This window comes from Cricetulus griseus, chromosome 4, assembly GCF_003668045.3.
Source record: "Cricetulus griseus strain 17A/GY chromosome 4, alternate assembly CriGri-PICRH-1.0, whole genome shotgun sequence".
NCBI classification, from domain to species: Eukaryota; Metazoa; Chordata; class Mammalia; order Rodentia; family Cricetidae; genus Cricetulus; species Cricetulus griseus.
In genome coordinates this window covers 129,180,921-129,253,009 of record NC_048597.1, presented here as the reverse complement: position 1 = coordinate 129,253,009, position 72,089 = coordinate 129,180,921, and the positions used below count along the sequence as shown (strand labels likewise).

At 42.6% G+C, this 72,089-nt stretch overlaps 1 protein-coding gene across 3 annotated transcripts; it reads right to left on the bottom strand.

The window, feature by feature from the left end:
* Nucleotides 1-32,847: 32,847 nt before the first annotated feature.
* Nucleotides 32,848-71,686, bottom strand: Slc36a4 (solute carrier family 36 member 4). Of its 3 annotated transcripts, none has more exons than XM_027410874.2 (11): nucleotides 71,582-71,686; nucleotides 55,292-55,415; nucleotides 54,258-54,348; nucleotides 53,002-53,090; nucleotides 51,399-51,494; nucleotides 50,347-50,431; nucleotides 48,342-48,569; nucleotides 46,600-46,698; nucleotides 42,296-42,465; nucleotides 38,212-38,381; nucleotides 32,848-37,261 (listed from the first exon to the last, which is right to left on the bottom strand). In XM_027410874.2, the coding sequence occupies exons 1-11, from the start codon at nucleotides 71,625-71,627 to the stop codon at nucleotides 36,954-36,956; spliced, it is 1,506 nt and encodes a 501-aa protein (XP_027266675.1). In that variant the 5' UTR covers nucleotides 71,628-71,686; the 3' UTR covers nucleotides 32,848-36,953. The 3 variants fall into 3 exon arrangements, with proteins under 3 accessions (XP_027266675.1, XP_027266677.1, XP_027266676.1); XM_027410875.2 differs by having other exon boundaries at nucleotides 37,083-37,261; nucleotides 38,225-38,381; XM_027410876.2 differs by lacking the exons at nucleotides 55,292-55,415; nucleotides 71,582-71,686 and having other exon boundaries at nucleotides 53,031-53,090; nucleotides 54,258-54,339.
* Nucleotides 71,687-72,089: the final 403 nt, after the last annotated feature.

Genomic DNA, 72,089 nt, shown 5'->3' with positions numbered 1-72,089 from the left:
TCCAATAAGGAGCAGCAGCCTCATTTATGCCTGAGAAACATGTTAACAGATGTTAAGAAAGTTAGTAACTAGCTCAAGGTACAGAGCTGGGCTGGTAAGAGGTCCTTTGGACCCCAGAGATAACGTGGGTAAAAGCAACTGCCCAGGCTGACCACCGTTCTCAGATTCCCACCACCATCACCCACACCTTGGTGTCTCTTCCCTGACAGGAGGAACAGCTGTTCCCATGTTCACAGGGGCACCAATATTGTGACCTCCCAGATACTCTGCCACCTTTAACCCATGTCCCTTCCTCACAGGACTGGGTCACACATCCAGGTGTCCCTTTATGTATAGCTATTCCACAAGAGTCAAGCTCCATCCTCAGTCACCCCTACCTAAGGAGAGCTCCCCATCAAGCCGCTCAGAGTCTGGTATTTTACCTTCTTTCTTCTGTTCTGCCAGCTCAGCATGATAGCTGCCTTCTGCACTTGGTATTTCTATGATTCTTTTATTATTGCTTCATTGTCAGTGTTATCAGAGAATTCCACACATGTGTGTATTTTGATCATATCCACCCTGGCATTACCCCTCCAACTTTTTCCTGGTCCCTCCAGCGTCCTTCAACTTCATGTTCTCTTTCTTCGTTTTCAGTAGCTCACCGAGTACAGAACTGGTGCTATCCAAATGCAAGTGTGTGGTCCACTCCAGCACCATCAACCCACCCAGTGCTGTACCCTGACAAAACTGACCTTCCCTCAGCAGCAACTGCCAGAAGCTCCTCAGCTGGGGGTGGGGCAGCTCCTCAGCCCCTCTCTTGTCCATGCTACAATGCTTACTGGCTTGTTACTGGTCTTACACCAGTAACACAGCTGCTGGAAGTTCATGAGTGCTGAGGCCTGTGGTGTCCAGAAAACACTGTTCACAAAAGTCCATTCCAACTCTGGCTCCTACAATTTTACCAACTTATCTTCTGCAGTGTTCTCTGAGGCCTGGGGCAGCAGTTGAGATTTCTGTGATTTGTAATTGTTTTATCTTGACTGTTTAATTAATTAATCAATGTGTCTTTATACCTAATTAGGGACATTTTGTATTTTAACTTTCTTATAAAAACAACTAACTTGGTTCTCATCTCTTGGTTGAGCCCTGACAGAAACAGATGCTGGCTAGCATTCATGGAGACCTAGAGGATCTAGGAATCATAAACATCCCTAGAGGAGGAAGACAGAACTGTTAACAGTTATGATATATAACTTCAACAATATACATGCAGAGCTTCACATAAACTCTTAGTAATTGTGATGCTCATCAACAATGCTAACATATCTGATCTTATGTCCGTGACATATTCGTGGAAGAAAGTAACATAGAGTCTGTTATGGTGGTGGAGATGACTCATCTTTGACTTTGGTTCTACTTTTCAAATGAGAACTCTGAAAATGCAGAAGATGGCAAGCTCTATGCATTAGAAAGAGCAACAGAACATGCCTAGTAAACTTTTGAAAAGGAAGATATTTAATAAGGCAATAAACTGTTGGGAAGAAATTAAATTGAAATGTGAGAACAGGAGGTTCTTGGGCCAGCACCCTAGGGAAGTGCTAGAAAAGAAAAAGAAAAAAAAAAATAAGGACGTCTATGAAGAACAGAGCTCTGCCTGACTCTGAACAAATCCCAATGGTTCATTATGATTAGAAAATAATTTTTCCCTCCGAGTCACAGGATGTGAACAGCAATGAGTTTTAATCACAGGAAAAACATGTTTGTACTTATAGCCCCAGTGTGCAGTTCTAATATCTTTTCCAGGTACTATTCTGTGGAGTACATTCTGACTCCAAAATGTCTGAGGGCTTTCAATTATGGCTCTTGTAATAAGACCCAGCTTGATTCAAATGTCTAACCCTCAATCTAAAGCATCCTTAATTCATTGAATTATTTCTAGAATGCCCCTGGGGATTTCCATTAGCTGTCCAGGACTAAAAATCATGTAAAGGAGATATGAAATCTTACAAAGACAGCTTCCTATGGAGACCCTAGTCCCTCCAGCTATAGAGTTACAGAATGGCTATAGTAGCTATGGAGTTACAGAATAGCTATAGCTATGGACTTACAGAATCCCTGCCAGGACCCCTGTAGCCCTGACAAAGACCGAGTTACCACAGAGGTCTCTTTCTATTTCAACAACCACTCAGACTGCTACAGGAACCTTCCTTCTCTAAGAAATGGTACATCCAAGTGATCTCTCCAAAATCCTTCAGAAACTTCCAGGTGTTTTTTGTTTTTTGTTTTTTGTTTTTTTCTTGCATAGTATGACATCCAACAAGTCTCAGTGCTTATAACTCTCAAGTCTCATAGCTTTGCATAGAAGTCTATAATAAAGACTACTGAAGCCCGTGCTAACTTGCAATTTCTTCAGAAATGTTCTTAATACTTTAGAATAAATAGGTAGAAATTATGAGTAGAAACAACCTGTTCTCATCCTGATTTTATTCACAGTGAGGGCTGGCAGCTTAGATGAGTCAGAATAGCTTCATAACTTATGTTGGCCCTAGTTTGCTTTCTGTTACTGTGATGAATATCACGAACACAACAACTTGGGAAGGACTGAGTTTATTCAGCTTACAGTCCATCATTCAGGGAAACAAAACAAACAGAAAAAAACGGTAATGAAATAAGGAACTTGAAGCTGAAACAATGGACTAACACTGCTTACTGGGTTGCCCATTGGCTCATGCTTACCTAGGATTCTTATATAGCCCAGACCCACCTGCCTAGGGATGGTACTCCCATAGTGGGCTGCCCCCCCCCACATCAATTGAAACTCAACAATCAAGACATGACCATAGGCCTATCAGAGTTGTCTCAATTAAGACTCCTTGACAGGTAACACTAGATTGTGTCAATTTGGCAATAAAAACTAACCAGCACAGCTTCAATCCTGCCATTCTCCTTGGGGGCATGGCAGACTCCGGAAATAGCAAAAGCTCCTGGAACATCTTTTGGTACCAGGAGGTTAAAAAAAAACAAAAACAAAAAACAAAGTGCTCAACAAAAAGCCTAAGTTGACCGGGACATGCCAACAGGGCATAGTAAACAACTGGAAAAAAATCCCCAGTGACCAAAGCTAGGAGAATTTAAGCATCAAATAAAGTGGAATCAGATCATAATCCAATCTGAAAAATAAATACTCATGAGTTTGTATTTATACAAATAAATGAGTGAAGAAATGAGAAACAAGAGGCAAATCTCTTTTGTAAGAATTGCAAATGAGCCAGGTGGTGACAGCTCATGCTTTTAATTCCAGCACTCTAGAGTCAGAGCAGGCAGATCTCTGTGAGTTCCAGGCCAGCCTGGTCTACAGAGTGAGTTCCAGGATAGAGTCCAAAGCTACAGAGAAACCCTGTCTCGAAAAACCAAAATAATTTAAAAATGCAAATAACGGGTATAAAGAGCAGAATTTAGAAGGCAAGTTAACAACATTTAGCAAAATACAAATAATTGGTTCTACCTTAGGGCTTAGGACCTCTCCAATGCTGCTGAAACCTCAACATAGACGAGAAAGACAATCTCCAGGCCCAGCCCTCATGGAGATGCTATTGACAATTGAAAACTGCTGGGGAAAAGAAATCCATTCTTCTATGGGGTGTGGCCACTGATAGGCTTCCCTTGCTCCAGGGAGTGGGTGTGGCCACTGATAGACTTCATCTTTTGTTAACGTGCTAAGTCCGACCAGTGCTTCCTATGTGCACTGGTTGGACTTAGCAGGTTATCAAAAGACGAAGACATGGAATTAGGAAGTGTTTGATGTATATGGAAGAATTGAAGGGGAAATTGGGATATATATGACCATGTTTCATTCATTATACACATGTATGAAACTCTAAATGAATAAAAGAAAGTGGAAGTTCCAAATAATACAAGCTGATACAGAAGTTCCCACTCAATATGTGGATTGTGTGTTCCTTCTAGGGAATGTCAGTACCAGGAACTGTGTTGTAAATCCTTTCCCAGTCAAGGACCAAGCTTGATAACCACCATGAACAGTCATGTGGACACCATCTCTCTTTCCATGATTTGATAAAAGTGACCCCTCCCTGTGCCATCTTCCTCCCAAGAATTAGTTAACTTAGTCAAATCAAGAGAAAACCAGAAGACCCCTACTGCTCACAGCTTGAGATGTGGTGGGAAAAGGACTAATAACAATGGGCCAGAAGCCTCCATCAACCTGGACTCTGCTCCCCAGTGACTTTTTCTTCTTTAACCATCTCTCTGAGATGCTAAGCCAAAGCTCACCTAACCAACTCCTGTTCAGTTCAGTGTCCTCCAAGAGTTTATACTAAACTTAATGTGCCCCCTTTAAGCTCTTTAGGGGAATCCTAAACATACTGTGTCAGTACCACTGGAAACTGCCACAATCTGAGGGAGTGAGGACATCCAAAGCTGTCTGTCTCTCACAGGGTTCTGGAATGGCAAACATATTCAGGAAAACTAAAGAAAAGTAAACTGTACCCTTGAATTAATAAGGAATCAACATTTATTGAATGTGCCAAGCTGTAGGACATTATAGGAAATGGGGAGAGATGGCTAATTAAAAACTGTTTCTACTACCATATAGTCTGCAAACTTAAAAATACTCTAACAAAGTCCATTTGTAAAAATACAGAGGGGATTTAGAAATCACTCACATAAAAAAAAATCCTATCTGAATGTAATGGTGCACACCTTTTAGTCCCAGTACTTGGAGACAGGGACAAGCAGATCTCTGTGTGTTCAAAGCCAGGCTGGTCTACACAGCAAGCTCCAGGCCAGGCAGGGCAACACATAAAAATCCATAGGTGGCATTCTGCCTCACTTTATGTTTTATAAATATTCAAGAAAAAGTCCAAGATTGTACGGCAAACAATGAATTACATATTCAAGACCATTATTCCATCTTTCCTTTTTTATTTCTTTTTTTCTTCTTTCCTTCTTTACTAACAATCTTGTACAATATTTCAACATGATGAGAATCAAAAAGCCAAAGCTAGAAATAACCATTATGAAAATGGCAGGTTCATCTTTGCTTAGGAACAAAAGTCCTGATAGCAACAAACTTTTTTTATGAAGAGGGAGGCAGAGACTATTTGAGTACCTTGTATTCCTGTTATATATGGGCACTTCTGTCACAAGGACATAGCCAGGTTCTGATCATAGCAAAGCAATTGGTCCATTCCCTTTAGCCAAAACAAAATAGGAAATGTGTCAACTAAATGGGCCGTGCAGATAGGATGCTCAATTTTTCTTTATGTCAGTCTTTGCTAGACTGCTGTGTTCTAGCCCCATGCATGAGGGTCGAGCATTACTCAGAGGATGAAAAATGCTACAGACAGCGTCACAAACCAACAGCCCAGTGCTCCCTCCACTCTACCAACTGAAGAGGCTTGCATTATGTCCTTCTTTCTCATAATGGGATTGCTTTTCTGCCGGGGCTTCCTGGAAGCTTAGCACAAAATGTTATGCAAATTACATTAGCCAGGCTATTCCCAGGAATTCATGATGGTCTTTTCCTATGCTTTTTCTATTCAAACTTCATTACCTAAAGGAATATATTTTAATATGGGCTCCTTTAAAACCCTTGTACGTCATAGCTGGAATACAAATACTATCTTTTGAATCCCACATAGTTTGGGTAAGGTCACAGAGCAAGCTCTGTCAATGGCGGTCTCTGTGAAGGGCCAATTTGCAGTCCTAAAAATGAGTATGTACAGCTTCTCTCCCGTGCCATCTGTTCACTCATGTTTATAATTCAGGAGACAGCGTCGTAAACTTCTCTAGAAGTAATGAAAGTAAGATGGCTGGATGGCTCCCTGTAGAGCTGAGCTCCAAGGCTTTTGTGATTTTTCTAGAAAATAAATGTATACCAACACCAAAAGAAAAAAATGGTATTTATTTTCTCAACTCAGGAATGAATCCATTAACTTGCTGTTTTTGTTGAGCAAACTGTCAAATATTGTTTCAAATGTCCCTTGATTCCCCTTCTATATCTTTTTGTGTTGTTCTTGTTCACTGTTTCATTCTTTGAAAATAAGACTATAAAGTTTAGCTTTGGGATCAGTGGCATTACTCCATGGATAGAGGTGCTTGCTGCCAAACCTGATGACCTGAGTTCAATTGCCAAGACCCATACATTAAAAGTGGAGAAATCTGTTGTCTGACCTCCACATGCACACACACACAAACAAATAAATGTAGTTTTTAGAAGAACTAAGCTTTCAAAACAGCTTTTTAAAAAAGCCTTCGTAGCATCAACTGACAGAGAAGTAAGAAAAGGTACTTTTTAAGGCCAAAGGGCTTTAAAATTGAAGTGTAGATTTTGGAAGACTTTAGTGACTATAACATGGGATAAGAACAATTAATAATACTGCAGATAGATAACATTTATCTAAAGTGAGGTCTATCTTAGTGAGCTAAAAGTGTCCATCTATTTAATTCTCAAAAGGACCCTATAGACAAGTGCTGACAGGATCCCATTACACAGATGAAGAAACTGAGGTACAAGCTAAGATTGAATAGTGTTTTAGATTGCTTTCCATTGCTGTTCTCAGAAGCCACTTTCAGAGGAAAGGTTTATTTCATCTTACAACTTACAGTCCATCATGAAGGGAAGTCAGGGCATGACTCAGGTAGGAACCTAGAGGCAGGAAATGAAGCAGAGGCCCTGGAGGAACACAGCTTAGTGGCTTACTCTCTACTGTTTGCTCACCCTGCATGCGCACCCCAGGACCACCTGCTCAAAGGGGGCATTGCCTGAAGTGAGCTGAGACCTCTTACAGAGTGGGACTAGTGGGATACAGAGGATAGAAAGGGGAAATGGGAAAACAGTGTTCAACCTGTTGGTCTCAATCCCTTTGGGGATCACAAATCAAATATTTACAGATAATTACACTATGATTCATAACAGTAGCAAAATTACAGTTATTAAGTAGTAAAGAAATAATTTTATGGTTGGGGTTACCACAACATGAACTGTACTAAAGGCTGCAGCATCAGGAAGATTGAGAACCACTGAATTAGGTATAATGTTGGGTTTCAATACAGAGTGAAAGGGAGGGAGAAGGGACAGACAACACTAAGGATGTTTGAAAAGCCTTAAGAACTCATTTTATCCATATAACTATATTTGCAAGTGTTCACTGTGAAGAGTCATTGGTCTGGTTCAAGGTCTCTGGTTTCTGCTACACTAATAATGGCCCTCACTGGGACTCCTCTTGGTTATCCTGCTGTTGCCCTGTGTTGTGGAGATTCTGCAGCTTTGGGTCTGCAGGACCAGTCCTTTCATGTGCTCCAGCAGATCACAGATGGCGTGGATGTTGAGTGGGGGGTTGGGGGGCAACACATAACCCTGGGTAGTTACAGGGTTAGATAAAAGGGTTTACTGTGTGACTCACTGCATCACACAACAGTTTCCATGATGAGATTACTTTTTTCCTTCTCTCTTTTTCTTTTCTTTTTTCTCTTAAATCTGATTTTATTTGGGGGGAGCTTACAAGGACACAGGGTGGATTCAAAGGGACAGGAAAAGGAATGGGGTGGAGATGCATGATGTGAAAGACACAAAGAATAAATAAAAAGAAAAAACTCATTTTATATTTACCTAAAATTACATTATATATATGGCTGACAATGCTCCCCACAAGAACATAAACTAACAAAACCCCCATTAGCAGGTATGAGGAGCCACCTTTTAAGTTGTTGGTCAAGATAGCCCGAGAGACTCTCAAGACAATAAGCTACTGCTGTTTTCCTTGGTTGCCTCCCAGAGGCTGAACGTAAATCCTTATTGCTGAAGACTACAGACACTCAGGACATGAGGTTAGGAGGATTAGCTGGACTTGACCTGAAAGCCTCCTTCCTAAGGTTTAGCTTCCGGAGTGTCAGAAGGTGCCATGCAATCTGCCAGGGGAAGGAAGCAATCAGTAGTCCTACCCATCTGTGTTGTCTGTGAACTACAGTGACCAGCACGGCAAGATATCAGTAAGGTGAGGTAGTGGCACTCATATCTTGGTGGTGACGAACAGCTAGCTCTCTATTTGGATTAAGGCCCACTCAGCAGGCAAGAAATCATGTCTGGTACTAGAAACCTAGGCAACTCTCTGGAGGTAGTGAGGATATGGATCTTAGAGGAGAACATACTCCTGCCACTTTAGTAGACCAGCAAATCCCTAAATATTTACTCTTGTACCCACAAATAAGCATAGCTCTTACCCTCTTCTCAGAAGACAGTCTCTGAAAAAATCACAACTGCTCTAAATGCAGAGAGCAACTGATCATGGGCTGTCCAGCACCAGTGGATACATCTACAGCACAACCCTTCCCCTAAAGCTCAGGGAACATCATAGAAAAGGGCATGGGAAGATTCCAAGAGTCAGAGGACCTGGAAGTCTGACGTGAGATTGATTCTTAGAAATGACAGGGAAGCTACATCCATAACACCTCAACAATATGGCTTCCTACACAAGACCAAGCAACGATAGCACCAATAGACTTGCTAACACGGAAGAGGGAAATCTCATAAGTGGCCCAACACCTAGACAAAAAACTACAGGCAACTAATGACTGCTGAGAGGGAAAATTAGTCTTTCCCAGGCATGAACCCCCTAATTGCTTATCCAATACAAAGTGAGCAACCCTGAAACCATATACACATATTATCAGTCCCTCACAGTGGTGCCTGGGTCTCTATATTAGTTGTCATTACACTTTTACAATCAGACTCACCACTTATCCATGGGCAGTGTGACCTTGGAGAATGTATTTTTCACTCCGCCTTCATTTCTTTATCCACAGAACTGAGCTGATAGTGTTAGCGCTTTTATGAGAAGAGTGTGACTTATGAAAGAGACCAGGCCTTGATAAGACCCTTCTGCACAGGACACCATGGGAGGTGTCTTCCTGAGAACCAGACAGTCTGCATAGGAGGGACTCCACTGATGATGTCTTCCTGAGGAAAACTCAGTCTTTCTTTCTTTCTTTCTTTCTTTCTTTCTTTCTTTCTTTCTTTCTTTCTTTTTTCCTTTCTTTCTTTCCTCTGCTCATCTAGTAGTCTCTAGATTTGAAAATTTCAATCAAAAACAATATTTCCTCTTGTATATTTGTTTCATAGGGTGCCATCTGAGATGAAGCCTTCTATAGACAGGAAAATCTGTTCCTTCTTCCCTCTCCTTTCAACAACCCCGGTACTTCTTGGCTATGGATGGCCTAGAACCCCAATGAGTGGAATTAGATTCCTTATTATATTATAAGAACAAACACCCGCATCCTCCTATCCCCTTTTCCTCCCACCTTCTCTTTACCATGCAGGAATATAGACAAGAAAATTGTACCAACCACAGGACTTCTCAGCCTCCAGACCAATATCTGTTAAGTCACCGAGTCTAGAGCAACAAGTTGTCCAACCAAACAAATGGGCTTTGAAATCCTGCAGTGGAAAACTCTCCCTAGCAGCCATCACATTCCAATGTCATTTAGGATTGACAGTCCCCAAACATACACTGTTGAGTCTCTGTCTAAGCAATGTAATCATTCATTTCTCCTCCTCTTTTTCTTTCTTTCTCCTGCCGTGGGTTACTTTTCATTTCTGTTCCATTTGACCTTTTCCCACCTACAAGGCAGATGAGCTACTTAAGGTCTGGAAGCAACCAGTCTAAGCCTGTCTTCTGAGGTTAGTGAGATTGTTGGCTTCCTCTTAGAAAAAGTGTACTTTAATAGTTTATGTAGCATCATTTAATTAAGGAAAAAAGTAATGGGAAATGGCATATGGTTCACTGACCATGCCTTAAGAGAATCTAGTTGGTCTTCTGATATGTATCTTCATCTTGGAGTACAAGTCTTTTTAATGAACTCTAGCCTCAGAAGGTATTTGCCAAATTATTTTTTCCAGTATGAACACTAATAAAATAGCAGTTCCTAAGTGGACACTTCTTTGGATAAGATTTTGACTTCTTCTCCATATTACCTAATCACAGAATGTGGGTGTGCTGTGTACTTTGAGAATAACTGAGGTCGCATGGCCGGCAGTGCCCAGTGTGCCTGTGACATGATAAAATGTGTACCTGCATTTGGTCTCATGTTTATGTCTGAATCCTAGCATCAATATATATTAGTCTGGTCTTGGGAAACTCACTTGAGTCTGAGTCATATATGTTAAAGTAGTAGTTTAAAATCCACCTACCTGGTTCTTGTAAATACTGAGTTGTATAGATGAAAATAAACTAAAAATGTCTCATAAGCCTAAACACAACAGCTAAAACAAAACAACTCAAGACTATCAAAATATAAAGGTCTTATATTAAAATTAGTGACATTAAGAAAGTGAAGAGCACTGGGGAAGTAGCTCAGTGTCAAAGTCTTGTTATGCAAGCGTAAAGACCAGAGTTCAAATCCCCAGACTCCATAAGTAAAAACTGGGTGTGTTTGGCAACCAACCTGTAACCCCAGTGCCTAGAAGTCAGACAGAATCCCTGGAGCAAGCTGGCTAACCAGATTAGCATAAATGACAAGCTCCGGGCTCAGTGAGCAATCCTGACTCAATATAGAAAGTGGAAAATAATGGAGAGAAACACCAGCATCAACCTGGGGCCTCCACACACACGCATACATACGTACACTTATACACATACCTGTGCCCCCACATGTACAAACTGACATACACAAATACACACATACACCATACACATAGATACACAAAAAGAAAGAAAATTAAAAGATCCATAAGATAATAAAAACATTTACAAGTCATAAATCTAACAAGGGATCCACCCAAAATACACAAAGAACTCTGCCAATGGAGGAATGAAGACAGACATCCATGAAACCTTACACAGAGTGTTCAGAGCCAGTCAGAACAGTGACTAACTCTTCTGGTCCTAGAACTTTGGAAGCTGAAGCAGGAGGATCATGAAGTTGAGGCTAGCCTGTGCAGCACACCAAGAGTTTTTCTCAAAAACAAGAAACTGGGGCTGGAAAAATGGTTAGTAGCGAGTGCTGCTGCTGCATCAGAGTTTCTATCACCCACATCAGACCCATGTCAGGCAGCCCATAACCACCTGTAACTCAAGTTGCAAGGGATCCCATTAAATGCCTTTGGCCTCCTCAAGTTCCAAGCATAATGTAGTACATATATGCAAGCAGATACATACACATATGCATACACAAAAATAAAATGAAAAGAAAAAATGATTACTGTGAAATTATTTACACAGCTAAAACATAAACAAGAAAATTCCAATCAAGTAATTAATGGACAGACGAAATCTGGTATGTCTATATAATGGAAAAGTGTTCAGCCATGAAAGGGTCTGAAATACTGACGTAATACTATATAAAAGAAAGCTAGCTGCAAAAGGCCAGCTATTATAAAGTTCTGCTTGTAGAAAATGTTTTTGGAAAAAGGCAAATTTATATAGAGACAGTGGATTGGTGGTTGCCATTGGCTGGCTGAGGGTCAAAGAATGGATGGAAAGGAAACATACTGCCCAAGAGTTGGTTCTCCCATGTGGGATGGTGATACTTCTCTACAGTGAGATCACAACTGTGGCTGGAGAAACCTGGTTTGTGCACTCATATTAGCTTAACTTAGGGTTTGTGAATGATGTTCTTATAAAAGGTCTTGTAAAGCATTAAACCTAATAACACTTAAAATCTCTGCTAACTATAAGGCACTTTTCCAACTAGACCTTCTCTCTGGGCTGTCATAACAGGCAATGGTAGCTTTACAGATCTAGTGTTCTTTTCCTATTTCATCAGCTTATTCCCTGGCTCGCTACCAGTCAGTCTTGCCTAAATTGCTGAGCTCCATGCTAAGAAACCTTGTCTCAAACGGAAACAGGGAGAGTAGAGAGAATGATTGACAAAGACACCCAGTGTCCACCTCTGCCTCCCCACACTCACAAATGCAAACCTGTACAGACAGACACACACATAGTAGACAAGGAAACTGACCCACCAGATGAGTTGTTATATAGGAATTGTAGATTTTGTAGGAATTCAAGAAATATGAGAAAGCAATGGCTAACCTAAAGGGCAACCCAAGTACCTTGGGCATCTGATCCCAAAGCTCCACTAAGTGCAGGAGAGAACTGAAGCCCTGCTGCACTGCCTTCCTCTAGAGGAGGTCTGTCTGCCCCTCATCACCTTCCACCTACCAAGGGCTGCTGACTCTGTAGCTGGGTTTCCAGCTGAGCCGTGGGATGTATCTATAGAGCCTCTTTTCCCAGGGCACTCCAATTCTAGCCTGTGTCATGAGACCACTGTAAAGCTTCTCTGATTTTTAACTAATTAAATTTAAAATAAAAATAAAACCCTCACTAATTGCTTACTGTACTGTTCATGCATTGTCTTTGTCATTCTTACTCACACAGTTTGCAAACATGGCTGCCTTCAGTCCAAAGACACTATGCTAAACACTGTCTATAGTTAGTTAGCATTTATCTGGGTACTCAGCAGAAGAAAATCCTGGGTCAGCCAAGGGTGGGGCTGTCTACTATGTAGTGGTGGAGAAAAGCAGAGAGCTTGCACAGCTCCCAGGGATGCTGCCCACTGAGTGCCCAAGGTCTCTTGGGAGCCTTTCTTCTTCACTTGATAGCATCTTTAGTGTGGCCCAGGGAGACTCGTCTGCAGCAGACTCACATTAGCATAATTTGAACTCCATTTCATATTTTATCTTGAAGCAAAGTGGAATTCAACTAATTATCTTATGTAATTGTTTCTATTTAATAAGATAATTATTCCCTTTTAGAAACGAGTGTTCAGAAAATTGCACAGTGCACACCAACACTGATCTTTGAGACCTCAGCTGAAAGACAAAAAGAACTCCATTTCATCTCTTTTGTGTCCTGGGCCCCAGAGTAGACTTCTCAAAGTGACCCTATGGAACACAGCCAGACCTCTCTAGCAGGTCAACAGCTACACTGAATGTCCCACAAATGGTAAATTAGCCCTGACAGGCTGGGGAGATGGATCAGTTGGTGATGTACTTGCCTTACAAGCACAAAGACCTGACTTCAATCCTTGGAATCCACCAAAAAAAAAAAAAAGGGAAGAAAAACCCAGGCACAGAGACACAGGCTTATAGTCCCTGAATTGGGGAGGTAGAAGCTGGTAGACCCCTGTGTTTGCTGGCCATCTTGTCTAGCCTGCTGGGTGAGTCCGAAGCTATAATTAGCCTAGACCCTATCTCAAGAAAAAAATAACAAAAGGGAGGACATGTCTAAAAGAATAAAACCTCTGTTTTGTTCCTCTGTCTTCCATATGTACATGCACACGTGTGTGTACCCTCACATAGATGAACACACACAAGAAATTAGCTTTAGGATTAAGAATGCCCCAAATATTACATGCCACCTTGCTACATGACCCCCAAGTCCCCTTTGAAGGGCTGAGCTAAGTAACCACATTCTTACCCATTCCCCCTCCCATCATCTGCTGAAGACACAGACAGGTAGCATATTGAGAAGGTCTTGAGTATTGGAACTAGAAAGTCTTATCAAACCCATACACGTTGGGTTTATGAGACAGTTAATCTGTTTGCAGACAGAAGGTGGGGGCAGAAGCACAGAGAGAGACTATAATGAGAGAGGTTCACTAGCCAGTCCGTCTTACCTAAACTGGTGAGCTCTGGGTTAAGCAAGAGACCAGGTCTCAAACAATAAGTAATTGATGAAGACAAACAATAAATAATCAATGTCAACCTGTAACTTACACACACAACACAAAACCTAAACCCAGCAGACTTAAGTAATGATGAGGATGATGTCACAACATAGCTGTGGTCAGGAGAAGGGTTACTCTGCCTCCTTGGAAACGCATTCCCACTCTGAACAGAGATTTCTAAGGGCACATTGACTTCTCCTGGCTCTGTTGATAAAGCTGGAATTGCTGCTACATATAGCCCAGAGAAGTCTCAGCCTAGGTACACAGACCCTAGCTCTGAGTACCGATTCAGTTCAAGGATGAGTAGGGAGAGAGGGGAGGGGGAGTTTAAGGAGGAGTGGAGAGACCTTTAAAGGGAAAGGGGAGGAGGAAGAAATATTCCTGGTGGGGCTAGGCACCAGCCCCTCCCTTGCTCTTCAGCAGGTAGGACTCAGTGCAGGAGTCATGCAGGGGGTGATGACAGGCTCTGATGTAAAGTCAAACTCATCCGTGGTTCTCTGCGAGATCCCTTGAGAACAACGTGTCTATGTACACAGGCTGAGGTCTTAATGTTACTTTCCCTTCCCATCCCCCTCTCCCCTCCCATGTGAACCATGACCATGATTTCTGTTTTCCTTCCCTATCATTCATTGCTCAGCTGCTATATCAAGCACATTGTCAAGTGACTTCTTTACGTCAGGCATTAACCAGAATAGCAACCTTGTGAGGTAGACACTATCCATGTTTTATATATGATGTCTCTAGCCAACATTTATCTACATCTTTTCATCTGGTAGTTACTGTGCTAAGAACAGGCAGAATCTCATTTTAGGAGATGTAATATCCACACCCCTATATTGTAGAGACAAAAACGCACAGAGAGAAGCAAAGAAAATTTTCCAAGGTCTTACCTGGAATGTCCTGGAAGAATTCCACAGAAGAGTTCATGGGCAGGAAACTATAACCTAACAGCCTCAAGTTAATGCATTCAAGGAGGCCTTCTAGGGACAGCTCTGTCAAGGTTTGTCTCTGGCAGCACTGTTGACACAGAGGCCCCTGCAGTAGTTACTTTTTGTTGCTGTGATGAAACACCATGAGCAAAGTGACTAAAACAATGACAGAAGGAAGAGTTCATTGGGGTTTACAGTTCCAGAAGGGGAGTCCACAGTAGCCGCGGAGGCATGGCAGTAGACAGCTAGAATAAGAAGCCGAGAGATGGAATCTTCAACCACATGCAGAAGTAGAGAGAATGACAGAGAAGTGGAGTGAGGCTGTAAGCCCACCCCAGTGACATACTTGCTTCTGCAAAGTTCCACTTCCTAAAGGTTCCTCAACCTCCCCAAAGAGCAAACAGCACCACCAGCAGAGGACCAAGTACACAAACACATGAGCCCAGAGGGGGCATGTCTCACTCAAACTACCACAATTCCTGTGCATGAGCATGTACAAACACATGAGCCCAGAGGGGGCATGTCTCACTCAAACTACCACAATTCCTGTGCATGAGCATGTACAAACACATGAGCCCAGAGGGGGCATGTCTCACTCAAACTACCACAATTCCTATGCATGAGCATGGCTGGGGGGCTACGGCCACCTCCCTTCACCAGGCCAGACACATATATCAGGTAGTGAAGACTGGAGGTCATGGGCTTACATGTAGTGGTGCCAAGCACTTGGGCTGAGGACACAGTGAGTTGCACAGTTGAATGTAGAGAATGCTCTGAAGATAAATATAGTAGGAAATTACCAATACGGAGTCAGGTAGAAATATAAGGGTATTTAATAGGGAAAAGCCTTACTTACAGAGCGAACCAGCCAGCCGGTGGTAGTCTGTACAGCAAGAAGCAAAGAGAAACCGAAAGCGAAAACACAGTCACACTACGTCACTCTGACCACGCCCTCACAAGCCTGGTCAGGCACACCTGTAGCCAGCCCCTAAGAAGGTGTGGCTACAGCTTCCCCTACAGATGAATGCAGGGGTCTGAGTGTGACATAGAAAGCTCCTGAGGTATGTCTGAGGTTAGTGTGGCATTATGGCTGAACCTTGGCCTCGGTGACAGAAGATCAGAATTCAAGTCCTGCATCTATCAATACTATCAGTAGTGAACGTGAGCTAATGGCATGCATCTTCATTTCTTATTTATAAAACTCTACTTCACAGATTATTATGGACATTAAATCCTATGGCTATGAAATAGTAGCACCTGTCAGTCCAAAAGTACAAACATTGTGTTTCTATGAGCACAATAGTTATTATCATCATTATTGTCACTAGTAGTGTTGCACAAGATCTCATGTATCAGGGCTTAATGACTGGGAGCACATTCTATTCGAAAGGACGCGAGTTCTGTTCCCAGTATCCACATCTAGGTAGCTCACTCACAACCATACTCCAGCTTCAGGAACGCCCATGGCCACTTCTGGCCTCTGAGAGCAGCTACACGCAGGTGTGCATAGACATAGAAACACACAGAGGGATGCATGCATAAGAGTCAGAAACCTCATCTATCAAAGGCTGGCTTGGAACTTGCTATATAACTGAAAAGGACCTTGAATTTCTGATTCTCCTGCCTCCACCTCCTGAATCATATCCTGCCATGCCCTGGTTTATGAACAATGGGGACGAAACCTAGGTACTCTTCCAACTCAGATACATCCTCACCTTCTATTTGTTCTTTTGTTTGTTTTTGCTTTTGTTCTTTGTTTTTTATGTTTAATGCTGTCCTGCCACATAGCTGAAAATGCTGACCAAGTTCAACATGTAATCCCTCAACTGAAAATCTCATTCCAGTGAAGATTCTAATCTTGACCATCTGAAGTGGGATCAAAAGTCTCATCGATAACAAGTTCCCAAAAATGTTGATGGTTACTGGTCTCTGGTCCACAGTTTGAAAAGCAAGAGTCCAAATCTTAGAGCACTGATACTATCCTGCTTATATTAGAATTGGAAGACAAGACAAGGAAGAAAGCGATGGACCCATCTCACTTCAGAAGCACTGTCTTAGTTTGCTTCTCTGCTGCTGTGATAAAGCACTGACCAGAAGCACCTTGGGGAGGAAAGGGTTTACTTGACTTACATGTCCCAGTCACACTCTATAACTCGATGAAGTCCAGGCAGGAACAATACAGGAGTGCTGCTAACAGGATTGCCCCCTATGGCTTGCTCAGATTTCTTATACGGTATACAACCACCTGCTCATGGGCAGCACTACTACAGTAGGCTGAGACCTCCCACGTCATCATTAACCAAGAAAATGCTCCCACAGACATGCCCAAAGGCTAATCTGATGGGGACAAGTCTAGAGATGAAGTTCCAACTGACCACCATAAGCCTTGCTCCAGAATGTAGGCAGTGGGCACTCAGGAATGGAGAGCTGTGACCATTACTCTTTGAGAATAGAGCATGCAGGGCAGTGGGCATTCAGCAACAGAGAGCTGTGACCGTTACTCTGAGAATCAAGCATATCTGTGCCCACAGCTTCCTGTCTGCATTAACTACATCATGCACTGCCTTTATCAGCATGACTTCATTACTCTGGGTTACTTTGCCCCAGAGGATAAAGTCACAAAGAACTTGATCATTTCTTTTAAGATATTCAGAAGCTTATTTTACATGAACCTTAAACTACTAAACAAGTCTGTATCTTCTTAAAGACACAGCTTCAGATGATTTTTCCTGGTTCAAGACACCCCTGAAACCACTGCTCTTATCTCTATTTCTAAATATGTTGTAGATTTACTAAACGTAAACAAGCCTCTGTGGCAAAACGCCTGTCTCAAACCAGGCTCCAACATCTCACCAACACTCTTCTCTTGCCCTTCTTGCTCTGACAGTGGAGTGGCACTTTGAACTGAAGTTTGGTGTCCTCATGGGATTCGTATGCTGAGGCCTGTACATCAAGGTAGTAAGCCACGGGGATAGGGACTCGGGTCACCGGGTCCTGAGAGTGGAGTCCTCATGAACAAGTCTGGTGTTGTTATACAAAGAGATGTAAAAGAGTCCTTCTCCCACTGTACAGAGGAGGGTCCTGTACCAAGGGACTTGTGCTTCAAGAGTCCTGGTCCTTGCTCTGGCCCTCCAAGATGGGATGTGGGTTGGTGACAGATGCTGGAGCTTTTCTTCATTACCCCTGTAACTTGGTTTCTAAAAGGGGGAAGCATCCCTGGCAAGTAGGGAAAAGGCTGTGAAGGGAGACTGGTCCTCAGACACAGTACTTTTTAGCCTCTTGGATCTTCTGAAGGCATCTTTTCCCTCCTGCCCCTATCTTGGAAATGACATCTCCTTCCTGGCCTTAGATCTTTCATCACAATCCCCACTCCCTGTTGGTGCATTAAGGGGCATTAAGAAGGGACCAATCAGTGTTCCCTGATGGATTGTCCTCATGCTTCTCAAAATTTAATGTTTAATAACCTGGAAAACTTGCTTGTTTCAATGTATTGTTTATTCTTTAATGATTTGAGTGCCTGTGACATTGTAGTGTTCTATGTGCTGGAGCCAGGCATAGGTTCAAGGCAGAATCTCAGCCTCAAAACAATTCACTGTGGTAGAGTGGGTTTAAGGGCAGTAGTTACAGCAATCTGAGCCCAGGGTTCATTCAGCCTGCAGAGTTTAAGATGCTGCTTTGGTACAAGTAAAGAAAAGTAAAAACTTTCTTTGTCTGAACTCAATAAAGAATGTCACATGGCTTGTGAATCAGGAAGCATGTCAACAAGAATGTGCAGTTGACTGTGCTGATGCCCTGCAGCAGCCACCAGCTCCACCCTACCCACCTCCTGTGAGCTAAGTTTGTCCTTTAATCTTAGCTTCTCCATTGGTCCACACGGGAGTAATGCTGAGGAAGCCTTGATTTCCAGGAGCTGTAATAACATCAATAGTGTGAGTAAGAGTGTCCCGCGTGCTGTATGTTCTCGCCGGCAAGAAATACACGCAGGACACTCGGATCCTTCTGCAGACAAGCTTTAATGCATCTTGAGAATGGAGAGAGCATAAGCTTACCAGAGCGGAGACCCTGAACCAAGAATCCCATTCCTTAATAAAGGCTGGCAAGCCGCCTGGGACGTGTTACCCTATGAATGGCTTCAGCTCCTCAGGCCAAATGAGCCACGGGATAGGCAGAGATCAAAGGAATGGAGATTACCCAGCGCCTGTGAAGTAATTTACATTTTGGTGTCTTCAGGCACCATTATTGTAATGGAGAATGCAGGAACGGCTCCCTACATATCCCCCTTTTTTATTAATTAATGATAAGGCTTTATATTTTTACAAGCAAATAGGTCACCCATATGTTGAGGGATAGAGGCAGAGGTTGTACCTTCCCAAATCAAACATTAAGACTGTGTACGAGAGTCGCGACTAGGCTGTTAGCTTGACCCGAAGCACTCTCGACCTGTCCTCTGCCGTTTTTCTGGGAAAGGGAGGCTCGGGCAGGCAACCCTTATGCAGGACAACATACCTCTCAGAGAAGCCTGTATACTAGGCAACTCTGTGCGATGCCTCTGCTCAGCACCCTCATGGGCTGCTCAAACCAGACACTCTACCCTGTGCAATGAGCCTAGGCTCCGGGTGTGCAAGAGCTGTCTGGCCGGCGGCCTATTGCTTAAGCATAGTTAGCCAAATATGAGCGCTTGGGCGATCTCTCTTTAGTTTTGAGCCTAGAGCTTACAGACCAGCCAGAAGTAACACCAATCCGCAAACGGCTGCATCAAACAATCCCACCCCCATCCCTTTCTCTCCGTCAAGGACAGGAGTTAATCTGGATAACAATAGCGGCTCTCAACTCCCGGGGAGAGGGTGGAGTTTCGACTTTTGAAGGTCCGAAGGGGCTCTTCGGGTTGAGTCTTTCTGGGATCCACAGAGGATTTTCTTCATCCTGTGGGAAAACACAATAGCTCCCCTGGATCTTATGAGAATAGGATCCGGGCCTCTCCAAAGATCAGTTAAGATATCTTTCCATTTTACCATTTTTTTTTGGCCTTTTAGGTTTTGAGGTTTGGCGCTTGGCCTCAGTATGGCCCTGAGCTTTAATGTTTATGAGGCTTTAAAGCCCCAGGCATTCCAGGCCTTTAAGAAGTGTTGAATAGCAGGCATGGCCTTTTCCCCTATCAAAGACTGGGAAAGCCATCTGTAATTTCCTCCGCTCCTCTGATGGTAAAAAGGAGTGGGTACCAAATAATGGGGGGCTGATGGAAGTACACCCGCTGGATTAACAGGCGATGGCCTCATATTTGTTTTCACTTTTGGCAGCCGATATCTATCAGGGTGGTATCGTGCTGCCTCCTCCTCTAGCTCTGCTTCCTTGCTAGAGTCTAAAATCTCAGAGTCTGAGCTGCTCAGCTCCAAGGCCTCTAGTTTCGTTGTAGGGCAGAGGCTAGGTTTTGAGTCTTTATTTCTCTTAAATTTACCGGGGTGTGACCGGTTATCCCCTATTTTCTCTCCCTCCATTTTTGTTTCTTTTTCACCTAGCTGAGCTGTTTTCTCTAAAACTTTATTTCTTGAGCTTTTAGAGTCATCAGAGCTATCAAGATTTAAAGCTTTAAACTTATTTACAGAATCATTTAACAAATTATTCACTCCCTTGTCAGTAGACATCCCGGGAGGTCCTTTTTCCTTACACACTCCCTTGTCAGTAGACATCCCTGGAGGTCCTTTTTCCTTATATTTTATTGTTGGGCGCGCCCCATCTCTCACTACATTCGGTTTCTGATATGTAATTCTGGACTTCTTTAAGATTGCTACAACAGTGAGAAAGGTCAAAATAGCTCCTAGTAAAAGCACAGAAGCCTCTATATTAACCTCCCAAAATAGCAACATTCCCAAGCCAAAGTCCAGAAAAGACATACCTCTCCGAATTTACCACCCTGCAGTTCTGAATCCGCCCCGTTAGAGGGGTCTCCGCAGTGCCAGAGATGTTAACAAAGTTCCTGGGTTTCGGCACCATATGTCCCGCGCGCTGTATGTTCTCGCCGGCAAGAAATACACGCAGGACACTCGGATCCTTCTGCAGACAAGCTTTAATGCATCTTGAGAATGGAGAGAGCATAAGCTTACCAGAGCGGAGACCCTGAACCAAGAATCCCATTCCTTAATAAAGGCTGGCAAGCCACCTGGGACGTGTTACCCTATGAATGGCTTCAGCTCCTCAGGCCAAATGAGCCACGGGATAGGCAGAGATCAAAGGAATGGAGATTACCCAGCGCCTGTGAAGTAATTTACATTTTGGTGTCTTCAGGCACCATTATTGTAATGGAGAATGCAGGAGCGGCTCCCTACATAAGAGCATGTAACAACAGAAAGCTCAGAGCATGCCATAGTAGTTCTAAGTGCTTGGTGAACGAAGCACTGCTTTACAAGTTAAAATGCATTGTCACTGCTTTGCAGGCAACCGAGTATCACCTAAATGCCAGAGGAAACAGTTCAGCCAAATCTCAACACTTAAAGGAACTATTTCTCAGACACCTCCAAATGTCATTGTTAGGCTACCTACATTAACCCAGAATTCTCTATCTTCTTAGATTTCTGTAGCTCCAATCTCTACACAAAAGCCCATGTTCTTACTAAGGTGAAAAAGAATTTATTGAAATAAATTCCTTTCTTTAAAAAAATGTATATACATTTCCAAACTGACAATGAGCAATCTTTATACATAAGATGACATGTTTACTGTGTATTTAGTGTTTACTCAATAGTGTTACATTTCTGCTTAGAAAACTACAACACAGTCACATTTATAGTATTCTTACCCTGATGATGAAAATTTATGTTTCCCTCATCTGCTTACATGGTTTTTAGAACTAAGCAAAGAAATGTGATTTCTGTCTGATAATTTCAATAATTACATCCCTTGTTCTACCTTCTATAACTGTCCTAAGGAAAATTGTATATAGCTTTTATCACTATAAAAAAGATGACTTTGGAATGGGCAATGAAAGATCACTGGATAACCTTTCAACAAAAGGCAAAAGGCTCCAGGAGTTACTTACCTCTACATAGAGGTGACTTTACTATACTAGTTTGAAGGGGTTAAACTCTCCCACTTTTATAACTGAATTTAAGTTTTCATTTCTCTGAGAAGGACACATAGGTGTCTTTCCCAACAAAGAGCCAATTATCCACTGTACCCTTACATTCAGAGTTGAGGGAGAAATCAGAGGCCCTAAGTCAGCCTCACAGTATCTCAAGGATACACAGCAACCCCCTTCTGAGTCACATCCAAGCTTATGCAGATGTGTCTAAAAATTACAAAACTAAACCTCAGCCAATTAAAAATATACCAGTGTAACTGATGCTTGCTTAACCAATTAAGTTTGAGATGACCTAATTTCTCCTGAAACCCCCCTAGCTATGCTTAAAAGGAGCCTGCACATTGTTGCCATTTTGTACAGGTGAAGGACCCCACATGCATGATGGTATAATAAATGCTCTTTGTTCTTGTATACTATTTGAGTCTGGGTCCCCTTCAGCATTTCCTTGGGCCCTAAAATTCCACAGGTATTAGTTAACCTCTAATAAACTGACAGGCGTACAAAACTGGTTGTCCATAGATATTTAAATTAGATGGGGACAGTTGAAATAAAACTAATCTCATAGGTAGAATAGTATGGCAGGTTCATTTCAACATTTCCTTAGTGCATTGCAATTCATATACTTAACTCTATAAAACTTTTAGCACCTGTTGTTCTATATCTGGAAGTCATAAATTCTCTCAGATTTTGAAAATTAGCCTCTGTAGTCACCAATTTCAGTCAATTAGTATTGATAGTATTGATTTAGTTATTGGTATTATCAGGATGTGGGATATAGAAGTGGCCTTCTGCTGTTTTGGTGGACTTGGCAACAGCAAGCTTTCTTTGTTGGCAGAACCCAGTGCCTTTTACCCAAATTTCTAACTGACTTGACAAGGACTCACATGTTTGCTGGTCACATCCATTGCCAGTGTCACAACAGTGATGGAGATGGCCACCTGGGGTGCTGGGAGGGTTTCCTTGTTTAAAATGTACATAGGGATGACACAGGGATTTGGGTGGATGCTTTGATGAATGGAACACTTTATAACAAGTATTTCTTAAAGTGTCACAGATAAATTTAGCTATGGACTAGTTAATGGTGTGACAGAAAGGAGTCATAGCAAACAGCTGCATTCTCTGCTGCTTCTTTATCAAACACCACTGGCCTACATGTGGGTCAGTGAAAACAAGAAGCAATATTATTTACTAAATGGGCAAATGCAAAAAACAATGGGCATCCATAGACCTCAGACGGTGTGTACTGCATCCATCAACTGTGTGGAACAATGGAGCTCTTTGAAGCCTGAGAACTATTGCAGATAAATATCTACAAGTTTCAAGGAAATTATGCAATACAAGAAACGGTAAACTAATCGTGTGTGTGTGTGTGTGTGTGTGTGTGTGTGTGTGTGTGTGTGTGTGTGTGTGTGTGTTTTACCACATATATTTTTTCCTATGGGAACAAATAAAATAAATGGGAAAAACAATAAAAATTATGGTAACTATGATGAGGAGGTGTCTGAATTGCTTTGATGTTTTAAGAGAGCTTGCTCAAAACTTTGAACTATTTTTTCAAAGAGCCCTGTTCTACTCTCTTCCTGATCATCTTGTCGTACACAAATATTGAGTCTGTTGACACAAATCTATTCAGATCCCTAAGGACCTTCCAAATTCAGTCAATTCTCTTGTGCTGTCTTCAAGTTCACTTACTCTGTTTGGGTTGCATGCATTCTATTGTTGAGTCCTTTGCTGAGGAAGTTTTCTTTGTTTTGTTTCCCACAAGGTTTCCCTACATAAAGCATGCTGATCCAGGTTAATGTGTTTAATTCCAACAAGCCCGTTTTCTATGTTGAGCTAATTGTGGTTTGGGGGCTTTATTCAATTGAAACATTAATTAGCATGCAAATGCTTAAAGGGTCTTGTCATCCTGGGACAAATCCCCTCTTAGTCATTGTGGTAGTTTGAATAAAGATGGTAAACATGGCCCTGATAGGCTCACATATTTAAATGCTTTGGGAGTAGCACTATTTGAAAAGATTAGGATGAGTGGCCTTGTTGCAGGAAGTGTCACTGGGGGTGGATGTTGAAGTCTCAAAAGCCCAAGCCAGGCCCAATGGCTCTCTCTTCCTGCTGCCTGTGGATGGAACACTCAGCTCCTTCTCCAGCACCATGTCCGCCTGTGTGCCACAACACTTCCCAGCCTGCTGGTAATGGGCTAACCCTCTGAAACTGTAAGCAAGCTCCAGTTAAAAAGTTTCCTTTATAGGAGTCGCTGTGGTCATGGTGTCTCTTCACAGCAATAGAACACTGACTAAAAGAGTTGCACATTCTTCTTGATGTGTTCTGAGGTTCCTCTTTCAGGTATTTTGTGCCTATACTTAATGGGAATGGTGATTTACAAGTTTCTCTCTTTGTGTTAATCTTTATCTGGGTTTTGGATCAGGAATTTAGTGTCCAGCAGCACAGTGTGAATTATGTTCTAATTTTTGGAAGAATTTGCAGAGGTAGTTTCAACTTTTTTAAAACTAGGTCAGTTTTCAGAATTGGTAGTTACAGTGAACTGGCACAGACCTTCTGAAGACAGGCTTGTGACTAATTTTCCTGTCTCACTAGTGACTCCCAACCCACAGGCAGGACTTCCAACCTACAGGCAGGACTCCCACTCTCAGAGGCAGAGGCAGGGAAGTCTGTGCTTCCCAGACCATGGAGAAGATCCTTATCGGTTCTACAGCCAATTAGGATCACTCTCTGCACTGAACTTTCCTGCTGCTGTGTTTCCTGTGTTTACACACTCTCAATGACATTATATTTCAGAAGTCCTCTATTTGCAAATAACTGCCCTGCAATGCTTAATGCATTTATTTCCTTTGATATCTCTACTGCTCTTTCAGACAGGTCTCATCAAAGAGGAGAGCCAAATGTGGGCCCAACTTGCTATCAGGAGGTGGAAGCCCACTTCTTATCTTATCTGGCAAATTCAAACTCAGTGTGTGTGTGTAAAGCAGAATCAAACTAACTCCAATATATTAGCACTTGGAAACTACATTATGTTGCCTGAAGGTTTTCATGTTTACAAAGTGAGAATATCACTTGATGCCTTATAGCCCCAAACATGCAACACAAAAACCACTGAACTCAGATTTACAAGTTTTCATTCTACTCATATTATTTTAGAAGAATTTAATATATATTACATATTATTCTAAATTTCTATCTATTGCTGTGATAAAGATTAAGAGCAAAAGCAATTTGGAAAAGAAACAATTTATTTGGCTTATAGGTCCCAATCATGGTATAACACTAAGGGACCAAGGCAGAAACCCAGGCAGAGCCCATGGATGGATGCTGTTTACTGGCTTGCTCAGTTTGCTTTCTTATATTGAAGGGACCAGCTCCCATTTCATCAGCCATAACAGCTGAACACGTACTTGCCTGACCTTGTCTTGGTCACTAGGAGGTCAGATGCTTGCCTTGTGGCAAGGAACCAATCAGAAGTTAGCTGGCGGTGCTATGTTTTTGGCTCTGGGTGTGCTTTATGGACAAGTGCACAGCAATGACGCGCAGAGCATAGCAACCACCCTGGGAGGGCCTATTGGCCATAACAACCAGTTGACCAATCAACACAGGGCAATCCCTCCAAGCCTGGAGGCACACTAATCCTGAGCCTGTGTGTACCCCCAGACACTCCCCTTACTCTGCCCTATAAGATCTCTATGCAGACACTTCGAGCTGTCTTTCTTAGCCATCCGCCATGGTGGATAGATGAAAGACCCGCGCTAACATGGGGTTAGCTCGTTAAACAACTATAATAAAGCCTCGTGCAGTTTGCATCAAGCTTTTGACTCTGTCTGGTGATTGGGGTGACCACGGTCCTGGGCTGAGATCCTGGAGGCCTCAGCTTCTGGGGGTCTTACAGTATAGACAAGGATCACCTGCCCAAGTATGGCACCACTCACAGTGAGCTGGGCCCTTTTATATCAATCATCAGTCCAGAAAATATCCCACAGACAGGCACACAGGCCAATTTGATGAAGGCAATTCTTCAAACGAGGCGGCCACATCCCACACGATTCCAGCTTGCATCAAAATGACAAAGAAAGAAAACAATTCAAACACACACACACACACACACACACACACACACACACACACACACACACACACACGTGTGCATGCGGGAACATATATGTATATATACACATATGATACATGTGGATTTATGGATATATATGCATATGGTATATATGTGTATGCCCATACATATACATATATACATATCTGAAGAATGTGTCTATTGCTCAGGGTTGCTTTTACTTGTTGTAGGTCTTAATTTGTGTATGTTTTTACCTTACTTCTCCTGGACTATACTTCATATTTGTTATTATTTAGACAAAAAGGGGAATTGTAGTAGCAGTTTGCCTTGCTGGTGAACTTGTAGTAATGGCCACACCCTTTGGGCATGGTTTCAGGTATAGATGTGACAGCTTAAGGGAGAGAGGGGCTAGCTCAGTTCTTTTGGCTTGCAGAGAGCATCAGAGGAGCAGAGAAGGCATCTTCTGGAGCAGGAAGACCTCGGTGGTTATTTACTCTTATCTGTGTAAGTCCTTCCCTAATAAACACCTACTTATCATTTATCTTGGGTCTGATGAACTCATTTTAAATTCCCCACCTTCACGCATCTGAAATTATAGCCATTTTAAATTAAATTAAATTGACATATCACATTATATTGGCTTTCTGGATTTCCTTTGAATTCTTAGATAGCAACAAAATATTATCAAAATCTAAGTTTTTAAAATAATTCTTACATTCAGAGAGAATGAGTATTGTTTGATACTTCCCAATTATAAATGAGATACTAGATAAATGTTATCGAAGAGTTGAATTTGAGTTTGGGATTTCCTTAGTAATGAAAATCCTTGATTTTCAAAGTTAAAGTCAACCAGTTTCTCCTGAAGTGAGCTGCTTCCTTTAAACCTTTTGAAGATACTTTAACACGCTTCTTAGTCATAAATTTCCATAGTTATTACACTCATAGGAAATTCTTCTTACATCTGACCTGCTCCAGTTTAAACTTGTCTCCCTCTTTTGTCGCCTGACATTTTGAAGGAGACTAGAACATACTGGAAGCATCACATATCACCTTCAAGAAGTTACTACCATGTCGTGTGACTTTTGAAAAATGCCAAGGGCTATTATCGTTAAAGTTGAACAACACCATAGAATGATAATTAACTTGATCTTTTGTTCAGTGTCATTCCCCTGCAGAGAAGCAATGGATGGGGTAAGTAATGTCCTGGCTAAAGGCACAAGGTTTCATGTGGGCCAGGCCCAGGGTTCCCTCCTTTTCTCCTCCGGCATGCTGTTGAATCTTACTGATTCTCATTTTCCTTTCTTGAAAATGGTTCTAATACTAGTGCCTCCTTTGCATAGTTGTAAGATTTAAACAGGTGTGGTACTGTTTAGAAAAAGCCCTGTACTGACATGGACCTGTTTCCTTCTCTTCACCTGCTCTATCTGAGCATCCCATGTCCTAAACTGTGTCTGTAAAGACCACCTAAGAGATCATTTCCATTCTCATCGCTACATGTCATCATAGTTGAAAGCAAAGATGGAAGATTATTTATTTGCTTAAATTTTTTCTAAGTTTGAGTATATAAAGAGGGAGATTTTTAAAATGTTTTCACAAACTTTAAATATTTTTTTCTATTGAAAATATTTTTTGACAGACATTAGTGGTGCATGCCTTTAATCCCAGCACTCGGGAGGCAGAGGCAGGTGGATCTCTGTGAGTTCGAGGCCAGCCTGGTCTCCAGAGTGAGTGCCAGGATAGGCTCCAAAGCTACACAGAGAAACCCTGTCTGAAAAACCAAATATATATATATATATATATATATATATATATATATATTTCACACTATTATTCTGATCATGGCTTCCTTCCCACAACTCTTCCTAGATCCTCCCAACATGTTTTTTTTTTTTCTCACTTTCACAGCACTGTCCTCAAACCTAGTTAACCAGGCAACAATGATAATCAGGCAGCTCTCTGCTACTGCTGGCCAACTGTTTGTCAGGATTAAATGGGCTAATTCTTAGATTGTTTCATTCAGCTCATTAGACTACTATTAACTGAGTCTAATAGAAAGAAGAGGTAGCAGGATAAACAACATGTGAGGTATAAAACACAGGATTATTCTGTATGTAAATACCATACAAGCTATTGAACAGGATAACTGTATATAAACAACATGCAAGCTATACACAACAGTATTACTCTCAAGATAATGAAGGTTGGCATGTCAGGGAATGAACACTAGGGTGGGTGAGTACAAGGACTGCTTGTTCTACCCTATACTCCCACAGAGGGCCTGTTATTCTGGCATACTCAGCTTGGAAACCACACGCAGAACCTGGAACACTCCAGATATAAGGCAGCATAATCTATGCAAACTGAACAGACCATACGATGGCCTATTGGGTTTGTTCACTTTGCAAGCCAAGAGCAGAAAATTCAACTGAAGTAGTAGTTGCTGGTGAAAACTAAGTACAAAAGACTTGGATGGTGCCTGGATGGTGCCTCAGACCCATTATGAAGGTGGTCTAGTTGTATATTACCCATTACTCAGGTGAGCAAAATCCTAGAGATAAACTATCAAGAAAAAAAGAGGTTCATAGTTCAATGATGAAAGTTTGGTGAGATCCCTAGGCAATCTCATGAATTTGAGTGTTAGGAACTAGCAAATACATATAGGAACAGGAAGCTGGAAAGAAGTTGAATTCCACAACCTCTTCTGAGGTCCTGCCTCCAGTGACCCATGCACATCCCTCGCCATTCTACCTCTTAAAGGGTCCACAGAAGCTCTACAACTCAAAGCTAGGAGCAATGCCCAACCATTGGGGAAACACATTTGAACCATACTCAAACCACACCAGGCACTTTTCATGTTACCTGTTTTTTCCAAAGGTATTCTTTTCAATATTATATTGAACAATGCTCTCTACTATAAGATACAAAACTTACAGCATATAGCCACTTCCAGCCATGCCAGGATTATACATGCTACCAAGGCTCAAGAAAGTCTCTGGAAATAAAACGAAGACTCAAAACAACAGGCTTAATTACTGATTATATCTTTTAAATGAAAAATGGTGGAGCCTGGGGTCCTGCAGTGCTGAGTCCCTGCATCTGTTCCTCATTCATCAAATGTTTATTGACAGCTTCTTATGCTTAGAAGGGAAATCTAAATTCTCCTCAGCAGCTGTACTCCTGGAATGGTGCTGGCATAACTCTGAGAATTGGGAGCTGAAGAGAAAAAGGTATATGCAAATTTCAGAATCAAAACACCGTGGAATACTATTCCATATCCTCTGTAGTCAAGGTTTCTTTGTTGCTTTTTAATTCTTAGACCTAAACAGAAGGATAATCTTGAGAGAGGAAAGGTATGGAGATAGGAAAAAGGAAAGTGGGGAAAGAATGTATAAAAACACACTTTAATACAATGAATAGATATATAAAAATTGCCAACAAAGAGCCTACTGCTTTGTATGGCAACTTGTACTGGCCAGTTGTTACTGTCAATTTGACACAACTTAGAGTCACTTGGGGAGGGGGAACCCCAAATGAAGAATTCCTTGATAAGACTGGCCTGTGGCGGGGCGTTGGTGGTACACACTTTTAATCCCAGCACTGGGGAGGCAGAGGCAGGCGGATCTCTGTGAGTTCGAGGCCAGCCTGGTCTCCAGAGCAACTGCCAGGATAGGCTACAAAGCTACACAGAGAAACCCTGTCTCGAAAAACAAAACAAAACAAACAAAAAACAAACAAACAAACAAAAAAGACTGGCCTGTGGCCATGTCTGAAAGAATTTGTCTTGGTTGATGATTGATGTGGGAGGGCCCAGCCCACTATGGGCACTAGACAGGTGGCATGGGTGGCAAAATCAATGGTAGAATTCTCACCTGCTTTGGCAGATAGGCATGGCTGCTGTAAGAAAACTAAGAGAGAGTTCAGAGAACCATCTAGCAAGCAGCTGCAGTAGTTTGGATGAAAATGGCCACCATAGGCTCATATTTGAATGCTTGGTCCCAAGTTAATGGAACTGCTTTGGAAGGATTAGGAGGTGTGTGATGTGGGCTACTGCTGTTGTACACTGTAAAGATGTGTCACTCATATTGGTTTAATGAAACACTGACTAGTCAGTAGAGAGGCAGGCAGTATAGGCATGGCTACCAGACTAGGAGAATTCTGGGAAGAGGAAAGGTAGAAATGGAGTTGACAGCCAGACACAGAGGAAGTGAAAATGCCTTACTGAGAAAAAGTACCAAGCCATGTGACTAAACATAGATAAGAATTATGGGTCAATTTAAATTGTAAGAGTTTGTTAGTAATAAGCCTGAGCAATAGGCCAAACAGTTTATAAGTAGTATAAGCCTCTGTATGTTCATTTGGGACTAAGTGGCTTTGGGACTAGGCAGGACAGAAACTTCAATCTACAGGGGTGGCTTTTTGGAGGAGGTGTGTCACTGGGGTGGGCTTTGAGGTACAATTAGTCCCAATTAGTTCTCATTCTCCCTCCCCCCTCCCTCCCTCCCTTCCTTTCCCTCCTCCACCCCCTCCTTCCCTCACCCTCCTCTCTGCCGCTGACCTGGGGATCAGATGTGGGCTCTCAGCTGCTGCTCCAACACATCTGCCTGCTGCCATGCTCCCCACCATGATAATGGACTAACACACTGAAACTGTAAAAACCCAATCAAATGCTTCCTTATTAAAGTCACTTTGGTTATGGTGTGTCTTCACAGCAATAGAAGTTATTAAAAACAACAGTCCTTATCCATGGTTTCTGCCTCTGCTCCTGCTGGAGTTCTTGCTCTGACATCCTTCAGTGAGGGACTGTGACATTATATAAGGCAAATAAACCCTTTCCTCTCCAAGCTGCTTTTGATTGGGGTGTCTTATCATAGCAACAGAAAACTAGATGTAGAAATTTAACCATTTAAAAAGCTGAAAAACCCCCATTCCTCCCCACCTTATTGTAACAGAAGCGAGTCCTACATTGTGCCTCTTCAGGGTCCCATGTGAATGCTCAGTTGGCAGTGTTAGTAAGATCAGCAGTCCATGGGTTCTGGTCCATCCCAAGTCTCTTACGTCCACACCTCAGTAAGAAGGTGTGTGGACAGGGATGCTCTGAGTATGTGGCCTATGGCTGCTCTGGCTCTCCAGTGCTCATAATGAGATGAAAATGAAGCCATGTGGGCAGCTCAGGTTGAGCCAGTTCCTGCTCACTTCACTTAGGCTGATGAGATCAAGAGGTAAGCACCTCCTCCTGGTCAGCAATGTCCATGAGTTTTCTCGGGGGTCCATGCCAAACAGGAATCCTCAAATGCAAACCTTCTTAAGTCTACTATGCTTTAGATTCCATATTTGAAATTCATACTCAATAGAATCGTTTTACTAGTGTCTCATATGAAACTCAATAGACATTCTCAGTCCTACTTCTTCTGAGCATGTGGGCTCTTTCTAGACACTTTTGACTGGTAGCTGAAGACCACATGATTAGTTCCAGGAAATAACATGAGGGTAGAAATGGCATGTCTCTTCCAGGCCATGCTTATTTTTTTCCCCTCCAATGGTGACTTTAGAAGCCAAGTTCTGAGTGTGGTGGTGACACTAGTGAAAGATCTGGATGCTGCCTCCCACATGGAAAAGAGGCTGGGGTCAGCACCTTGTGACACAAACCAGGGACTTTATTAGGTGTAGTCACAGAGGGTGGATGATTGGGTATGGCTTCTCATTATGGGACATCTCCCCAGTGATAGGGAATGTCCTTCTGTATCCTGTAACTATAAGGTTTTCTTACTGGTTAATGAATAAAGGCATTTCGGCCGAAGGACAGGCAGAATTTAGCTAGGCAGGAATTCTGAACAAAGAGATAGAGAGAAGAAAGATAAGAGTCAGAGACCCATGCAGCCACCGGGAGTCAAGAGACATGGGCATCACCAGTAAGCCAAGGCTATGTGGTGATAAACAGATTAATAGAAATGGGTTAACAATGAAGAGAGAGCTAGCCAGTTAAGAAGCCTAAGTCATTGGCCAAACAATTATAAATATACATTAAGTCTCTAAGTTATTTCATAGAAGCTGCAGGGACCTGGTGGGCAGAAAGAAACCAGACTGAGATAAATGGAGAAAGTCTCCTTCTATAACCTACGGTGGAGAGAGAGGGAGGGCTGTTCTGTTTCTTCGCTTGTGGGTCAAATATGTTCTACTTACAAGACATTTTTGCTTATTGGTTTTGTTTTTGAGATAGGGTCTTCTTCTGTAGTCCAGCCAGGCCTGGAATTTCAGGTCTCCTGCCTCAGCCTCCTTCCTTATTATGTAACACCTGCCCAGTGGTGCTTTACTGTTATTTTGTTGTTGGTTTGTTTTCAGTTTTTTCCTCTTGAAGTTTCTTACCCACTTTGAGATGTCCTAGTCGAAAGTTCACAGGATCAGAATTCCTGGGAGTCTTTGTTTCCTTTGGTAGGGGGTTGGGATAACACTTTTGGAAACCATTGTCCCATTTTTATAAATCAAGTGATATGACTGACACCCAATCGCTTCAAGGTTTTTTCAAATGTTAAGTAAAATCATAGATATTATGGGGGTACAACATGAGGTTTTAATACATGTATACAATGTGCAGTGTTCAAATCAGGGAGCTGACATGCTCAACATCTCAAACATTTATCATCCTTAGTGGTAGCAGCAGTTAACACACTTGAGATATTTTGAAATTAAAAAAGGTAAACTGAGTCATACATATCACTGGGTACAGGGTTCTGAGTGTCTTTCATTCTGAATCTACTCTTAAATCATTGAGGCATTTAATAACCATAAAGACTGCTCACACTCTTCATCATGAAAATATTCAGGCATCTCTCTCTCACACACACAGTAATAACAATCAGATAAAATTTAAGCAATTAAAAAATGGGAGGGGACAGTAAAATGGCTAAGTGACTAAAGAAGCTTGCCACCCATGCCTGAGGACCTGAATTTGATCCCACTCATGCAGAGATGAGAGAACCAACTCCACAAAGTTGTCCTCTGACCTCCACATGCATGTTGGCATGTGCAGCCACACATCCAGATCATGCATACATACTATGATAACAAATTTAAAAACTTTAATAAAACAAAAATACTTCTGCAGCTAGGATATTTTCCATTTTATTTAATCTTATAAATGGAAAACTTAAAAGGCGTTAAATAGCAAGCAAAATAATTATACTTTATCGACAATTCAGAAGATAACAATACTTTCAGACATTTTTCAAATACTTTTACAAAGAAAAATAAATTATAATAAATGACACGTCTAATGAAACCTGACTTTCAATAAAGCTAACAAAATAATTTTGAAAAACAAAACTCTATATCCTGAATTTTTCACGTCATGAATATATATTTTCCTATGTGATCATCATTCAGTCCAATCTGTGGTAGAAAGTTGAAATGGATTCAGATGAGAGTCCCTTTGGGTTAGCATGCATAGATCTACCCACATAGAAAGTAGCCAGTTCTAACAGGAAATCTGAACAATTGGGTGATTTGGCCTTTCACTTGCTAGGCAATAAATTCTAGACCTAGCCATGTTTCTTTTTATACGCTCAGTCAAAGCAATCAGGTCCAGGAAGCCGTGTGGTTAGGTAACATGCAGCCACTTAATGGTAGGAAGCACCCTGTCATCCTCCTTAGACAAATTTTTAATTAAGCGAAGATAACTGAGTCAAACTGATCAAATTAAACCCATTTCCAATATTTTTTTAATTTTATACTATTGATGCTTTATATTTCAATAAATTATTTTATTGCTCAACAGTTAATATCTACTGAACCACTCATGTCATATAAACAACTATATTTATTATCTCCATTGCCTTGTTCTGTATCTTTTCCATCTTGAGAGAAGAAGAAAAAGGAGTTGCATACAAGACCTACTAGATATTTTCAGTAACAAAGGCACTGGCACCTGTCAGGGACTGAAGTGAAGCAGGTGAGCTGTGAAGATTCCGTTAGAAACGACACCCATATACACTTAAGCTGACATTTCTAGAACTTAGAATATATCAAAGATCACACCCTGTTAGGAAGTTCACAAGTGTGTTTCCATGAATGGCTTATAAACACTTTAAGAACACCATCTAACAAGACTCAGAAGTGGCTTTGGCGACAAGCCAGCGTACACAACAGGGAAGCAGTGGGCGTTGCAAACACAGGATTGTTGGCTTGTTTTAAGTGGCGCTACCTAACCTGAACACATCCTAGCTACCACTTCTTAACTGTGAAGAAACTGGGCCATGTGGAAGGAAAGAGTCTGTGGTAAAAGCCACGTAGGAACAGTGTTTTGACAAGTGGCCTCTGACGCTGATGAACACTCTTTGGAGTGTCAGGGAACAGAGACAAATAGCTAATGGTTGAGAGTCTAGCCCAGGGGAGATGAACAATGGCTTTCCTCTCATGACTTCACGGTGGAAATGGCACCCACACAACTGACTAACTTTCAGGGAAAGTTCCCACTGTGATGGGAAGTAACTGCTGGGGTCATTTCAGCCACCATATGATGGATGGATCAAGAGAGCAAACATGAGTTCAGCAGGTATGCCCGCTTCCCCTTTCTTCCAGGCCTGCAAACAATGTTAATACCTGCTGGAATCAAAATATCTTCTCCAAAATTCTTTAGAAAATATAATTCTGCAGAACTAAATATTATAGAAAAATGATCAAATGATAAATATATCTTTGGGTACCCTGATACAAGAGTGCATGCCTTTTATACTTTGCACCTAAACAGTGATTCACACTAAAACTTGTACTATTTCCCTATCTGTCATTCTATGTTTCTCTTTCTGTATTGTGACTTCGGCAGTCTTACTATGTAGGAAATCCTGTCTGAGAAGACACTCACAGTGGTGTGCAGAACTTAAAAAGGACTGCAGTGACCCACTGTTTAAAAACCCACTGCACTTGGTGAATTCCACAAGTAACAGGTGAAGGTACAAAAATAAAACTAAGCACACAGAGTAGAGTATATGGTGAGGACAGCTGCCAAGAGCCTCATGCTGTTCATCTTCAGTGAGTTTTAACTCACTGTATGCCACTGCAATTTTTAAATATTTAATATATGTCCCAAGTCAAATTCCTACGAAATTACTTTCCTCGTAACCTCATCTACTTTCTCTGCACAAGACTAAAGACTTGAAGTAACACTTTAACATAAAATATATAAAAATTATTAGAAATATCTAACATGAATGTTTCCAAAGTTTTGGTTCTTATGAATTTATACCAAAATAAAGCTTCTGATACATTTATGAGCTCACACCTGAAGACAAAGTGATGATGTAAGCAAAGCTGAACCTGAACATGTTAACATTTACATAGAAAAATAGCGAATTCCACAGACAGCTTGGTGACGTCTTACACACTAACAACCAGGAGAACTATGGGCTGAGAAGTCCAGAAGATGACCCGGCACTCATTCCTTTAAAGTCCATAATCCCCATCTTCACCATCAAATGAGCTTGTTTGCCTTGGGATGTGTGTTTGGAGATGGTGAAGAAGGCTTTCTCAGGATGGTGCCTGAAGTGTCTCAGTATTTTCTAGATAGTTTCTTACTGTTTCAAGCTTCCTAGGCATGCATTTCAGGGCTCCTTTACTCTGCCCACTCAGATCAATGGAAGATTGAGTAAGAATGCTATGAGGCTAGGAAGTTCCAAAATCCTGTATTTTGTCATGTATCAATGATTTCTGAAAGGACTCCCAGGAGGCAAGGGAGCATGCGACTAGAATACTGCACAGCTAGTCAGCTGACTCCTGCTGTGTAAGATCTCACCTCCTGTGACCAGCACACCCCAGAGCTAGCCAGTCTCCCACTGTTTAAGGAAATGGTAACTGCTTTTCCTGTGTGAGGTCTATAAAGCCACCAGGCAGGATTTTTCTGTCACATATATTCAAATATCAGGAACACACTCTCAAAAGATGAAAATATAATTAAATAAACTCTATCATAAAATTAAGGTGTATGTGGCTTTTCATTCTTCTTGACTGTGACATGAAAAATAATAATAATTTAAAAATCTCTGCATGGAGTCAAATAGCAGGTTCTCGTGACTTGACTTGAATAAGAGCTCTCGACAAAGTCACCTGACATTTCTGGGACTCCATTTCCTATAATGGTAATTGTTATGTCTAGTTTATGACAGTTTGACACAATCTAGAGTAATTTTGGAAGAGAGACTCAATTAAGAAAATGTCTCTGTAAGACTAACCTGTAAGCAAGTCTGTGGGGGCATTTTCCAGATTGATGATCAATTTGGAAGGGCTCTGTCCATTGTGGGTGGTGCCATCTCTGGGCTGGTGGTCCTGGATACTATAAGAAATCAGGCTGAGAAAGCTATGAGGAGGAATCCGGTAAGCAGCATCTTCCACAGCTTCTGCATCAGCTCCTGCCTCCAGGTTCCTGCCTTGACTTCCTTTGATGGTGGACTGTGATGTGGAACTGTAAACTGAAATAACTCTTTGCTCCATAAGCTGCTTTTGGTCATGGTGCTGTATCACAGCAATAGAAACCCTAAATAAGACAGTAACTGAGGGAGCAGTATTCCAGATACTTCAATGGCCTTTCCACCTACGACCAAAGCAGGTCAGAACCTTGGTCAGTACTTCCCAGGGAAGTACTCTCTACTCTCCGTAGAGCCTAACAGTGAAGTGATTCTGGCTCTGAGAACTTTCTGATGTTTACATGATAGTCAGTGGGCATCGTCTATCCTTCCAGGGGCTGTTGGAAGCATTACCCATGGAATAAAAACACAACCTATACATTTCATACATGTACACAAGGGCTTACTTTGTTTGCTATTGTGGGCTGCTACAGAAAGAGTCTGTTAACTATGTCCCTATTTAATTTCCACACTGTTTAATTCCTTAATCTTCTCAATAGTGGTAAGAAAGATAATTCTTATTCAAAGTGTTTCTTACAGAATCAAAGAATAATAGGGTATGCTTATTGTTTAAGTTTTGGGTTTTAATTTTTTTTCAGTTTTCAAAGCTAATTTAAAATTTTTCATTGTCATTAGATAAGAGCAAGAATCTGCCATAGTTTACCACAGGCACAAAAGATGACCAGTTCACGATCCAATCACAATATTCTGCCAACATACACAAGAGTTTGGCACTGTGTTTAGATGTACAGCGATACACTATACTGGTTCTTAACTCCTGTTAGAACTGGGACAACAGAAGGCTCATAGCTCTTCTACTATTTCAAACCAGATGCAAAGCATGTAGAGTTCACATTCAGAGAGAGACCCTGTGGGGCACCAGCTACAGCTACTGTAGTTGGATAAAGAATTTCTTCAACAGTGACATACGTGCCCAACAAGAAGCCGACGACTCCAGTGAAAGCTATGGAAATGTTTTTCAGGACCATCCATATGTTGTAGTGTTCCTTAGAGAATGTAAGGATTTCCACGATGGGGGGCAGGATCAGGGCCAGCGTGCTGCTGCTCACAGCCCCAACAAAGGAGATCACGATGTCTAGGCGAGGAATGAGAACTGCTCCAGCACCTATTAAAAAATGGCTTCTGTTGACTTGTTGGCTACACATGTAGGGACTAAATGTGGACCTTTTTGACACAATGAAAGTAATTACCAGAAGTCACTGCTTATGGGGAAAGCGACATAATTTATTCTGAGCTAAGGGGGAACAAACCAGAGAAATACTTTCTGGACTTATACTTACCAACAACATTTCTCATGTAAACACATGTAAACATCTACTAACTTTCCTCTGCTTGCCACACAGCACAGTCTATGACACACAAACAGAGTGGTGCACCATGAATAAACGGGAGCATAGAGAGCACCAGTTCCTATGGCAGAGCTCTAATCAGTCACTTTTCAGACAACACAGAGGACGTTACCAAGAGGACAAGGCCATACTCACTGAGCAAGAGGAGTCAGTGAAGGATGCGAAAATGAATGGACAGAGCAGAATGTGCTGTATGGCAGTGCAAGCTTCAATCCTAAGTCAGGAAGAGCATAAGATCAAGGCCAGCCTGGTCTACATAGCAAGGCTCTGTCTCAAAAATACAAGATCTGGGGATTTACTTGGGGGTGTAATGCATATCTGGCATGTGCGAGGCCCTGGGTTTGTTTCTAGGACCAAAATTTAAAAACGGGATGAGATCTGGGTATGTGTATGGCCCTAAGATACTATCTTTGAAGGAGAGAAACACAGAGGTCCCTTTAACCAAGTGAGTGAAGCTGGCATTCTGATGTGCTACATTGAGCACTGTCCAGCTAAGCCATGAGTGTGGTACAAACCTGCCACCTTGGAATGTAGGAACCTGAGGCAGGAAGACTAAGTTTGAAGCTGCCCTGATCTACACATATATAAAATAGCTCTTTTTTTTAAAAAAAAATAACATTGTGCAAAACATATAACTTAAGCAGATCTCAATTTAACACATGTACATGCAAGTCAGCCTTTATGATAGACATGTGCTGATACTTACAGGTGATACTAACCAAGAAGGACCGTATCCCAAATTCACAGATGCGCTTCCATTTGGCATGAAGTCTGGCAGTGACTCCAGGGATAATGATCTCTGCTGGAACATAGAACTGAATTGAATAGGTCACGAAAATGCCAAAGGAATACAGAATTTTCACTGACCGATACAACCTGTTGGAAAAAAAAAAAAAAAAGAAATTCAGCATTTAGTTTTCCTTAATATGAATCTGATTTTCCTCCTTTTTATCATTTAGAGGGTAAACAAGAAATACAGAATGCAAGCCAGTTTAGAGATCTCCTAATCAAAGGTATAAAAGCCAACCAAAACAGATATGGTGGGGTACAACTGTAATGCCAGCACTCAGGAAGCCACACAGGAAGACTGGCTCTGAGTTCCCAACAGTCTGGGCTACATAATAATTCCATAATAATTTCCAGACCTGACCAGTGGCTACAGACTAGGAACCTTGTCTCAAGGAAGAAAACAACAAAAACTGACCTCCACTAACTACATTTCTAGTCCTCATACAGACAACTTGCTCTGACTATCCTGGTGAGGCTGAGCATGGACTTGGGGACACAGTGCTCAAAAGACTGTGTTTAGGGCCAAGGAAGTACTCCATGCTTACACTCAGCCCCATGAAAAGATCTGCGAAGCTTTCCAAAACAATGTTTTCTTTTAACAACTTGAATATCCTTATAATTTATTTGAACTACTGAGTCACAGTCACAGTCATTTATATATGTAGAAGAAAAATGTCATAGTAGGTCCTCAATTTGAGCTCTCCTTGCTTGAAACTTTTGTTAGACAAAGGACATAAGGAGTGACATCTGAATTATTTCAACCAGCAGAGCTCTCTACGCTGCACCTGCTGCCTGTGTTAAAACCACAGTGATGAGGGAGTAGATTTGTTGCTGCTTGTTTTGTGATGCAAACTTATCCCTCTGAGGTCAGGGCTTCAGAAGCGCACATCAGTTTTCAGCTTCATATACATCTTTAGAATTCTCTAATTACTCATTTTATGTGATACACAGAGTCACATATACTAACAGGATCCAGTGTAGTCTGACATGGCAAAACAGTGCAGCCATTCCTCTGTCTTGTATTGTTGCTGAGGCCATTTCAAGTTTAATGAGAATTCGATCTCCTTGATGGAGAAGCCCATGGAAAATCACCCAACTCTATTCTAGGGACCAAGGTCAAGACGCCTCAGCTAACTCTTCTCAGCGTCTATTAAACTGCCTGCTTATACAAACCTCCCCTCCAGCTAACTGCTTGCTTATATAAAATCTCCTCCTCCAGCTGCCTGGAAGTGGGTTTTTTGTGGTTTTTGTTTTTTTGGTTTTTTTGCCTTTAAAAGCCCCTTGCTCTAAATGCTCAGGTCTACAATTGGGTTCCAAATATCTGAGTGTAGTCCCAGACAGCTACAATAAAGACTTCCAATTGGCTACAAACTGTGTCTAAGTGGTCATTTCTGGAGGACTCCCTGTAAACAGTGGTATGTCAGGTCACAAACAAAATGCGCCATAGTCTTTAGACTTCAGCCTTGGTGGTGGCTCTGCCAAAACCGAGTGTGCACTTCACTTTTTTCTCCTTTTTAATTAATTTAGTATTTTCTGTGTTTCAGCTACATGTGTGTCTATGTACTATATGAGTATCTAGTGCCTTTGGAGGCCCAAAGAGAGCATCAGATCCCCTGGAACTGGAATTACAAATGGCTGCAAGCTATCACGTGGGTCCTAGGAACTGAACATGGTCCTCTGGATGAGCAGCAAGTCCTCTGAGTGGCCGAACTAATTCTCCAGCCCTTCAGCATGCATTTCTCAGTAAATACTTTAGTAAATGCCTTTGTCTAGAGAAAGTGATGTTTTCAGTGAGGTGCCAACAAGTGTGTACTCACAAGTCAGATGGACAATAAACCGACTCCTCTGAGCTATCAATGATAAAAATTAGTATGTTGTATTTCAATACCTCAACATTTTAATTTTAAGTACTTTTTATATTTAAAATCATCAAAAGAAATATCCACTTGTGTGTTTTAAGAGACAAACTAGAAAGGAGGCTATGCGGCAGTTTGTGGCAGTGACCACCTCCTGTGTTCTTTCTCTGTGGAAATGTCAGGGTCCACAGCCTCTCCAAGAGTGTGACACACAGAGAAGAGTGTTTCTCCTTGGAACAAATCCTATTGTCCTAAAAGGATAGACAGGACTCTACTTTCAGCAAAGCGATTAATTAGGCTTAAGCTTATTTCGACATCTTAAGACCTACAGCCATGAGAAGTATAAGCAGCTCTCTAGTCTGCAACCAAGCAAGGATTCAGCAGGCTTTTGCCACAGTGCAGTCATCTTCTTCTTCTTCTTTTTTTTTTTAATTATTTTAAAGATTTTATTTATTTATTTTGTGTAGTCTCCTGCCTGTATGCCAGCAGAGGGCACCAGATCGCATTTAAGGTGGTTGTGAGCTACCACATGGTTGCTGGAAATTGAACTCAGGACCTCTGGAAGAGCAGTCAGTGCTCTTAACCACCGAGCCGTCTCTCCGGCCCACGGCACATTCATCTTAAGAGTGAATAGAAGAAATAGGACAAAGTAAACGTAGATTTGAAAATATGGCAAATAACATAATTGGGTACAAGGAAAATCCTCATGGCTAGAAATAGTAAATCTTAATTAAAAAATTACGCAAGGACAGATTTAGCTAGGGCCTTAAAATTTAACTATAAATGGTTGTGGTTGAAAATATGCAAAATTTCCAAATGACTATTTTTTTCACATGTTCTGATAAGCTGTAGAGAATTAAATATTAGTTCATTATTCTCTTAAAAGAGAAGCATTGTTTTTTCTAATTACTGCTGTTTCAAAACATAGCTGATAATATACTTTAAAATGAAAGCACTATTTTCCATATAAATATAATTATATTCCACCGACATAAAGCTGGAGTTACACAGGCTAACATGTGGTTAGTGTTAATATCATTCCACATATAGTACTATTATTTGGTGTTACAAGGACCATTGTTCTAATTTTTTTCTTCACAAATGCATGCTGGAGAAGTAAGCATTGCACAGACCAGTTTTGCAACGCTGGAAGAATAATATAAATGACAGTGTGTTCAAACACACCCTATAAAAGCACCTATTTATTTCACTTTTACCTATTCTGTGTCAAAACCCATTTATTTCTATGGTTGGCATCTACACTTCCAGTAACACTTAAACGGTTTTCCTCAACATTTCAACCTGTGCTCTCACTTGGGTTTGAAGTATCCACAGAGCTATGCACTCTTGAGTTGCACATAGCAGACTTGAGGGCCATTCTGCACTCTCACTTTTCAGAACACAGTAACCTTTGAAAGGACAGCACCACCCTGTTTCTCTCAGTCAGGAGACTACTAACTCTGATTACCTCATCAGGTCTGCAACACACGGACAGCAAAGCAGAGGACAGACTGCACCCATCTGCCCTGTGAAGAGGTTCTGACAGACTAAAGGAAATCTCTCTCTACCCTGACTTGCTCTCCTGCTTTTCAAGATGTCTACTTGTTCTCAGGGAAATATTTGGAGGCTTTTTTCCAACTGAAAATCAGATGACTTGCTAGCTTTCTTGAGTCTAAACTATGACTGAACAGTAATAAGTTTGGACAGTCAAATTGGTCATAAGTCCCAATTTGCTCTGTCCTAATTGGAGAACCACAGCAAGCAGGCATCAGGGATGACCTGGTACTGTAGGGAAGGAAAGGGCTACTTCAAGGACAGGTCACACACCCAAGCTTGAACTGGCAAGCATATATATGTGCCTTCGCAGAGTCCTGCCCCATCCTTCTCTGTGTCTTAGCTGGGAACAGGGGCATCTATCTGTCTGCATGCTTGCTCTTCAGTTCTTTTTCCAGTAAGACATTCCTTAAATACTTCTGTGAATAAAGACTGTTACTGTCATGTTTCATATTTGAAATTTTAAAAGCCTGTCAAATGTATTTCCAGTTCCACAAATAATGAAATCATGAAAAAGTTTAAATGCTCAAATCATAAATCTAAAAATATATCTTCCCCATAAACTTTGACGGGTAAGTCATCTCCACCTACCACATGTCCTGGGGAAGATTCAGTGTAATGCTGCCCTTGATTTCATCACGGAAACACATGTAGCCTAAAGTGGCCAAGCTGACGTACAGTACCGTGACAACTGCCATGCCAATGTTCAATGCCTGAGGAAATCGTTTAGACTCCTTCATTTGGTTTTCCAGTGGGAGCACCTAAAAGGAGAATGTAACTATTTTTAAAGGAACAGGATACAGGAATTTCAGAATAACCAAGGTAATTATATAAAAAAGTTAGTCCTTTGTAGTCTTGTGTACAAAATCTTTTCTTCATTTCACATATTAAGTGTTATTTTCCTAAATGATGTGCACACTATGTATGTATGCTTGTGTCTCACTATGTAGCTTTAGCTAGCCTGGAACTATATAGACCAGCCTGGCCTCTGCCTCCTACATTTTGGGACTAAATGTGTGCGCCACTATGATGGGGAAAATCCTTCTGTGTATGTTTGACTTATTGGTTGATAAATACAGAACTGTTGGCCAATAGGGAAGCAAGATAAGTGGGGCTAGGAGTCAAAGAGGATTCTGGGAAATGTAGTAAAGAGGAGAGTTACCATGTGATCCTGGCAAGAGAGGACGCATGCCACTGGCATGCTAGATAAGATAATTTTTTTTTTTTTTTTTTTTTTTTTTTTTGGTTTTTCGAGACAGAGTTTCTCTGTGTAGCTTTGGAGACTATCCTGGCACTCGCTCTGGAGACCAGGCTGGCCTCGAACTCACGAAGATCCGCCTGCCTCTGCCTCCCGAGGACTGGGATTAAAGGCGTGCGCCACCAACGCCTGGCTTAGATAAGATAATCTTTATAAAATATATAGATTAATGGTTATGGTTGATACTTAAGACAGAGATAGCAAATAAGAAATCCTAGTCATTGGCCAGCAGCATTGTACCTAATATAAATAAGTCTGTGCATGTTACTTGGGGGCCCTAACGTGGCGGCAGAACTCAGGCTGCTGGCAGAAAGAGTCATCTTTACACCACCACACCAAGCTTCTACCTGGCTTTTTGAGACAGGATCTCACTGAACCTGGAGCTTCCTGGTTGAGCTAAACTGCCCACCTCTGAGCAACAGGGATCTACCTGTCTCCATGTCCCAGCACTGGGATTATACCTGCATTCAGCATTGGATATGGGTGATGGGCTCATCCTTAAACAGCAGGCAATAAACAACACACCCACCTCCTCAGCCCCTGTGCTCTAGAGATGCTTATATCATATTATGTTTTAATTCCTAAACAGATTTGAAGATCAGCTCTCAGCAGGCAACCTGCTGGTTATTTTTATACACCTTTTCTGGTTAGAATAATTTTAGATTTGTTTTTAAATGCTGAGGAGACCACAGATGGCTCCCATGTGCCTGTGGAGCAGCTCTCCCATGATTAACACTTTTAGATTACCAGTTGTCACAACTGATCCAACACTGGCTGAACCCCGAATTCCATTTCAATTTCTCTAGTGTTTCCATGAATGACCTTCTTCTGTAACAGGAGCCCATCCAGGACACTGCACTGCATTTGCCACTCTGCTCCTCGGCCTCCTGCGGGCTAGCTGGCTTCTGTCTTTCTTTGCTCACTGTCCCAACTTGCTGAACTCCTTTGTACAACATCCCTCTAATATGGATTTGTCCTAATGCCTTCCTGGTGACTACATAGGGGCCATGGCTTCTAGAAAAGGCCACCACACCCTGGTGTGTGTCAGTCCAGTCACACCCACCCACCTCATCGCCCTACCCATTCTCCAAGAACTAAGCGGGAATTATCTACACCTGCTGGAGGAATGAGGCTCTCCTAGGAATTCTGCCTCATAGTCATTAGTGCAATTATTTGTGTCACTGTGGACTTCTGGAGATCTGTTATGCACACTGAGTTCCAACCCAACATTGGGTCATACATTCTGTCACTCATCCTGCTCCAGCCTTTGTCACTGTGATACTACCAGGCATGTGTGCATTCCTGGTGCTGACTGCCTTATTGTCCCTCTGAGCACTCCTTTCCTCTCTGGCCTATACAAAGCCCAACACTCATGTTGAATTCCATGGTTTCAGTCATCATCATACATTTTTCTCCACAGAACATGGTTCCTTTCTTGGAGCATGGCATTTAGAATTAAGATCTCTGTGCTGAGTGTGCTATGTGAGGAGTGTTCCTTCTGACCTCTCAGGAGACACAGCAAGTTACAGCTCACATGCATATGAACGCACATACACACATCTGAAACTGATCTACAGTGTGTGGCAGGGGAGCAGGAAGGGGACTACAAAAAGACAAAGAGATCTTGGGAAGGGATGAGCCATGGGAATGAAATGTGTGACATGATGGCAGAAGGAGGGACTATGTGGTATAAGGAAGGGACCAGCCAAAAGAAGGGGAGGACGGTATGAGGCAAATAAGAACCAATTATATGGTATGTATGTACAGAAATGCCATAGGAAATTTTGATTTATGTCCTAACTAAAGCAAATTTTTAAACATTAAAATTAAAAAGGGAAGAGAAAGTGGGAGAGTGAGGCTGATTTTGAATGAGAAACTGATTTTGTCAGTGAATCAACCCTTAACTAAATATCCAATAATTAAGATTCTAAACTAATAAAAGACAGACATTAAAATCCACATCTACAGCTGCTCTGCAGTAAGGGGAGCTGTGAGAATTTCTAAGACTATAAGATTTCAGACAGCAGACAGCCAAGGGGAATGGGGTGGGGTGGGGTGAGACATCCATTTGCATTCACAGGAAGAGACATCTAAAGTGCTTTTGTCTGGTATCAAACCATCAGACCTTGAAGGCAGTAGACATTAATATTCTAATTTCCCTAAATCTACAAATTATAGGCCACAAATACTGAAAGTGTTTTAAGTAAAAATACTTAAGATGTTAGAGGCCTCAGGATGTATCTCTTGGCACTGGCATCTCAATAATGTTGTACATCAAAAACAAATAGGATATACCCAACCTAAAGGGAGAATTTTCTTTGCTTTTCACTCGACAGTAACTTTATAATTATTTCCATAACCTTCAAATATTCAAGGCTATATGTAACATGTGATGTTTGGGCTGTCAGGTTGACATGCAAGCCTGACAGCTTGAGTCTAGCCACTAGAACCCAGAAAAGGCTGGATATGCTAGCTCACATCTACAATCGCATCTACCACTCCTGTGGTAGATGGGAGGGGGAGACAGACAACTACCTAGGAGCTCTCTGGCCTACTACCCTGGAGAACCTCAGCGCAGCAGAGACAGGAAAGATCTTGCTCCCATAATGTAAAAAGAGAGAACCAACTCCCGAGAGTTGTGCTCTGGACCCCTGACCCACACCAATACATGCACCTTTTTAAAATGTGTGATGGGTGGGGGTAGGGGATAGAGAGACTGCCTGGTAACCACTGGCTGCTCTTCCAGAGGACCTAGCTTTGATTCCCAGAACCCATTTGGTGGCTCACAACCATGTATAACTCCAGTTCCAAGGCCTCAACACCCTCTTCTGGCCTCCACAGGAACCAGACATGCACGTGGTACACAGACATGCTTGCAGGCAAAACAACCCAGATACAACACAGAACCTTAAAAAAAAAATAAAAATAAAATTTAAAAAAAAGCTCTAATTGGTCTATTTGGCCATGCTTGAATACATGAGACACAAACAAAACAAAATTGTCTGTGAGTTCTATTTTCTGCAGTTATATGACACAAGTGTTTTCAGTATAATACCTTAAGGCTTTTATAGGCTTGAAATTTTTCCCAATAAAATGCCAAAAACCTAGTCTAAAACTGTCATTTAACCTACCAAGGAAGACTTAGAGAACCTACAAAACATGTCTAAGTTTCTGATCAGTAGAAAAAACAAACATTAGTTCAAGTCTACCCCACCCCACCGTTAGGTCTCAAATCTAGAACAACTCTCATTCAGTTGACCTATGGCTCCTCCCAGCACTCCTTACCCCACCCCTACCTAAAACCTCCCCTCTCCCAGCCTGATTCCTGTACAACTCAGTCATTTTGGCTATGCTGTTCTCTTGGCCTCTTGGCTTGGGCCTGGGCCTGGGTCTGGGCCCCTGGCTCCTCCCTTGCTCCCCCTCCCCTTCTCTCTTCTCATTGTCCAGTCAGCCAGTCATGTTCAGCCTGGACTCTTCCCTCTCCCTGCTTTCTCCCTTATATCTACAATAAAAACCTCCATACTTTAGAGCTTTTCATGACAACCCCCCCCAGAAAAAAACATGTATTTTTTATACAGTTTGACCACAAAAATTCTTGTGTTGAGAGTCTGGAAAACAAGAAATGGCTAATTCTTACCACTCCTATGCCTTCAAAAGCAAACACAGCAGTACCAAAAAACAGTGGGTATTTCTTCCAACCGGCCACAATTGGAAGGTTGTAGGGATCTGGCATGTTCTGCAGAAAAGAGAAAAAAAGAAAAAATAAACCAAGTTACAGCTTTATCTAATGCAAACTATTTAAAATTAAAGAGCAAAATCACATCCTCCCAAGCTTCACAGAGCAGCTGCGGTTATGAAATCCAGCAAACATTTTACACACCCTGTATATGGAGGCTATGTTGTTAGGATACAGTCACTGAAACAAATGCTTCTGTCACGTTCACACACTCCCCGAGTCCCTGTGTCCACTGGCCAGTCCTAGGCAGCACCTGGCCAGTCCTAGGCAGCACCTGGGGTACATCTTCTAACATATGAGAAGTACACAGGCATACTCAGAAACCAGAGCCCAACAGTCACCAGGCACTGCTGTGGTCTCCACGCATTCCCATTCCTCAGTTCCCTACGACACCTTGCTCCCAACCAAAGCCCTAGCTGTACAGGGCTCCTTCTGGTTTCAGTGTGTGCTCTGACAGGCCACACACAACCTGCTCCTCATTGTGGATGACCCCACTGTTCTTTAACTGGCACCAACTCACAGCAATGCTTCCCACTCTGTAGGACACCTGGCTTGACACTATGACCACAATGACCTTCCTTCCAGACACCCCAAATTTGGTCGTCCCCCACTTCACAATCTTCTCCTCTGCCTTACCTGCTGAATCAGAATTCAAGGCCAAGAAAGGAGGCTGTGCATACCAAAGTGAGAAGGCATGTGGGAAGTCTGGGGGATGTGGGGGCCGGTAATGGTGAGGCACATGCAGCATTAAGTGATAGGAAGAAGCTGTGTGATAGGAAGAAGCTGTGTGACAGGGGAAGCGAGAATCAGAAGGGGCAGGGTCCAAAGGGTCTTGATCATCTGCTACTGCTAAACTGTCCCCTCCTTGTGCACGTCCCTCTCCTGAAGGATCCCCTTTTTCTGCTCTACCAACTCTAACATGTCAGCTGAGGGACTGTGAACGTCAGAAAGGCTCGGGCAACCTTCTTTCCTACCAGTTTAAGAATCCAGAGGGAGGAAAAGTGAAACGGACCAATATATGAGTTTGTGTGAATCATGGAAATCTTATGATTATCTTGGAAGTTATATTTTTGATAAATTAGATCATGAGGAAATAAAATAGGATCCTCGACTATCCTGGGGTCACTGGCCTCTGCGTAAGGTAATTGGGCTGAGTCCCGAGACTTCAAACAGTGACCTCAGTTCCAATTACCGCATGGTCTTCAAACAAAGGAGTCATGAACTTGTGCCATGGCAGTGGATGGCATGTGGTAGCAAGCAAAATACTTAGAGAATTATACACATACCCATCCTTGTGACTAGCTCAAGCTCAAAGGCATAAACACAGTAACTCAATGAGCTGAATCATGGGAGCCTCTGTAGTAGGAACACAGTTCTAAGTCTCACAAGAGCTCTAACAGGGAAGGTGAGATGTTTGGGAACACTGATTCAAACCCATAGGCATCCTCATGAACAATCAAACCAGACACAACCGTTTAGCATCTATGTCATGCATTAACATTATCCCCTGAGGGGAAATCAACATCAGCTTCCTGTCTGTGTGTCCTGTGTGCGGAACAGGCCTCTCTATGTCACGACTGTCACTTCCAAAGAAAGTTTTACATACATAGGAACACAGGATGGTTACTCAAAAGCACACTTACCCTAACGACGTACTGGTAAATTATCACGAGACTGGCAGCCATGGAAATGTTGGCAAGGAACGAAAGTATGAAGAGATTCTTCAGCTCACGAATGAAGACCAAGAGAATTATGAACGGGAGAAAGCAGAGCATATACACCCTGAGGTCCACACTCCTCCTCTCACATGCATGAGATGGATCAGTGCTGTTTGAAACAAACACTGTGCTCTCCAGGAATCCTTCGTGAACCTGCAGTACAGTAAGGCACCAGGGGAAGAAGAAGGAAATTATCCACCAGCTTACAGTCATAGGAGAGACAAATAAAACATAACTCACACCCTTTAGGATCAAGACCATTGGCAGTAGTGACCAGTAGGGTAATCTCACGGTGTCTTGTGTATGATAGTGGTGACCAGTAAGGTGGTCCCACAGTGTCTAACTGTGATCATGGAGACCAGTGAGGGCATCTGACCAGTGAGGTCATCCCACAGTGTCTAACAGTGACAGTGGTGACCAGTAAGGTTTAGCCAGTATCTGCAGTAATGTGCACTGCCTACAAATGGAAGGAAAACTTCTGCCAAGCGTGGTATTTCCAATCGCACACATTGTGACTGCTGCCTGCGTGCCCATGTGTGTGTTCCTTGCTGCCTCGGGCTGTTTTCTAAAGTCTGACTGCAAGTATTTCTCTGTGTTTCCCTTTATGCTTCTGAAAGACTCATCATTCTAGCTCTAAAAGACAATTTCTCTTTTCAACCAGCCAGGGGGCCACTTGTTCTACCTCATCGTCTCATGTCTTAAATATCCCATTAAACTCTGCAACAGACAATGTTTCATAAAAGAAAGTCATTAAAAAGCCTTTACATGCCCCCCCCCCCTCCTCTCTCTCTCTCTCTCTCTCTCTCTCTCTCTCTCTCTCTCTTTCTCTCTCTCTCACACACACACACACACACACACCCTAAAAAATCCTATCCACTAATAAAATCATTACCAAAGATGGCTAACCAGGTGTGACAGCACATAACTAGAAACCCAACACTTAGAAAATGAGACACCAAGATTCTGAGTTTAAGACCATACTCAACTAACAAACAACATACTAAGGTAGCAGCTGTGACCAGGGGCTCTATTTCAGGAAAATGCCTAGTAAGATCAGGGGAGATCAATCGTGTTCACAGGACTTCACAGTAGTTACTCCAGTTGTAAAAGTTAATGCTGTGTTACAGTTTATAAACATAAAACCACAGGACATTGGTCCTAGATTCACACAGGGCTGTTGGAAACTCTCTTGGGAGAACTAGAGGTGACCCAGCAGTGACGAGTTATGGTGGCACACATCTGTGTTCCCAGCACTTGGGAGGTAAATGCAGGAGGGTCAGAAGGTCCAAGGCCAGCCTGAGCTACACAGAAAGTTCAACATGAGCCTGAATTAGATGAGACCATCTCAAAAAAGCAAGTAAAAAATGGTGGGAATGGAATAACAGCTCCATCACTGCCATCCTGCATGATCCAGGACAGACTCTGATGCCGTCATGGCCCATGTGAATGACTGCAAGGAGGCATGTTTTCAGAACCTTTTTAAACAACAGCAGCAATTATCGGAGCTTAGGAACGGACACTCGCCTTTTTACTGCATGCTTTCAGCTGCTGCCCACCATCTCCTATCTCCTTGAAAGACCATCAACAACATGAAGAGCGTGACTGTGGATCTGTGTGCATACTTTTGAGATCTGAACATGAAGTAATCAAGAAAGAGCAAGCCACGCCACATTCTTGTCCAAAAAAATAAATAAATAAATAAATAAATAAATAAATAAATAAATAAATAAAACCAAGCATGGCTGATATAAAATCAGGCATAGTAACACTAACATCAATTAACATCAGAAACCCAACTTGTAAAAGAGACACCTAAGAAGAATCTATAAAAATGACTGTGAGCGAAACACATCTTTATCTTCAACCATGGCTTCCACAAAAGCCAAGGCTTCTGAAGAAAAAGTCTTGCTGACTGCAGAAACATACTCACTTGTTTCACATTTTCAGCTAAGAAGACGATATAGACGCTACAGAATCCCAGCTGTGTTATCACCAGAAAGAAGTCAACCACGCTCCTGAAAACACAGTCCCGAAAAGAAGTAAGTGTCACAGGGAGTTCTAAACAAGCAGCAGACCTCATTTCTCATTTAACTATTTTAAAGTATTTTATAATGGCATTTATTCTTTTACTTCCTAAGACAATGGCCACTTAAATATTTATTCTCATGAAGATAGTGTCAGTCAGTAAGGCACTAGACTGTGATAGTAAAAAGCACACTTCCCTCAGTTAAAAGACAAAGATTTTACATCACTTCCTACTTCCACAATTCAGTTGTGTAAGAACAGCTGCTTGTGAAACAATTTCACAGAACTATGTTCAAGATTAGGGTGTGACTCATACCTTTAACCTAGGTAACCAGGGACCTTCATTCAAGACTCAGCCCTGGAGAAAAATTCATGTTCTAGACTACATCCTTCCCCACTACCTCTCAAGATCTTCCTCAGGCCAAGCCAGTGTATTTCCTTCCTGCTGGCCTCCTGCCATTTGCACACATGGGAAGTACACTTGCTACTTCCTAAACCATAAGAATGCAGAATGCAAGGGAACTGGAAGCATGAGTCAGACCTCTAGAGACATCTTTGGTAAATTTTCTCTATTCTTATTTTATAATGAGATGCTCTAGAAACTTCCAAAACACAAAACAATTATGTAGAAGGAGGGAGCAACTATTGCCAGATATCTATGTGACATCATTGGGATATGGCAGGCCCCAGGTACAACATCCTGCACACTGGACTTGGAGCAAGGAGGGAGCGCATAGTCAGACTGACTGATGATGACGTGGTGACTCCTGTCAACTGCCATCAAGATCATAAAACAGCAAACAGATAGAGACTAGAACCTGAGTCTATCCAACTGTGAAACCCCGTTACCACGTTTCCCCAACCCTGTCATACTTTGAGTTATGTCCTGTTCAATGAAAATAGTTAAAATCAGTGTGACTTCAGCACATAGACATTAGAAGCAAGGCCAGTGCTTACCGCCCCCACGCTGCCTGCCGCTGAAGGCAACTCCATGGGCTGGCCTCCATGGCAAAACTCACAGTGTCACTGTACCCCAATGTTGACTTCTTAAACCTGCAATTTATAGGCATGCACACAGAGAAAAGTATTAAATTGGTCTATAAGGCCATTCCATGAAAATAGCACCAAATAAAAATAGAGATTTGTGAACTCAGGATATACATTAGCAGATTTGTTTTCAAAGTGCAAATAAATATTTGTGTACCCATGAGTGTGAGTCAAGAAATTTCAAAATATCATTTGCCCTGCTACAGGCATACAAAGTTTAACTGCTGCTGCAGTTTTCTATCTGTAGAATTCGGAAAACTTTTTATTGGTGCTCCATTGATTTAAATGTTTCAAGCACCTCGAAACAGCAACTGTACTGTTCAGCTGAGGATCACTCCATCCTGTGACAGCACTGTGTAACAGCGTGCAGGCGCTGCATTATAGTTCCCTGTGAACTGTCCCATTTAATCTTCAGAACACCTCCATGAAGTCAGTGTCACTTCTCCATTCTCTATTCTACTTTCTTCTCCAGAGTATGCATCATTATCCAAACAACAAACATGATATAAACACTTTCGAGAACATTAATGAAAAGAGTTAGGAGGCAACCACTGGTTTGCTATAACATGAAGCATTTTTAAAAGCAGTTTATCATCCAGTAGAGGATTTCATGTTATAGAACTAAAAGGGGGGTTCTATTTTTCTAAGTCTGTCAGCTCACTTATCAATAACCGTCACTAAAGGCACTCTGCCCCAGACTGAATCACCAACTAGCTGAAGACCTGGAGCTGTCACTTCAAGTGCATAGCTACTTGGCTTCCTCTTCTACTAAATGAAAGAGCCCACCCCATCTCCCCAATAGAACACCTTTTGAATGTGTGTAATCACAGGCCAGCAAGATGACTCAGCAGCTAAAGTAACTGCCACAAAAGCCCGACGACCTGAGTTCAACCTGAGAAGACCCATAAAGTGGAGGAAAGTACTGACTCCACAAAGTTGTCCTCTCCCCTCACATGTGCACTGTGTCATACATGTGCCTACATACATGTCATGTACACATCGACAATATTCAACATTTAAAAAAAGTACAGTCATCACTCCATACCCACAAATTCCTCGTGTATGGGTTAACCTACTGCATATGAAGATTCATGAAAAAAAAAATGTCTGTGTTGATTACATACACAACTTTATTTTTCTTGTCATTATTAGGTGAACAGCATAGAATAATAACATGCATAGCATTTATACTGTACTGAAGATGATTATAACATGTGGAAGGATGTGCAAAGATTACATCATTTTATGTGAGGGACTTGAGCACTTGTATGTATCCATGGGGACCCTGGAACCAGTCTTCTGAGAACGCTAAGGGATGACTGTGAACAGATACTGACCACATTAACTACAGAAAACACTAGCCTGTCCCATGGTCATCATCTTAGGGGTGTCAGGCACTGGAAGGGAACACAACCTCTAGATGCAAGGCACAATAAATACATGAGACAATGAGGCTCTAAGCAAGTATGAAACTTTACAATGAATCAAATAGACTTAATGAGTCCACATTTACCTCTGACATAGAAAGTGACTGCAACGTACCAATATGTGCATACAGTGGACGGAAATAATTCCTATAAACACAAGGCTGATTGGTCCAAGCTATGGAGAAGAAAATAAGGAAGATTTAAATATTCATTTTTAAAAACTGAGTGAGCTGATAAGCAATAAGTCAATGGACAATTCATTTACAGTGAAAAAAATTGTTGAATCCATTCATTAAATTATCACAGGCATGAAGAAAATTAATAATTTTGACACAGAAATTATTTCAGGTGGTATTTTGACAATGATGCTATCTTGCCAACTTGGCAACTGAAACCTGTGTTACAGAGTACAGACACGAAGTACAGAATATGGAATACAATGTCACATCCAGCACAGGAGGACAAATCTATGGCATCAGTGTCCCACTGGTGTAGTACACACGTAAATACCCTTGTCTAGACAAAAAATATCTTTAAACTTCTACACATTGCTCTTAGAGAATACACACCTGTGTCAGGGACAGCAATTAGGAAATAATTGTTTTTAAAAGTGGTTCATGAAAAGTTTCAACTGTGTACTTGCCAGACTCAAAGTCATGTCTGGATTATGATGGGTAGCAGAACCAGACAAAGCTTAACTGAGCAATAAAAAAAAAATCCATTTAATTACACACAGGACTGTTAAACCCAGAAAAATGGATAGCTACAACCTCCATGGAGACCAATCCATTTAAAAACATTTATGTCTAATTTACTTCATCCATGAACCTGTCTCAGCAAGATTCTCAAACGCAGCAATTAGAGTAACTGCCTCTAACACTGTTTTGATATTTATGTTTAAAAGACATCATTACTCATTTCAACTATTTTTCTTAGATATGAATACTGCATACATACTTATCCTGACTCTTAAAATACTAAGGAAGTTACACCATAAAAATAATCCATTCCCTTAATACATTAGTTGCTGTGGTACACTGCTTAAGACTCTGACAACCCCCCAAAATGAGTCACACCCATCTTCAGAAATCAAGAACTGGGTTAGGTTTGAGAGTCTGTTGTTGTTAAATATTACACATAAGTAATCATATAGAAATTTAAACAGTGACTCTCACTCTGGGTTAGGTGCCATGATTATAGTTCACATTAATGTATCAGGACAGCAGCCAATGGCCACCTACATATCACCTGACCAGGTTATACTGGCTGAGGCAAGATGGTGCCTTTAAGTCATTTTTACTGACAACTAACTATCTGGAGTGGAGGGCACAGACAGCCTTACCACAATGCCAGCATTCTTTATTGCCAAGGGGAGCCCTAAGAGGCCAGTTCCGATGTTCCCCTTTAGAAGATGCATCAGGGTCTGCACAAATCTGAAAAGTGAAAACCATAAGGTTTAAGCATTCAACCTAGGGACCTCGGCGGCAAAGTAAATAATGGTTCCCATCCCACCAACAGGCAAGAAGTCAACCCAGAATCGAATGCCATCTTCACTCAAAAAATACAAGTACAGAGAATTATTGTAGAAATTAAAAGAAATATTTAGTCAGTGTTGGGCATATAGAACAATAATTTAAAATTGGTTTTCTCATAAGATACTTTGCTGCTATGATGTCAAGAACATTGAGGATCTGACTGCTAAACCAGAAGGACTGTTGGCACTGTTGAGATAATTATGGTTCTAAATATTCGATCTATGAATATTCAGGTAAATAACAACTTCTATTATCATGAGCTCCCTCATAAGCTTCCATGACTTGCAAGTATCTAGGAGGTGACTGGAGGAGTTCTCCTTGACCAAGAAGAAACAAACTGAAATTAAGAGAAGCATAAACTTCAAACTCATGAAACAAAAGATAGCTGCCTAGAGTTACTCAGTTTTTTTAGTTTGACCCAATCAAATTTCATATGACTGTGCTTAATCACTAAATTACTCTTAATGCAAGAATTCAATGATGAGGAGACACCAAAACAGGTTTTTGTAACACATTCTGCCAGTATCTTGTCTCCTCATTCTGCACGAGCCATTCCCCACACCCACCAGCTCCTTCCCTCAGAGAAGCCATTCTTCTAATATGCTTAACACTCTGTCTTCTCACTGACATCTTTCTCTGGGGGGGCACTGGATTTGATATCTATCACTACTGAAGAAATCCCCATGCTGTTCAGTATCCTAATACCTTTCTCTCACAGACTACAAACATCCAGGAATCCTAATCTTCTTAATTATCTCTGTGTCACCTGTAAAACACTCAGATCTGCAGGAGACTAAGAAACACACTCAGAGCCGAGGACCCCATGACCCATGACACTCACGAAATCCCATGCTGCCCATCGAGCTGGTAGTGCTTCTGCACAGGTAGGAGTGTCTGTTCCGGCTCCTCATCCGAAGTCCCATCAAAATTCTGCTCATTTATTAAGGGTCTCATCACGTCCATATCTACAAAATGGGAACAGTCCTGTAACACTGCTTGTAAAATTGAGGTAAGGCTATAACTGGTGAATTTTTAAATAATAGGAAGTATCAGGCTACAGAGACGAGATGACTCACTGGATAAAACAATTGACCCACATGTTTCAGGACCTGAGTTCTCATCCCTGGCACTCACAAAGAAGCCAGGTGGCCATGGCAGCTGCTTGTAAAATCTGCACTAGGGAGAGATAGACAACAAGCTGAATGGCTAACCAGACTAGCAAGATACCATAAACTCTGAATTCAGTGAAAGATCCTGTCTCAATAAAGTGGAGCAACCTAGGAAGATACACAGGTCAACTTCAGGCCTACACACAACACACACACACAAGCATTCCTACACTCTGCACGCTACACACACACACACACACACACACAGGTGCATGGGCACCTACACAGTGCAAGCATAAATACACTGTACACACACACATGCATGTGCACACCCATACATGTAAGTATTCCAACACTCTGCACACCTACACACCTACACACACACACACACACACACACACACACACACACACACACTGAAATGCCATCTGTATTCACTGAAGCAGAGTAGTTCACCTTAGCCCCTTAGTCTTGATATTGTCACAAAAGAAAAACCAGACTTACTTTCTGATGTTCTATTGGATTATGTACAGTGTAGAAGAAAAAGCTTAAGTAATGTAGAAAACAGTTTTTGTTTTATCCACATCAAGTTTACAGGATGAGAAATGTGAAGAAATAATCAAATATATTTTCCATATCTGGTCACCTTCAAATCCCACTGTAATAGGTAAACAATCATGTTTTTAAACACTTAAAATTACAATCATTACAATGCTAAAAATTTTAGTATCAAAATATTTTCTTCTAACAATTTCATGTGACTATTCCTCACTGTCCTCTTATTTCAATGGCAATCACAAAATCTGAGTTAATTAAGAATAAAATACAAAGCTGGGCGGTGGTAACGCACACCTTTAATCCCAGTACTCAGGAGACAGAAGCAGGTGCATCTCTGTGAGTTCAAAGCCAGTTTAGTCTACAAAGTGAGTTCCAAGACATCCAGGGCTGTTACACAGAGAAACCCTGTCTTGAAAAACAGTAACAACAAACCCTGTCTCAAAAAACAAACAAAAAACCTGAAGTAGAGAGATTTTAAAGGTAAAATCAACCAGTAAGCTGACATACCAGGGAATGGTGTAACTATAGCTAGAAATGATCAACCTTGCTCTTCAAACTCTTCATTTTAGAGTAATTTCAGGTTTAAATTTGCAACAACAACAAAAACAGTACTAATACTTGTGCATTCTTTGCAGACTTTTCTGACTTTCACCATTTGCTGCAGTTGCTTTTTCCCTCTAAAATGCAGACTTGATTCCATGATGTGATCTCAGTTCACCCTATGGTAACATCCTTCCTAAGAACAAGAAAGGTCTCCAAATTCCGTATTAGAGATCTCACTTCCCCAGCTGCACCAATTAACTCCTCTGAGCTGTTTCAGGACAGGAGGTCCAGGGTATGGCTGCAGATTCTATTCTCCTGGACTGTTCTGCTGGTCACCTCTGTCACTGTGTCTTTTAGGGTGTCCTTTGTTCTCCTCTTCTGAACTTTTTACTACCTAGAGGTTTTAAGATTTTTAAATCGTGTGTATGTACATCTGTAGGTGGTCTGTGCAAGAGTTAGTGCAGTGCCTCTGTGGCTAGCAGGACACATCGGATCTCCTGGACCAGGGACTGCAGGTGACTGCTAGCCACCTGTGTGGGTACTAGGAACTAAACTCAGGTCCTCTGCAAGAGCAGTGTGCATTAACAGCTGAGTCATCTTTCCAGCCTGCCTTGACAGTTTTGAATGTTATACAATTTCTACCTACTACTTGTAAGCTCTAGTTGAGATATGAAATGTCACTGGCTCATGTGTTTGAACACTTGGTCCCCAGTAGGTACTGCTCTTTAGGGAGGCTGTGGACCTTCAGAAGTAGAGCCTAGCTAGAAGTGAGTCTCTAGGCAGGGCAGGTTCTTGGGGTTCACAGCTCAGCCTGCTTTCTGTCCTGTCTCTACTTCCTGGAACACTAAGAAGTGAGCAAGCAGCTCATGCATGCTCCCACCAGGATAGAGCCACTTGAAGCCATGCCCTGTTTGCCATCATGTTCTCCCAGCCATGATGGTCTGTTGTCCCTTCTCCCATTGACATCTCATGTTCTCTGTTTTCAACTGTGTTATTTTCTGTAAATGTTCTTCCCATTATGTCTTCATCTGCACCTTAGATTTAGACCTACAGTCAACACAGCAGTCACTACAGCTCTGACAGTTTCCTCAGTCATCCAGAAGCTTATACCAACTAGAATGTCTCAGAAAGACCTTGTAGGGCTTGCTAACAAATTGGCATGCTCCACCCCAAGATTAAGAAGAGAGTAAGGCCTTGAGACCCGGATGTGCTGGGGGCTCTCTCGCTCTGAGAACACAGTCCTAGCAGATTATTCAGGAAAAACTCACTGATACATTATTCTCCGAGGATTCATTCTTTATTCAAAATTTAGTATACAAAGTACTGGGTTTCATGATATTTTCATACATGCTTTGTTTTGGTTGATCTTCCCCCATTATGTTCCCCTACTTTCCTCCCAGACTCCACCTTCCTCAGAGCCTCTCTTCTTCTTCCATGCCACCCTCTTTCATCCCCTCCCCAACCCTTCCTCAAGACCTCATCTCCCCTCTCATGGTGCCCTTTCTAAAGTTTCATGGCCTCTACTATCACCAAAATACTTACACATATATGAAAATTAAGATTTAAGATCCACTTATGGGGCAAAAGCATACGCTCTCTTTGAGTCTCTTTCACATAAGTTCCAATTTCACATTTTTCTACAATTTGTCATGACTGTATCTTTCTTAAAGCTGCATAAAATTCCAGTGTGTGTGTGTGTGTGTGTGTGTGTGTGTGTGTGTGTGTGTGTGTGTGCGCACGCGCGCATGCACGTGCATGTATGCATGTGTGCCTGTGTTTATCCATTTATCTATTGATGGACATCAGTGCTGGCTCCATTTCCTAGCTATTGTGAATACAGTATCAATGAACATGGTATCTCCACCAAAGGATTATCAAGTCTTTCAGGACTCTACAGAGGAATAGCATAGCAGAGCCATGTGGCCATTCTATTTTTGTTTTTGTGTGTTTGTTTTAGGAAAATCTGTGGTATTTCCACAACAGCTGCACCAATTCACATTTCCACCAGCAGCAGGGTGCTCGTTTCCCATGTCCTCATCAGTGCTTGCTGTCTCTGCTGTCTCTGCACTTGTCTAATGCTTCCCATGACCCAGCTATCTAAAGGGCTGGGTATAAAAACCCCAGTTCATGCTTGGTTTGCCTTTCTATAGCTTCTTCTGAGTATTACAATAGCAGACTCATCTTTTCAGTTGTTAAGGGATTTGTTCTTTGTCCTAGAAAGTCTAATGACCTACCTGTATCTTTTTTTCTTTTTTCATGCCTTATTGATTCTTTATTTTACATCATGCACCCCAATCCCACTCGTTTCCTTTCATATCCACCCTCTGCCTCTGCAACCTCCCCTGAAAAAAATTAAAAACCAAGAATATTTTTTTTTCTTATATCTCATCATAGAAGCTGTAGTATGTCACCATTAGTCACACAGTATACCCTGTAGTCTACACATCTTTACTTGCAAATCTTCATTGCAATGAGTCATTGGTCTGGTTTGAGGCCTCTGGCTCCTGCTACACTGTCAATACTGGATCCTCACTGGAACTCCCCTTAAATATCCTTTGCTGCCCTGTATTGTGGCCATGGAGATCCTGCAGCTTTGGATCTCCAAGAATGGCCCCTTCATGTGCTCCAGAAGATCACAGATGGGGGGTGGGGGTATTGCAGAGGGCTAACTCATAGTCCTGGATCTGGACCTGGATAATAGCTGAGTTGGTCAGCCCACCAGCTTTCCTGCATCCTCACCACCAGGGTGAATTCTCCAGCCCTGCACCAACTAGCTCACCTAATGCTGCAGGCAGCAAGGGATGGGGCCAGTTCTACTCTCACACCCTTGGGGCTGGCTTACCTACACCTATACCACCAGGGCCAACTCTACTGTGACGCTCAGGTGAGGTGCAGGACCAGCTCTCCCATTCTCATGTCCCTGAGGCCAGGTCTCCCACCTGCTGTTGGTGGCAAGGGGCAAGGAGGGTAGGACACCTTTCTCTCACCCATACCACCACACAGCAGATGAGGAACAGAGCCAGCTCTCCAGCTCATACCTTCAGGGCTGGCTCACAGGCTCCCCTGGCACCAGGGCCAGCCCTACTGTGCTGCTCAGGTGAGGTTCAGGGCCGACTCTCCTGAGTGCCACAGCTGATGAGGGGCAGGGACAGCTCAGCAGCTCTAGTGCAGCACCCAGTGAGGGGTGGAACCAACTCTGTGCAGCCCTTGGATACCGTGGTCCCAGGCAGCAGACAAAGGGCACCCACATGGTCTTTGGTGGTAACATGGGTCATGGACATCAACACAGACCCCTGCTGATGCATGGCCACAGACCCAGACCCGGTCTTTAGTGGCAGCTCAGGTAGGGACTTCACCATGGCCCCAGGTGGCTTCTCAGGCTATTCATATCAGGCTGTTCCTCTCCACCCTCGAGTCTCCAGACCCACCCCTCTCCAAAGTGCTCAAGCTGTTCCACTTCTCTTACTCTCCCATCTCTCCACCCCATACCTGCACATTGTAGTAGCTCCTGCTGTGAGCAGGGCCTCTGGGTGTCTTCTTCCTGTCTGTTCTGCATGGTAGTGAGTGTGGCTTCTGGGTGTCTTCAAGTGTTTGTCCAGCCCAAAACTTCCAAAGGAAATAAATCTCTGGCTAAAGTCAGGCAGCATGGGAAGACTGTAATTCAACATAAAGTCATCCAGTCTCATGGCTGAACCTCCACCACAACCAACTAGAGAGATTAGCAGATATGCCAATGAGGAGAAGTAAACACAGCCGGACATGTCCAGTCAGTTGTGGTTCTCCATTCCTCAGGTACTGCTCTTCTTACTGAGCTAGGATGCAGCTTTTGGAGTTGCAGTTACTTACACAGTGCTCAGTTTTCTCAGAGGAAGAAGGCAGAGGCCACTAGCACTTGTGTTTGTTACTGGCTCTATTAATGGGCAGTGCAATTCATCTTTTCCCAAGGAGCAAAACACAGCAATTGCCTTCATGTCTCCTGCTCTACCTCACTTCATACTGCACAAACTGTCTTCATTTGTCTACCACCTATTTGCTCACTCTTTTCTCTCCTATCACTCCACCATCTTCTTACTCACTTCCCACCACACCCAGCAGGCATGGGGCTTTGGTGTTATCTTCGTGCTTCCCAGTGCACCAGGGGTTAGCTAGGTCTGATCGGGGCCTTGGTGTTCCAGTGTCCAGGATCTGCTTTTCTCTAAATTTAAATTTAAATTTATTCATTTATTTTACAACCCAACCACAGTTTCCCCTCCCTCCTTTCCTTCCATTCCCTCCTTCCCATTCTGCACCTCCGTCCTCCTCTGCTCTGTCAGAAAGGAGCAGGCCTCCCAAGGGTATCAACAAAGCATGGAATATCAAGTTGCAGTAAGACTAAGCACCTTCCCTTGTATTAAAGCTGAGCAAGGCACTCCAGTATGAGGAATAGGTTCCCAAGAGCCAGTCAAAGCATTAGGGACAGCCCCTGATTCCATTGTAAGGAGTCCCACAAGGAGACCAAGCTACACAACTGAGATATGTATGTATGTATGTATGTATGTATGTATGTATGTATGTATGTATGTGCGTGCCTAGGTTGGTCACATGTAGGCTCCCTGGTTGTTGGTTCAGACTTTGTGAGTTCCTGTGAGCCAAGTTAGTTGTTTCTATGAGTTTTCATACAAGATGCTCAATCATACAAGGACACTTGCTCAAGCATGTTCACAGCAGCTTTATTCATAATAACCAGAACTTGGAATCAATCCAGATGGCCCTCAACTGAAGAATGGATAAAGAAAATGTGATACATTTATACAATGGAGTATTGTTATGATGTTAAAAACAAAGACATCATGAAATTTGAAGGGAAATGGATGGAACTAAAAAAAAAAAAAAATCATCCTGAGTGAGGTAATCCAAACCAGAAAGACAAGCATGGTTTATACTCACTCATAAGTGGACATTGGCTGTAAAGTAAAGGATAACCATGCTACAATCCACAGACCCAGAGAGGCTAACTAACAAGAAGGGTTCAATGGGGGAAGCTTGGAGCTCCCTGGGAAGGGGAAACAGAAGAGATCTCCTGAGTGGAATGGGGGCAGGTGAGGATGGGAACCTCAGGGATCAGGTTAAGGGGTGGATGGAGGGTAAGAATACTGAAAGAAATGACTGGAAAATGGGGACATTTCAGGGTCAGGTAGAAACCTGATACAAGGAAAACTCCCACAAATCTACAAGGATGATCCCAGCTAGACTACTAGCAATATTGAATATAGCAGCCTGAACTGGCCCTCTCCTGTAATCAGATTGGTGACTACCTCAATTGTTATCAGAGAGCCTTCATACAGTAACTTATGGAAGCAGATGCAGAGACCCATAGACAAACATTAACCTGAGCTCAGGAATCCTGTTGAACAAAGAGAGGAAGGATTGTAGGAGCCAGAGAGATCAAGGACATCACAGGATCTGTTTTTTGACGATTCTATTCATGGTGCCTGCCAGGGCACTCTCTCGCCCTTCACAAGGGTGTTCTCTAGGTCCCTTCTACCTGGGGAGGGGAGGGGAGGGGAGGGAGGGGAGGGAGGGGAGGGGAGGGAGGGGAGGGGAGGGGGAGGGGAGGGAGGGAGGGAGGGGAGGGGAGGGGAGAGGAGGGGACGGGAGGGAGGAGAGAGAGGAGAGGAGAGGAGGAGAGGACAGGAGAGGACAGGAGAGGACAGGAGAGGACAGGAGAGGAGAGGACAGGAGAGGACAGGAGAGGACAGGAGAGGACAGGAGAGGAGAGGACAGGAGAGGACAGGAGAGGACAGGAGAGGACAGGAGAGGAGAGGACAGGAGAGGACAGGAGAGGACAGGAGAGGACAGGAGAGGAGAGGACAGGAGAGGACAGGAGAGGACAGGAGAGGACAGGAGAGGAGAGGACAGGAGAGGACAGGAGAGGACAGGCGAGGACAGGCGAGGACAGGCGAGGACAGGAGCACTCACTCTCAGAAGAGAATGAGGCCCTGGCTGAGGCTACAGCTGCTGCAGCTAAGAGCCTGGAGCATGATGCTCAGGCTGCCATGGCTGCCAGCACCGTCTTGATTCTCTTCTATCTGTGTCTTTAAGACCCAAATACTTTATTATGGGTGTCTTGACCTGGTCATCCTGAGTCCATCTCTCCAGGAACTGAATGGGCCTTCTTGACATACTCCTTCTGCTTTTATTTCTAAAAAAGTATCTTGGATTATACTTCTAAATACTTGTAGGTTTAAACACTCACCCTTCTTTTTTTTTTTTTAAAGATTTTATTTATTTATTTATTTATTTATCATGTATACAACATTCTGCTTCCATGTATATCTGCACACCAGAAGAGGACACCAGATCTCATAACAGATGGTTGTGAGCCACCATGTGGTTACTGGGAATTAAACTCAGGACCTATGGAAGAGCAGTCAGTGCTCTTAACCTCTGAGCCATCTCTCCAGCCCCAACACTCTCCCTTCTTTAGGCATTCTAACTGCATGCATGTTGGCTCTCCATTGCCCAACCTTCACTTCAGCACCTTCCTCTCTGACCTCTTTGATGCCTTTCTTTGCTTCACTTTCTCTTTTTTTAAGGACACATCACTCTTTTATTTCACTATACTCTCCCTTGGCAACTTGTACTTTCTTCTCTGCCTTGCATTTCCCTATTCCTAAGTACCTCACATACAAGGGTCCTAAAGCATGAAGTCCAACTAATGCCTTGGATGAGGCTGAGGAGGAAGCAACATGTCTTCTGGTTGAATTACCTCTGCAAGGTCTCCAGTTTTCTCTTCCTTTCTCTCCCTTCACCATTGGGGTGTGGGGAGCGTCTCCTCTCCCCTGCTCTGTCTAGCTCTCCTCTATAAGCAATCTTTGCCAAGGCTTCCCCTACTACTAATACAATTAATTCCCTGGCCTGCTTGCTAATTAATACAATTAGTTAATTGTATTAATTAATTACCTGAACTGCTTGCTAGCTTGAAGACCAGACCTCTCTGTTCTGACTCTTAGCACTTTAAGAAGTTCACATTGAAGGTGATTTCTAATGTTTCTTCCTAGGCTTCTACTCCCACCCTTCACATATCCTGATACTGCCCCCGTACACTCCATGCTGTCCCCCATCCACTCTCCATGTCTGCAACTTGATAAACAGTTTTCCCATCTGTGCTTCTCAATGTCTTTGTGCTGGTAGTATCAGGTCTCCTTGCACTGTTCCACAAATCATTTACTTTTGTTCCTTACTGAATTCACAGGCTTGGGACTGCTGTGTTCATGTATTAGCTCAGACAGTCCAGTCTAGCGCCACCTGGAGTACAGCCTATGGATTTTTAATACTGGGAGATATTTTAAAAGTCTATGCTGACTTACATCATTCCTCCTGAAGTGATGTAACTAACAGAGAGAGGCTAAAATCAGCTAAGCTATGGACATTTCCAAATTTCTGTCATCCATCTAAACTCATTAGGACTTTATAATTCAGACGACACTGCCTGTGTCTTTGGGTGGTTCCTCTGACTCTGTCATCCTTGTTTATGCTCCATGGGTTACTCTATAGGGTTGCTTTGTTTCTTAGCCTCTAGTACCAAAGAACTTACAGGCTAGACCTGAATAGAGTGAAAACTCGCAAGGGACATTTAATTGTTTCTCTGTGGTAGGTCTGCTGTGATGCCATCTCATAATTACCCCAGAAACATATTAGAATTGGATATATGTATCCTTTCTTAGCAGATCCTGCTTCCTTTTCTGTTATGCTCCATACAAAGCAATGTCATTGTTTCCCCCACAAAAACATCACTACAGGATTGTGAGAGTAGCATAACAAAATAGGACACCAGAAATCTATCATCCCAAAGGTCAGGAGGCCTGAAGCCTGAAATATAAGTGTACGGAAAGTGGATTCTTCTCAGGTCCTGGGAAGCCCTGTCCCAGGCCTCTGTCCTCTGCCCCATCTTATATGTGGTCATTTTCATGTTCATGCAACACTTCCCCATAAATAAGCCTGTGCCTAAGTCCCCCGTCTGTAAGGACATCAGTCACCCTGCCTCCTACAGCAGGTCCTATCTTGAATAAGATCACTTCCTGAGATACTGGTTCAACATATGACTTCTGGGGAAGTGAGTGAACCCCATCAGCCATCCCTATTATTTTCATCAGCATTGGCTTTATGCCTCAGTGCACCCCACTGCCCTGTGGGTTTTGACTTCATTCACTTTGATTAGCTCAGCTTGTCCAAACTACCAGTTACGCCCACTTTCTAATTTCTTTCTGCCCCAGGCTGTGGCCATAGTGAGTTCACTGTGTTCTCCATGAAGATAGTTATCACTTGCAACATTTCAAAACCATAACCACCTATTATTTGAAGCAGGCTGCCGGAGAGATCACAGCAGCCATGAAAAGTCAAGGAAAAGGTAAGTTCTCTCATGACTTTTAAAATGTATCAACTCTAAATGACAAGTTTGCTTTTATTGTATAGATGGGGAATTTATTTTCAGTACCTTTTTTGGATAAAACCTAGGAATCTAGCCTACAAGTATCAAAACGACTGTAAATAGTAGTTTTGTAAATTATGGTTGACTTTCATATCAGCATCACAATTTGCTTGACTCTCAGAGGTCAGCTGGGTGCTCACTCCATCCTATCTTAGATTGTACAGCAACTGACTTAAGTTTGTTAGCTCCACTTTTCTCTGGTTCCAAAATCATTCTCAATGTTCTAACAGTCCAGTAAACATTATCCATGACTTACTGTGAAGAAAAAATCCTTTGCTCTATTTCTTTGCTTTCAATCCATTTTCTTATCCCTCGTATCCAGAACACTCCTCTGACTTTCTCATAACAAGATTTAGGGGAATTAATTTATAAAAGCTGAACCTGAGAGAAAAGTACTTAACAGGTTAGGAACTCAGGAGACTACATTTATGTGTTACTTTGATTCTGCCACTGAAGCCAAACTCAGTGGCACTGTTAATGATGTCCTGCCTCCGGGCTTAAATGATGTCTAAAAGCAGCTGGAAGGGCTCTGAACTTCCCCTTGTTTCAGACTTCATCACTGGAGGAACACTGCATACTAAGAAATATTCATCTCCTGTAACTAAACTAAGCACAGGTGAAGGGTCAAATTCTAGAATAGACTATATTAGTGTAAAGGACACAGAGTAACTCAAATCTAAAGAATTAAAAGATACTCAGATGCTAACATGAGAAGAATTCAGCTAAGAAGTTCCAACCTAAAATGTTCATTAATATCTCATTCAACCAGAACCTCTACGGGTGAGATCTGCCACAAACAAACTCAGTCACAACTCTCAGGAACTCTGTCAATTACTCACTATGCAATGAGAAACTATTTCGTTCTGAATTTCAGGATACAATATTTAAATACAACAATAATGTCTTGTGTTTGACCCCCTACAAAATGCAGTGATGTTTTCTTGTGGTTAGTGTCTAGTGCTAGCTAACACTGGCTTTGGTCAGGAGACCACCCAGCACTCGCCAGGCCTGAACCTCTGCCTGCTGCTGAGAGGACATTTAATAGTGTACTGTATTTAATCTGATGAGTCCAACACACTGCCACCTCACCAGATAAACAACATAAAGAGTAGGGTGTTTTATATCCTGTATTTCATTCTGAAATCCAGGGTGTATTTACTAGGACACACATACTGCAAATACTCAAGACCAACCTCGTGTAAGAAATGAAGTCAGCTGGATGACATATTACCCAGAGACCCATAGGCCTGTTATATCATACATGGAATGAAAGTCACAACTTCTAGCTCTCAGAGAACTAGGCAATGAAATGAGATACCAGGCATGAAGCATGGATCCCACTCCACAGAATATGAGCCACCAATGAACAGCAGCTCCACCCCTTGCTATGCAACATTGCTAAAAGCTAATTGAACTTTCTAGGATTTTAAAGTGCTAATCTTTGACAAGAAATCAGAACTAACCTAATAAAAATAACTGATAATGAGCATAATGAGCAAACTGTCCAAAAAGACTTGAGTTTGCCAAGACAGGAAGTTATACTAGCTAAGGGGAAACAGAAATAGAAACAAATGCAAAATTTATCCTTAAGGAGAACCAGGGAGATAGCTCAGCAGTTAAGGGTGCTTACTACCAAGCCTGAAGACCTAAATTTGATCCCTGGGACCTACACATTACAAGGAGAGAACTGACTCCCACAGTTGTACCCTGGCCTGCACACGCACGGGCACACACACATACTCAATGAATTAGTGAATTAATCCTGAAATAATTATCATGGTGATGATACGTAAAGATCCAACATGGTAACAGATTTAACCGAGTTAAGAGCACATGAAATAACATCTGAATACTCTACATCAAGTAATTAAAATTACAAGAGCCCATGTAGTTTACACATAGTCTGTTATTTGCTGGTGTTCTGATATACTTTTTGACCAAGCAGTAAATTACACAGTTCTGATAAAAACTATGATAAAACAGATAAAATTAATAATGCCTTATAAAATACTAGTAATCAGTGGATTTCAAATAATTGGGGCATAATTATTTCAATTTAGAAGTGGATAACTTATGTATGAATAAGAAACACTCATCTGAACCAGTGTTATACACCTCAGACATACTATGTGCCATATGCACACACTAATACGCCATATGCACACCAACTTGAATGAGGCAGAATATGGATGCTCTCTTATGTCACCCTGACTCATTGCAGCCTCAACTGCCTACCCTAAAACAGCTTAAGCTCCAGTTGTAGCCAATGACTGACAAACTTAGCAATATGTATTAAAGTCTTACAGCATTCACTGCTTTCATGCAGTAATTCTACTTCTGGCAAGCTACTGATAAAGATGTTTGCCAAAACATATTCTTGAAACTTGCTAAGTATGCAGAAATAAGCAACTTACTCTACTCACTAAGACACATACAACCTCTATAAAATACAACCCTGACTTCACATTATGTTTACAGGTCTCAGACAAACAAGGGCAGTCCCAGCTTACGATAAATCAGGAGAGGAACTGCATATTCATACTGCACTGCAATGTTTTAAAAAGTAAGGAGGATAGCCGGGTGTTGGTGGCGCATGCCTTTAATCCCAGTACTCGAGAGGCAGAGGCAGGTGGATCTCTGTTAGTTCAAGGCCAGCCTAGTCTCCAGAGCGAGTGCCAGGATAGGCTCCAAAGCTACCCTGTCTCAACCCCCCCCCAAAAAAAGTAAAGAGGAAATGAAGAGGAAATATATTCCAAAGAGGGAATGTGCTAACAAGGGTACCAATGGACCACAGAGCCATGTGTATCCTCTTCTTTCTATGAAAGTGTTAAAACATTAAGTAATGTTATATTGCTCTTATTATTCCGGTAAAATAAGAAACCACTTATATGTTGGCAATGAGAATAAGACAAACTACACATGGTTTCCTTACGAAAAACAGCACAATGTTGTCACCTAAACCTATGAACCACTATCTTGATTGTGAAATAAGACTACTTTATTCCTGTGGTTGAGAGAATAGTATGTAAAAAACAGTCTGGAAATCCCCAATGGCTTGTGACATAAAGCCCAGCCTTTGAGCTAGGAAGCCGAATCCTCAATCTCCAACAATGCTATTCAGATGTCTAATGCTAAAACGCCTTTTACATTATGTAACACAAGGTCACTAACAAAAATCAGAACACATATAGGTAACGGTGTAACAGCACTTTCTAAAAACTCATCTCACCATCCCAACACTGCCTCACATTGGCAGAGCATATTTGTATCCATTCTTTCTCTTTCTCCCTCCTTCCTTTGCCTCCTCTTCCTTTCCCTGCCCTCCCCACAGCGTCAGTGCTGACAACTTCCAAGCTTTCTCCCTAGGCTTTTCCTTCCAATAACTCTACACATGAACAAGCTCTCAACCAAGCGCCTCATCTCCTCTTCAAACCCACATGGCTTCACCCATCAAACAAGCCACCTCTTACGTGGGAGTCACTTCTAATGTTGGTACCAATTATTTTTTACTTCATTTAAAAAAAAAAAAAAAAAAGGAAAGGTCCATGACTTCTGTCAGGAGTCCTCCAATCTGTGATCAATCTTTGGGATGCCTGAATATCCTCCCAACATGACTTCCCTTCAAGTGAGTAACCTTAATGAGAGACCAGAGAGGAGGGCACAGTGCCTCTTACAGCCTAACTCTGAAGTGGTGAATCATCACACCAGCCAAAGCTGCTCCTCAGAAGTGAGCTGTTAAGTCCAGCACATACTCAAGGGACAGAAAACAAAGCCCCTCTCTTTAAAGAGAAACATAAAAGGCTGGACACATTATAGAACTGCTGTAAGCCCTCAACCCAAGGCACCTTCATTCCTCAGACATGCAGGTCCCTGGGAGCCATCCTGTCTACCTTCATCTACTCTTGGAAAACCAAGCTGGTCTGCATCCTAATATGCACAGTCTAATTGCCTGTTTCCATCACTGCCGCCATGCTGGTCTGAAGAGCATGCTGGTCTTTCCTAAACATATGGAATGCCCTCCAGCTTCTGCTTTTGTGCCCTAGTCAATTCTTCATATGGAAACCATCAGAAGCACGCTTGGTTTAGTACTGTATTGTCTTTTAAAACAAGGTCTCATGTAAACTAGGCTGGCTTCAAACTTGCTATTTGGCAGAGGATGACCCTGAACTTCCAATCCTCCTCCCTCTACCTCCTGAGTGCTGTACCTCTAGACCTAGTTTATGTAGTGCTGGGGATCAAACCCAGGGCTTAAGGTATACTACACAAATACTCTAGCAGCCTAGCTACATTCCCATCATCCTTTTAAAACCTCGCTCATGCAAGGCCAACCCTTTAATCCTGGCACTTGTACTCAGGAGGCAGAGACAGGCAGATCTCTCAGTTCCAAGACAGCTGGGGATACATACGAAGATCTTATCTCAAAAATAAACAAATAACTAACCCTAAGTCAGTCATGTCACTGTAAATACTCAGCTCATCCTCACTTCAAATCCCTTATACTGCTCTTCTCCCAAAGCACCTGTCACCGGACAGATGTGTAATTACCTGATTGGAATCTATATCTGCTTACTACATACAATAGCCAAGGCAGACATCCTGATGGGTTTGTGATTTTTTTTTGGAAGGGGGGGTCTTTTTCATGATGTTTCCCACGCCCTAAGCTACACAATGAGACCCCACCTCTAAAATTCATAAAAGGAGGGCTAGGGAAGAGGGAACTAACACGATTTTCCAGTTAACAGACATGATACATGGTGAACATTTTTCCATATCATGTTTAACAACTAGGCAGTAGATGACTGTATGGCTAAATCACATCTTAGCCCATGGCCTTTCATTGGACATTTGGACAGGGACAGTAACTACATTGAGCCTGTTACAAATGCTGAAATGAAAGTCCTCTGGCAGACGTGTGTGTGTGTGTGTGTGTGTGTGTGTGTGTGTCTATGTAATTTTGGGGAGTCTATTCTCACTCCCACCTTGCTTAAGGCAGGAACTCTCTTGTTTCTGTAGCTGTGCTATACAGCTGGTATCGAAGCCAATGAGTGATTCTCCTTCCTCTCTCTCCCACCTCAGGGTCCAGTGATAACAGATTGCCACACTCCACTTCTCTGCATGGGTTCTGGGGTCCGAATTCAGGCCATCAGGCTTGCATGGGAAGTGCTCTTCAGCACTGAACCATCTTCTCAGCCTAATGTAAAGTGCTATCCCACGATAGCACTTTATAAAATTGCTGAGTAAAAAGATAAACTTTTCAAGAAAGAAGAGGTAAGTCAGAATCTCACTGTGGACCAGACTGACCTGGAACTCACTGTGGGGCACAGGCTAGCAGTTTAAGAGCACTGGGATTGTAGGTGTATACTACTACCACACAAGCTTTAGAGGTTTCAGTGATAATGTACTATCCTACTCCTGCCAACCTCACACCTCACTAGCATGAGTCCTGCCTTTATCGAGCTTAACAGTAAGATAAAAGAACTTGCCTGGCTGAACTCCAGAGAGGATCAAGTGGGCACTGGCTCGAAAGTACACAGCTCCCTGCTTGAGGCTCTCAATAAAAGTTATTTTACACTTACAATCTCTACCATTGTTGTAGCATTAAAGAAAACAACTACAAAGTGCTGGCACGTGATTACAGGAATGCCAGCCTATAAACTCCAGTATGTTTTACTTTAACCTTTCTTCGGGGTCAACATCCAGCATGGACTCAGAAATATTCCTAAGCGCAGTGTGCAGCTGGGAGAACATCATTTTATCGTAATCCTGGCTTGTTTTCTTTCTGACAGCAGCAAAAGAAGCAAAACCGTGGAAGCAGAGTGCTGGCAGGTCCCCGCCCAGGTGGGTACGTCCTGTTCTCCCTGGCACCAACGTCCCCCCATTAGAACATCTGGGAAGCAAAGAGTCAAATGAGGCTTCACCTGGAGACGCCCACTGTTGAGATCCAGGCTTAGAAAAGAAAACAATGGCAACTTCCTTTAAACATCCTGGAAAAAAACAGTGGCAGCGGCTCCCGCCTCCCTTTGACGTGGACAAACAGGGCGACTCCCAGCACGGGCGCACAGTGCTACAAGCACAGGCCGGTGGAGAGACAGACAGACCCACGCACAGACAGGAGACCTGAGGACACACCAGCAGACTGGCGCCGACACACACGATGCAGCGCCCTGCCAGGCCAGGCCAGGCCTAAGGACCACCTCGAGGGGCTGGCCCGGGAGGAGCTCACCCCAACCGGGGTCCCAGGACCTAATAGCCTCTGCCTGGGGTCTCTGCAAACCACGGCACCCCGCCACCCCGCCACCCAGTGCTCGGTGCGCGCGCAGGGACGTCCCTGCCAGACGCGCGCGACACCGGGAGCCCGGATGCCGCCGCAGACGCGGAGGCCCGCACCCTGGACCGCAAACGCGAGAGACGCCCGCGTCCCGGGTTCGGATCGGGCCCCGCAGACACCCACCGAGCTCCTCGCATCCCACCGCCTCCGCCGGCGCCGGCGCTTCCATCCCTCGGGGGTCTCCAGGTCGCTGCCGCCCGCTCTGCCGCCCGCACTGCCGAGCATGCGCAGAGCCGCCCCGAGGGGCGGGGCCCGGGCCGGCCTCGACCGTAGCCCACGAGGGACTGCGCCTCGCGAGGCGACGGGCGGGCGCGATTCCGAGAGGAGGCCGGGGACCAAGCCTCGGAACCCCCGGGGCTTCGCGTGCCCGAAAACAGAGCCTCAGACCGCGCAGAAAGCAGGCAGCCTGCAACTCCGACGGCCCACGGCATTCCTCCAACCCAGCTTACAGGCAGTCTCCAGCACTGGCGTCTTACATATAGTATACACGGAGTCAACGGCACTGGCATCCTGCATGTAGTGTACACGGAGTCAAGGGCACTGGCATCCTACATGTAGTTTACACGGAGTCAACGGCACTGGCATCCTACATGTAGTTGACATGTAGTCTCCGACGCTGGCATCTTAAAGA

Coding starts and splice junctions, on each gene's coding strand:
- Slc36a4 (XM_027410874.2), bottom strand. CDS start 71,627: ATGGAAGCGCCGGCGCCGGCGGAGGCGGTGGGATGCGAGGAGCTCG. Junction 55,416..71,581: donor GGTGGGATGCGAGGAGCTCG/GTGGGTGTCTGC, acceptor CCCATTTTGTAG/ATATGGACGTGATGAGACCC. Junction 38,382..42,295: donor AATCTTCCCCAGGACATGTG/GTAGGTGGAGAT, acceptor TTTTTCCAACAG/GTTGTATCGGTCAGTGAAAA.